A 55,918-nucleotide genomic window follows, 5' to 3' on the forward strand; every position below is an offset into this window, starting at 1 on the left:
AGCCAGTGTGGCTGGGCAGCTTCTGGAGGAAGAGCCACTTCCTAAATCGCTCTTTCCCCGAGGCTCCCAGGTGGTGCTCTTGAAGGCCCTGGCAGTGCAGCACAGCCCGGGACCGATCCTGCCACTGCCGGGGCTGTAGTTGCGACGCTTGGCCAGCAGCGGGAGGAGCCCTGAAGCTGCCCAAATCCTGACAGCTACACAGGGAATAGGAAAGACCAGGGCGGGGAAGCTTCCTTCGGTCTTTGCCTCCGCCCGCCCAGCTAGCAGTTTGCCCCGGTTTGTGCAATCCACTGAGCTGCTGCCGGTGCAGAGGAGCTGTGGATTTGCTGCCCCTGTTCTGCCCTCTCTGTCTGGCTGCCCCACACAGATCCAGCTCCCAGCTCCTGGCGGCCTGCCCGCAGCAGACTGCACCCCTCGCAGGCCCTGAAGAGGAGGCCCAGGTGCCTGCTCAGCGCTGCGTGTCTCCTCCTGTCTCAGCCTTCCTGCGGCGTGAGAGGGCGTTCTGTGGAGAGGCCAGTCCTGCTGGGGCTAGAGGCCAGTCCTCCCAGAGATCCGGCCCTGGTCCTGTCTGCTTGCACCAGAGCTGGAACAGCCCGGCAGCAGGAGCGCCGCCAGAGGCATGCAGGGCTCCACTGCCTCCCCTGGCCTGCGGGCAGGCATGACTAGGAGGGACGCATTAGCAAGCAGATCATGCCCTGGATTCGGGAGGCAGCCAGGGTGTCACTCAGCCCGGTGCAGTTGAGAGGCCTTTTGGAATGAGGCGTGTGTGTCAGAGTCTGCATTTAAGGAGAGATATTGACAAATTGGAGACTGTGCAGCGGGGGGTGGGGAGCAAAGGAGAAACAAAGGGCAGGAGGATGCAGCTGCATTTGCTTTAGCGAAATGGGAGTCTGGCACGCCAGCTCATGGCAACTCTGTTGAACCAGCTACAAGAACAAGTAGGAAGCCAGCCTTCCCTAGGGAGGCCTTCCTAAATGCACAGAACTGCAGTTCCCATCATCCCAGGCCAGCATGTCCATCCCCAGCTGGCTGAGAATGATCGCTGGGAACGATGGGCATTTCAGCCCGATACACCTGGAGGGAATCGGGTTGGACGAGGCAGCAGGCGCCCCGTGGCCTTGGCTGAGGACCCGCAACTCACAGCAAAACCGAAACTGGGGGGAGCGGGGCAGTGACTGAATACTGAAGGAACATGTTGTTATTTATTTGTTCATTCGTTCATTTATTTATATCCCACCTTTTTTCTTACCAAGAACTCAGAACAGCTTACATAATACTCCTCTGCCTCTCAATCTTATCCACATAGCAACAGCCCTGTGAGGTAGGCTGGGCAGAGCATCTGTGACTGGCCCACAGTCACCCAGTGGGCTTCATGGCTGAGCGGGGACTCGAACCGGGGTCGGCTGAGTCCCTGTCCCACCACACCGGCTCTCGTACATGAAAAAGCCCGGCCGGTTTTCATGGCGACACCTCCTGGAGCAGGGATTTCAGATGACCCACCTGTCTGGGGTGCTGTCCAAGGTACTGACAGATTCGTCGCCCATCCCTTTCTTGCAAGGTCTTCAGGAATGCCAGGTGTGCTCCGGACTGCCGATCGTGTCCCATCCCGGGGAGAAACGTCCACTGACTGCAGAGGACTCCTTTCTGGGTGAACCTGCTTTGCACTGGGGTGCTAAGGCGCACCTTGTAAGGCAAAGGCAGAGAAATGCAGATCTTCCTCTGAGGAAAAGCGGCCCCGACAGCAGGTGCTTCGCTTTCGCCCAGAAGAGGCTCCTTGGCCACCTCCCTTCCCTTCTTCCAGCTCAGCCTAGTCTTCGATGAGACGCGCATTTCTCCCATGGGTCCTGTTCCAACACCCTGCAAGCACTGGGTGGGTATGTTTGTTCAAACGAATGAAAAGCTGAAAGGCTGGATCACTCATGCGGTTTGCCTGTTTAGTTACAGGCCAGCCAAGAGTTCCGGGGTCCCCGAATGAGACATACCTGCAGCATGTAAAGGAGAAGCATTGCTGCTGGCCCAGCTTGCCTTGAGCAACGCTTTAGCTCTTCAGAAGCTGAGGAATCATGGCAAAGCAGGTTAAACACAGCTCCCCTCGCCTCCCATTACTAAGGAGCGGATGCATATCCAGTCAGATACAGCTCCAAAGCTCAGCCAGCTGTGAAAACACCAGCCTTTGCAAAGTTGGCTAAAGATCCAGAGGATCTGTGGCTGGTTCCCCTTGCAGAGAGTTCCAGGGACCACTACCCAGGATCCTGCTAAAGGCAAGCTTACGGCAGCCTCTGGGGAAAAACCCGAAGGCTGTGGAGTCGGAGACTGGAAGGGCCAGGTGGTAACGCTGTTCTTCAGAAAGGACTTTGATCTTTCTCCAGCTGCCGAGTGGATGCCACTGTCATGTTTTCTTAATGCCGCTTCTTGAAAGAGTGGCTTGAGAACAGCACGTGCTGCTTCCCCCAGTGGTGAAACATTCCAAGGGCAGCACTTCCCAGGCCTGGTTCCTTTCAGATGAGGAACCACTGGTAACGGTGGTAGGTGCGAATTGCTCTGTTTACAGATGTGGAAGCAAACAGCTGAAGAAGCTTCCTTGTTTTGCCTGCATCAGACTCCCGAAGAGAGGAGTCCCCTCTTCTTGAGAAGGGGGCTGTCGGGCTCTCCAGGAAGATTGTTCATGCTGTTTGAAGCAGGAAGCAACATGCACCCCCCGCCCCAGCTTTTCTGCAGGCTGCTAAGCTCGGCTTGGTAAGCTGAGAGGTGCAACGTCTGGCTGGTTTAGGTCATCTCTTTGGCCACCCTGGATCTGTCTCTGGACAGAGCAGGCATGGAGGCACCCGTGGGCGGGCGATGCTCAGCATTCCTGTGGAATCACATTCCAACCCAAGCCCTGGGAGATTGCCCTTGCTGAACTGGAGCCATTCATCCCAATTAGTGGCTGCTATTTGAACGGATAATTGTTACATAATTATTTGGTGTGCTCAAAACAGCTGCTCATCGCAGGTCCCCAGGCCTTCCCTCGCTGCTCTCCCTGAAGCAGGAGGGGGGCTTCTGTGCAGCGCAAGGGAAGCGTCCACGTCATGGGCCATGCAGCGGGTGGAGGGGTGTTGGGGCCAGGGTGGTCTTCACAGGGGAAGGGCAGCCGCTTAGCGGGGGAAGTCCTCCTCTGCACACAGGACTCAGGACACCTTGCCGCCTCCAGAGAGGGCTGGAAAGCAGCCACCTCTGAAGTCCTGGTGAGCCCACCAGCAGTGTGGTTCAGGGGCTAAGAGTGCAGGACGGGGACTCGGGAGATCCGGGTTTTCATCCCCACTCAGCCATGGAGGCAACCAGGTGACCTTGGGCCAGGCACAGACTCTCAGCCCAGCCTACCTCACTGGGTCGTTGCGAGGATAAGATTGAGGGAGAGAAGAATTATGTAGGACGCCTTGCCTTCCTTGGAAGGAAAAAAGGCGGGATAAAACACGACACAGGCATACGTGCACGCACAGGGGTGGGCGAAAGTGGGTGGACCCCAGCGCTTCCCATCTTCGCTCGGGACTGAGTGGGAAGATCATGCTCTGGCAGGCTTTGAATACAAGCTTGGCAGTCCGATTCATTTGCTCTGCTGCAGCTGAAGCCTAGGCCTGGTTGGCCCCAAATGGGAAATGGGCTTGCTGCCCCCTATGGAGCCCCGAGTTCTGCTGAAGAAACAGGGCCATAAGTGTAACAAATAAATAGTTTTACATCTGACAACCTGATAAAGTCTCTTAATTTCACATGAGAAATGCTGGAAGGAAGGATGCAGCTGCAGGAAGAAGGGGGATCACGGGGCCCGGGAGGGATGGCAGCCGTGAACTTTTCCTGTGGGTCGCAGCGCCTGATCGTGACTTCACAGGCAGTCTGCAACAGAAAAGCATGTTCGCGACAGATAAGTGCAGAGCGAATGTCATTTTTTAATCATCTAAATATATACGGCCTGAGCATTCTCCCAAAAGTAGACTGAGGCAGATGGGCCAAGGCTTGGGAGGGGCTCAATCCCTTCCCCAAACCTGACCAACGTGGGAAGTCCCCTGGGAGAGCCCGTTTGCTTTGGCTGCAGTGTTTTTAACGTTCATCACATGAATGGTCTCAGCCTGTCACACACTGGAGAACAGGAGAGCTTTGGGCAAGCAGGATGCATGCCAGTATCCCAGAGGGGGAGTTCCATCCACCTGCTGCAGCGGGAACAAGAAAGGAAGCTTTGGCAACAAGGCATGTTTGGGCATAAGAGGCATACACCTTTTACCTGTCAGCTAGCTGATGGGAGTTCCTGTCCTTTTGGGGTTAAACGGGCTTCCTGATACATTTAATATAGCACCAATTTTTATGGATTTCATCAGTTGGTGAGTTTAGATATAATGGAAGATGTTTTAATATATAAATACCCAGGGCCTGCTCCCAGTATACACAGGTTGAGAGGAGGACAGACAGAGAAGGGGCAGTAAGAAGGTCTGAGGGGCACGGACCTCAGGTCCGTGGAGCAACTTTTTCCTGTCCCTCGGACGAACAAGCTGGAAGATTCCCCCAGACCCACAGCTGTTCTGTTTCTCTTGCTCAGCATCTGTTGCCTGAATGGACCAGCTGCTTCCCTCTGGCGCTGTCTCGCATTCTCTTTGGGGCAATTGGCCAGTCCACAGGCTGGAGGAAGCAGCCCAATTGCTGGGCAGACCCAGCCTTCAGGGGTTACACCCCTAGATCCACCTCTCACACTGCATGACCTCCGCAATTCAGGACCATTCAGTTCTCTCCACCTCCCCTCGCAGGGTTGTGTTTCCAAACCCTGGATCGTTTTTGTTGCCCTCCTCCGGACCCTTTCTAATTTTTCCGCATCTTTCTTAAATCTTGGTGCCCAGAAAGATGGGTTCTAACTAGTGAGGAGTATAGGGGAACTGCTACTTCTCATGATTTGGAAGTCATGCTTCTGTTAATGCATCCCAAAATAGCATTTGCCCTTTTGGCAGCCACATCACATTCTTGGCTCATATTTAGCCTGTTGTCCACCATCACTCCAAGGTCTTTCCCTTTTTCGGTTCCGTTGAGCCACGTGTTCCCCATCTTGTATCGATGCCTTTGGCTTCCTTTCCCCAGGTGGAGGACTTGGCACTTGTCCCTGAATCTCCTTCTGTTGCTTTCAGCCCAGCATCAAGCTTATCAAGACTGCTCTGAATCTGCTGCACTCGGTCTCGCTCCCTGCCAAGAGCCAGAGGCCCTGTCCTGCTCCCTGTCTTTCGGCCAGGTGGGCCCTTTGCTAGACCGCTGCACTGGCCCTTCTCAGCCATTGGCAGCCGCGCAGCTCTTGTGCCCCAGTCTGTCTGTCATCCAGAGCAGCAAGGACGAGGCGGCCCCAGAAGGCCTGGGAGGCAGTCCCTTGGCGGCCATGTGCAAGCGCGCTCACCCCCACTGGCCCCGGCAATCGCATGCTTCAGCAGCAACCTGGAGGGCAGTAAAGGGGCAGCAGCGCAAGAGGGACTCTGCCTTGGGAGGGACGGGAACAGCACCGCGCTTCCCAAAAATTCTGCACACCGAACGCACTGAAATAATCCACATGAACCTGAGCAAGCTGCATGCTGGGAGGAGAGGATTCAGCGACTGGAGCAAGGCAGCGGAGGCGACAGCTGTCAGTTGGCCTGGATTAGCTAGCCTGAGATAGTTAGCCTAGATCAGTTCTGGTGAGTCGGTTTAATCCCAATTAGTTCGTCTGGGTTACTGAAATCGGGATTAGCTGCTGTGAGTTAATGAGCCCTGATCAACCCTTCTTTAAACCCTGCACTTGGGAGAGCGAGCCCAGCAGGAAAAGCAGTGCTCAAGTGGGTCATGAGCGGTTGGTTCCCTTCGGTGTGAGTACCCTGCCCCCTGGCTTGGAGCAGGGGCCTGGTCACGGGAACCTGGCCAGCCACAGGCGCAGTGACCCAGAAGGGCCTGGGGGGGACATGGGGCTGTGTCTCAGCAAAGCCCACTGACTCTGCTGCACCTGGGGAGAACCCGTCAGGGCTGGAGAGACCGCCTCCCCAGTCTGGCGGAGCAGCGCCCCCCCAAGGCACCTCCAGGCCATGGCCTTTGGTTTGACCTTCCAACCACCTGGCAGGAAACCCAGGAGGCCATCGATCCAGCTGGAACTGGGCACGGGCAAGCTGCGGCTATGCTGCACGGCTGCCTGCCGCACAAGAAGCGGCCAGCCCTTGCACGGAGCGCCAGTCGCACCTTCTGGCCACAGAGAGGGGAAGGGTGCATTAGCAGACCGAGGATTCTCGGGAATGGCATGGCGGCTCCCGGGTGGGATTCTGCACGTGGCATTGGCACAGAAGCAAACCCCAAAAACGCCACGAAGCCTCCAACGTGTTTCCTCCACACACTTCACCAAAGCTCCCTGGCTCTTGACTGCTCAGGAGAACACAAAATATCCCGACGTCAGATGCTCAAGGGTCACGGGCCCTGCTGTCTCCAGGGCTTTGCACCGGACTCTGTCAGCTGCGGAGAGCAGTCAGGACTCTCCAAGAAGGACCCGGCACTCGCAAGCAGCGCTCCTGGGGCCGGCTGCTTCTCCGAAGGCGAGGCCTGTCTGATGTAGGCCAGCCCCTTACCAGCCACGTGAGGAGCTGGGGCCGTCGCAGAGGATGGGCAGCCCGGCCTGTTCCGGCCCTGGGAGCCGACTGGACATGACAGACGGGGGTGTGCCCAGAAAGCAGCTGCAAAGAGTTGTCCCCTCACGTTAGCAAAGGAATCCGCTTCGATCAGCCGAATCAGGCGTGTGGGCCCAGCCTGCAACGCAGGGAACCTGTGGGTCTGTGGCACCTTGGGGGTCTGAAGGTGGAACCAGACGGCCGGTCGAACCCCTCTGGGCTCCAGTGCCGCCCCTCCGGACCCCAAAGTGCACACGGTGCCTGCACAGACTTCTGCCAACACCGGGGATGCCTTCCAGGGTGGGCAGGGCCAGGATTGGGGCGGGCAACTTATGGCACTCCGGATTTCCTGGCATGGGTCCCCCAGAGCTCCTGACCATTGGTTTAGCTATGCCAGCCAGGGCTGATGGGACTTGCAGGCCAAAGCAGAGGCGAGACACTGGGTGGGGCAGTCTGGAATGCTCGCCTGTCCTCCATACCGCCTCCGACATCCATCTATTAACACACGACATGCGGTCCCTTCTGGAAAGTATGCTCTGTATTTGTTTCAGGACATCTGCGATACAGGGTTTCATCCGGTATAAATAAAGTATAAAATCTTACAATTTGTTTTTGTCATTATTTTAACAAAAATACTAAAAACTTATTAAAACCTGAAATCAAAGTGGGAAGGGAGACTCTGGCAATCACACAGGATTTGGAAACACTGGTAGAAAGTGGCGGTTAAAAATACTCGTTCGACATGATAAAACCCTCTCTTGGCCCAGATGTCGGGTGCTGCTGCAGGGCAGGGGCCCCCGGGAGTGGGAGCTGAACTGCCCGGGCCCCGGGCCCCGGCCCTCTCCAGTCCACGGCAAGGCCTGCTCTCTCGCGGGGCCTCAGTATCGCCCGAAGGGGTTGCTGCTCTGCTGCGGCTGCGTATCTATCCAAAGCAAACGCAGAGTGAGGGGCCGGGAACTGGCCTGGCTCAGAAACCAAGGGGGTGAAGGAGGCATCCCGGGGGGGGGGCAGAGCGGCTCCTCTGGGAGAGGGAGGGGCTGCCGCAAGTGGCCGCAGCACTCTGCTGGGGAAGGGGCCTTGCCCGAGGCAGGGCATGTGGGTCAGTCCCCTCTCAGCCATCCTGCGCCTCTTTGCGCCAGGTGCAGCCTGAGGGGGACACGAGGGGTGGGGAGAGGCCAGGGCACATGGGCTGCCTGCAGCTGGCCAAGCGGACTTCCTTGTCCCGAGGCTGTCGGCCTCCTGCTGAGACACCGGTTCTGCCAACACAGCACAAAAAGCCGGCAGGTCGTTCACTGGTCAAAGACAAGGGCAGCCGGGACGTCAGGCCTCGCCTTGCCCCTCCCGCCCGGCCCACGGCCCCAGTTCTGCCAGGGCAGTTGGTGGCCAGTGCGTGGGCTGCCCCACAACCCGCCTGTCACGCCAGGCAGCCCACCAATCCTCGGTGGCGGCCCTCCTGCAGAAAGCCGTCTTGCAGCCAGCGCCCTCCCCTCAGCAGGCCAGGCTGCCCTCACGCCGGCTCTGCCGGCCCAGGGCAAGGCCTTTCTGGGGGGCAGGGAGCAGCCTGCCCACGGAGCCTCGACCAAACCGCCCGAGGGACGCTGGTCGTGGCCGGGGTGGAGGAGCCGCCCTGCGCGAGGCCCTTTCCAGGCCTGGACCTGGCGCTCGGTGCCATCTCTGTTCCCCAGCCAGGGCAGGGCAACCCTGCCGCCTCTTGTGCCCACGGCAAGTGGCCTCCACCTCCAGCCAGGCTGCTCCCTCCCATCAAGGGAGCGGTTAAACAGGCCCAGAAGGCCCGGCAGGAGACGAGGACCCCGGGCTTCTCCCAGGCATCCCCCAAGGTGCCGTCTGGGGGCTCTGAGCACCTCCTACAGCCGAGCGGGGCCTCCCAAGGGGCCCGAAGCTTCTTGCCCCTAGGACTGCGCCCGGGACAGGGGGCGGAGGAGAAGGAGCCGGCCTTACTGGAAAGCTGCTGCTGGAGCTGCCGGACGAGGGCGGCCGTCTGCTGCTGCTGCTGCGTCTGCTGCAGGCCCTGCCGCTGGAACTGCAGGGAGGAGGAAGAGGGCTCAGGAGCAGGCCGTGCTGGGGGGGGGGGGAGGGGTGCGGGGATGCAGCTGCTTGCCCGAGGGGAGTGTCCGCACACTTACGATCGGCTGCTGGGGAGCGAGGGCCTGCATGCCCAGCCCCGGAGGCTGCCCCTGGGCCTGGGGCTGTGGGACGGGGGCAACCTGCGGCTGCTGCTGGGGCTGCTGGGGAGGGGGCTGAGCTTGCTGCTGCTGGGGGGGCGGCGGCGGGGGCTGCTGCTGCTGCTGCTGCTGCTGCGAGAGAGAGAGAGAGGGAGGGAGAGAGGGAGGGAGGGAGACACACACACAGAGAGTCAGGCGGCTGACAGGCGAGCCCAGCGCGGGCCAGAAGGGACGGGTGGGGAAAAGCCGGTCTGCGTGGGAACTGCAACAGCAGGCGGGGTAATGCGGAGGCTCGGGGAGGGGGCGCCCTTCCGCATCTTCGGGACCGGATGCTCGCAGGCCTGGTGGGAGTGGCGGAGAGCCTCAGCCGAAACTGCCGCTAATCCACGGGAGGCCCCTCCCTGGGTTTGCGCAAGACATGCTCGGGCACCTGGGCTGCCTAGTGGCCACTGGCCCCGAGAGGTGAGGGGAGCCCCCACAGGCCGAGGCAGTGTGCCAGAAGCAGAGGAGGGGCGAGCAAGGCCCCTGTGCCTGCGCTCCTGTGCTCGCGGGCTCCCTGGGCCGCACGGCACGCGACAGAGCACTGGGCCGGAGAGCTTGGCTGGCGGGGCAAGAAATTCCCTGCCACCAGCCTTCCTCGACCCTCCTCATCCTCTGCAGCCTCAACTTTGGAGAGGGTCAAGAAGGGCAGCTGGGAGGAAGAAACGCAGGGTGACCAGCTGGGGGAAGCTGCCAGAGCGTTTCGTACGAGACGCCAGATGCCATTTCAAGCTGCAGCCTCAAAGTTTCCATTCAATCCACACATAAAACTTTCCTTTGTCACTAACCGGACCCTGGTGACAAAGAGCCTCAAAAAAGAGGCCAGCCAGGCACTGGCCTTTTAATATGGCGAAGGGAGCACACCGAGGTCACTGCCCTGCCAAGACAGCCTGATGCTCCGGGGGAGGCACCGGGCCCAGTTCATGTGCTCAGAAGTGCTGTGTGCGCATGGGCATGTGAAAAGCGCTCTTGCCTTTTCAGAGACAGACAAACACAGAGGAATCCACAGGAAACAAAAGAAGCAAACATACAGGTAACCAGAGGAAGAGGGAATGGGAGAAAACAGGCAGCAGGAAATCGCAGGGTATTCAGAGTGCAGGAAAGGTCACAGGACAGGACGGGACAACAGTCCCTTTGTGGCTGGATTAATCAGACTGAAAACCCCGGGTCGTCATTATGGGAAGCAAGTCGATGGGCACACAAGCCAAGCGTGTCTGCACCGAACGGTTGCTGCTACAGTTGTACACTGCTCGTACCCAAAGCTCTCTGGGCGGTTTCACAACAAGAGGTTAAAAACAATAAAATGCTTTTCTAACGCAGAAAAGAACCCACTGCTCCCAAAAGGAAGCCATGTGCCCTCCCGAGACACATCAAGACCAAGAGAATGCGGAGGGCTGCCTGGGTCGGGCCGCTCTGAACGAGGGTCTGGGAGGCCGCGGCAAACCCGCCACCCAGCACCGCCGAGGCCCCAACTCCCTGTGCTCTGGCAACCTCCCAGTCACGCTACTGCGACGCGCCGCCTGCGGGGCTGCCTTGGAAGACGGTTCAGAAACTGCAGCCAGAGTGAGGCAGCTGCCCTGTTCCCAGACCGTTTCCGATTCAAGCGGAATTCCTCTGCCAGGGAGGTTCGGCTGGAGCCTTCCCTGCTTGGTGTGCTGCTGAAGGCAGGCAAAAGCTTCTCTGCCCAGACAGGCATCTGGGGACGGTCCAGGCCTGTGAGCTCACGCCAGACTAGTTCTGCTCTTCTACATTATTTTACTGCTCTTAATGCGGGCAGTCTGTACAAGTTTAATACTTAACTGATTTAATGATATTTTAATCTTTGTCTATTTCTATGAACGTTTTATTTGTATACATTTCAAATGCTGCAGTCCACCTTGAGTCCCAATCACTGGGAACAGCTGAGACATAAATATAATAAGCATAAAAAACTTAACATGCTGTGTTTTGTCCTCTGAAGTCCTCCATGACTTCAGGCCAAGCTATCTGAGGAACTGCCTGTCTCTGCACACACATACGCACCTGTATGCTGAATTCTCAGCAGGAGGTTTTCAGCAGCTGCCTCAACTCCTAATGTGAAGCGGGTGGGGAGCAGAGGCCTGCTCCCCTGCTCCGTGGTGGAAGCACAATTGCCAAGTGCTCTCCCCCGGAGTAGCTTGTCTGGGACCGCAGCATTGCCCTTTCAGCACCCAGCAAAGAGCCTTTCACGCTCACAAATGTTGTAGAAACAATTTTTATTGCTGGCTGTTTCAGTGCTGCTTTTATTATTTTGTGGCTTTGAGGGTTTGTTTGGGTTTTTTTTCAATTACATTTTAATTGGAGAGAGGCTGAAAAATATTCCTGAAAGAACAGCAACCCTTCCATACAGAGAAGAACCAGAAAGCTGGAAAAAGGGAAGGGATAGACCTCGGCAGTGATCTGCACTGGCAAGGGCCAAGGAGGCGGCAGAGTGCCACGGGGGCGCTGCCAGCGAGCGGAGGCAGCTGGGGGCCTGCCCCACTTACCCTCAGCATCTGCTGCTGCTGCTGCTGCCGCAGGTACTGCTGCTGCTGCTGCTGCTGGTCCGGCAGGAGCGGGCTGGGCCGAATCCCCGACGGGACGCCCGGGGTGCTCATGTGGTTTATCCCGCTCATCATGGGCGTCTGCGGCATCGACTGATGGGGGAACCTGCAGGCAGGGCAGGGTTGGTGTGCCTGCCAGAGGGCGTGGGAGGCAGAGCCGGGATGCCCTGGACCCACGGGACACCCTCTTGCAGCGGCCAGCCATGAAGGGAGGCCAGAAGGTCCCGGGTGCCGTGGACGCCCCTCCACCTGTGGGTGGGGCAGATCCTGACCCAGGAGGGGCGGTGCCCCCGCCGCCCCCGCCCCCGCAAGTACCTCTGGGCGGCGCTCAGCGTGTGGCCGTAGCTGGGAGCCTGCTGGTGCACGTAGCCACTGGGCCGCTGCATGGGCCTGGCGGGGTCGACGAAGGCGGGGCTGGAGCTGGGGTGCGTGTTCTGGTAGCTCGGGCTGGCGTAGGTGTGGGGGATCATGGCGCTGGGCTGCGAGGGGTGCTGCTGGAGGGCCACGGGCGAGACGTAGGAGGTGTAGCCCTGCGGGGAGCACAGCGGGCCCTTCGCTCAGCCACAGCGGCCCCAAAGGCGCATCTCGGGGAGCGGGGAATCCCACGCGCGAGAAGTGCCCCTGGCGGCTGCAGGGCACGGCAGAAGCCCCGCCGTGCTGGCGGGGAGCAGGGGCGCCCCGACACAGGGGTCCATGCGGGGCGAGGTGCGGCTCCGCGTCCCGCAACCCTTGTGCTGTGCTGGAGGTGCCACACAGGGCAGCTTTGGGCAAGGACTGCTCCATTCCGGTGGGTGGCCCAGCATCCTGCCTCCGGGGTCTCTTTCCATGGGAGCGTTGGCACGGAAAGACGCCTGACCCCGGATGCGAAACCAGCTTTGGTGCCACGGCATCCCCCCCAAGGGGCTGTGCTCTCACAAAAATCCTTCGCTAGAGATCATGGGACTGCTACCCAGAACTCCCGTGCCCAGGGCGCCTAGGCTGGGCACAGCGATCGGTTAAGCCGGACCAGGAACTGGAGACAGACTGTCATGTGACGATGGACGATGCGTTAATGGATCCCCCCCCCCGCCAACGGGGGTGGGTCACGCAAGCGTGATGTGACAGGCAGCCACTCTGCGGGGCTCGGGGGGGGGTGTGGAGCAGGCCCCTGGCCCCCAGCCCTGTGCCCGGCCCCTTACCTGGGACGGCTGCACAGCTCCATAGGCCGGGTTGGGGGCCATCTGGCGGACAGGCGGTTGCCCCAGCATCCCCTGGCCCTGCTGGGAAAGCGGCAGAGGGGCGGCTCAGCCGGCGGTCCCCGAGACCCTCCCACAGCGCACACGAGGGGCCCCCACCGCCGCAGGAGAGGCAGTGGGGGTCTGGCCAGGCCCCGCCGGACCCTCCGGAGGACACGGAGAGCCCCGTCAACAGCGCCAGACCATCGGATGCCACAGCGTGAGCCCAGGACTCGGCCCCTGGCCCCCCGCCCTGCCGCAGATCGTCCCTCGGCCCGGGTTGCCCTGCGGGGGCAGCAAGACGAAGGGCCAGGAACGCGAGGGCCGGGGCCAGGGCCGGGGCCGGGGCGGGACGGATCCTCACCAGCTTGGCCTGCAGCTGCTGGCGAAGCAGCTGCCCTTGTGGGATGGGCGGCTGCTGCCTGTAGACGGCGGTCTTGTAGGAGGGGTCCATCCCGATCATGCTGCCCATGCCTGCCGGCAAGACCCCGGTGTAAGGGGGGCGGCTGGGGACCAGTTTGCCGATCGGCATGCGCACGGGCCGGTAAGAGGTGTCCAGCCGAGGGCCACCTGCAGGGAGCAGAGGAGAGAGGGCGACGGAAGAGCGCATTGCACGCCTGCACACTGCCAGCCCGGCGCCAACGTGCACACGGATCGGCCAGGCCCGAAGGGTCCCGAGGGGGCCTCCACACGTTGCAGCAGCCGGCCAGGACGGCCACAGCCTCCCCTGGAGATCCTGCTCCCAGAATGCACCAGACAAACCCCGGTGCCTCCTCAAGCCAAGCCCGCTGCTGCGGGATTCGGCCTGGGTTGACTGACGAGGTCCAAGCATCGGCAGCATCGAGTGCTGGGTTGTTGGCCAACGTTTGGCCAGAGGAGCTGCTCGGCCACACAGCTTCCTGAGTAGCCCTTTGGGCAAGTCAATCTTTCTTGGCCTTGCAGGCTTGTTAAAGCAAGACTGTAAGCAGCAGAGGATCAGTAAAGCTCCAGACATCCTGCTGAAATTAGTAACAGCCTTATGTCTCGCTCTTCTACTAAAAAGCCCCAGAGCAGCTTACAACATAGTCATAAAACCATACAATGCAGTCGGAAAGAAGGCCAACCCCATTTCTAAGCGCAATGACAAAATACAACCAGCACATAAAGCAAAACACGGAACCTAGCAGGAGCAAGAAAGGACCTGCACAATATCTAGCAACAATACAACCAGGTGCTTCAATTAAAAACCCACTGAAGTTAAAAGTGCCTTTGATTTCTGGCAAAACACAAGAGAGAAACTCCTGCATCTGTAGGCCAAATCTCCCAAGATGCTCCCAAAAGGGAGGCTTCCGCCACTGACCTTAAGCCCGGGGCAGGGCTTGGTGGGAGAAAGCTGTCGTCGCCCACAACCTGCCGAGCAGGGCGCAGGACCCGGACGCGACACGGCCCTCAGGCGCACCAGAGGGAAAGGGGGGCGCCAAAACACCTGGGCGCTCCTGCCCAGCACCTGCTCCGTCGCTCAGCCTTTAAAGAAGCGTTTCCGTTTTCGAGCGGGGGGGTGGGGGGACTGCTCAGCCAGGCGAGCAAGAGGAAGAGGGCTGGGCCAAGGAGGGCGGTGTGGCTACCTGGCACACTCCGGAGGGCTACTTCAGGAACCAGGCAAGCTGGATGTGGCCTGTGGGCTGAGGTTCAACACCCGCTTTGAAGGAGCAGTTCATCAGGCCAGAGAGTGTCATGGACACCCTTTCCAGCTAGATGGCCGAGAGCAGGGGTGGTGGACCTCTGGCAGGCGCGCCGCAGCGGGCACCCAGAGCCCTCTCCGTCGGCACGCAAGCCCAGTCGCCCCAGCATCGCCCCAGCGGCCGAGCTTCGGGTAACAGCGCACACAGGGGCCCTGCGCACGCTCGGAAAGGAGCAGCGGCGCCAGGCGATGACGTCACGAGCCGCGACTCATTTGCCACGACTTGGCCGAGCTTTCGCATGGCCGGTCAGTGCGCTGCCAAGGATAGATACATGTTTGCTCGGACTGGCTGTGTTAATACATTCATTTTTATTGACACAAGATTTTAGCTTTGAGTTTTCTTATGAAAAATTGAAATTTAATATCTAAGATTTAGCAAAGAGATGGTCTAATTAAGAGGCTGAGATTCTTTTAATGTTGTGCTGTCCCCCTGGCATATCTGAATCTGCAGCATCGTATTTAGTTGTTTGTGAAGTATTCATGCAAACAAGATATATATAAGGATAGATATATATTTGGGGTGAATGGGGCGGCACAGAAGTTTACTAAATAAATAAATAAATTTGCTTGGACTGGCTGTGATTTTAGCAGGCGCCCCCCCACCCCGCAAGTTAGGAAGTGCACTCAGGTGCCTTTTTCAGAGCAGGCCAAAAGTTGCTGGTCGGTGGGACCAGCGTGCAAACAACAGCAGAGATCACATTAATTGTGCAAAAGCACACCAAATGTAAACTTGTACCTTTTACTTTTCAGTAAAAGATGCTTATATCATTGAAAGCTCTGTTATTGTGTTTTTTAAGACAAAAGAAGTTAATGCATGAGTTGTTTTTTCTAAACTAAAACCTCAGTATTCAGGTTTTATTGCAGTGTTGGCACTGCAATAAATAAGTGGGTTTTGGGTTGCAGCTTGGGCACTCGGTCTCTAAAAGGTTTGCCCTCACTGGCCTAGAAGATGAATACAGTTGATGGTGCTGAAAGCCACAGGGAGTTCCAGAAGAATCAGGGGGGTAGCATTTCCCCGTCCGTCTCCCCTTCACTTGCTCCATTCAGGAAGCCCTGGAGCTGGGATGCAACCACACCAGCAAGACACAGCAGTAAAAAGGAAATAAAGGATCTCTCCAAAATGGCGGGGACAGTGCAAGCTCTGCAGGAAGGGTGCGACACAGCCCGTACGCCTGCGGATCAAGGACCCGGAAGCATGCCCACTGCAAAGGGATCCTGAGCTGGCTCAAGTCCCCACCGGGCTGAATGTTCTGCCCCAGTGTTCGGGAGGGGACTGTGGCTGTTCCACATGCACAGGCTGGGTCTCGCCAGAGCTGTGCCCAGCAGCCCCTCCTCTGCCCATCGGCAGGGCTGGGCTACCGACTCACCTGCTGGCAGCGGCTGGTTCTGCGCATAGAGCCCCACGGAGGACTGCCCGTAGGCCAGCCGGGACATGGAGTTCCCCGCCTGATGGTGCAGGAGGTCGGTGGGCATGCCAGCTCCGTAGGACACCCCACGGCCTGTGCTCAGGTAGTCCTGCAGGGAGAAGGGTGGTGAGGAAACGAGGGGCGGCACCAACAAGGGTCCGCAGCACACAAGCCCTCCTTCCCGGAGAGAGACCAGCAAGGGAGCCACGTGGGCCGCCGGCAGGGGAAGGCAGCCGCTCGGTGTTGCGCGAGCGCCGTCCGCCGCGGGCGAGGAGGGCCGGATGTGCCCCGCGACACCGTGCCGGTCCTCACCTCGTTCTTGCTGGCCGCCTGAGCCCGCTTCTTGCTCTTGTTGGCCTTCTTCTTGGGCTCGGCCGTGGCGCTGCCAGTGTTGGTGGTGGCCTTCTCCACCTTGGCCGGCTCCACCACCTTCTTCTCCGGCTCCAGGGCAACGGGCGTTGGGGGCTCCTCCTCCTCGGGGGGCAGGGGCAGCGGCTCCAGGTAGTAGCTGCGGGGCTTGGGCTTCAGGTGCGTGTGGTAGAGCAGCAGCCGCTGCTGCTCCTCGAAGCGCGACACCTTGCGGTCCACCCGCACGGTCCCGAACCAGCCCCAGGAGAGCGGGGCAGAGTGCTTCAGGCCCTCAAAGAGGTCCCAGGGGGAAATCTTCTGCTTAGTGGAGACCTGCAAGCCCTGAGGAGGGAGGGGAGGTTGGGCAGCCTGCGGGCAGCGGCCCAGCCCTGTTCCTGCACCCGTCCTGGCGGTGCTGCCCCCACCGTGGCTTGCAGGAGGGGAGGAAGGCCCTGAGTGAAGGCCTCGTCCTCTGCTCCCCCCCGCCCCGCAAGGGTCTGAGGGCACACGGCAGCTCCTGCCACAGGCATGCCCCCCACCCTGGCCTGGGGCCCCTTCCTTGCATCCCAGGGGGGCTGAGAGGCGCCCAGGCCAAGCACTGCCCCACACCCTCGGGCGGAGGCCGCTGCACATGGCCGGCCACCAGGGCGCCACTTGCCTCCTTCTTGAAAATGGAGTCAAACCCGGCGATCTTGTTGCCTTTCGTGTCGATGAGGGAGCCCTGCGGCTCGCAGGTGATCACGTCCCGGGTCTGCTTGGGCAGCGGGAGCAGCTGGCGCACCTTCTCCAGGCTGTCGGACTGCCGGTCACCCAGCTCCTTCTGCGAGAAGGGAAGGGGCACGCGCTTGGTGGGGGGGCCCTGCCAGCATGCGGAGTGCCCCTGGCCGCGACCTGGCAGCACCTCCAGGGAGGTGGGAAGGGCCTTGGACAGCCGCTGCTGCCCACCGACAAGGTTGGCCCAGACGGGCCCGGGCACTGCCCCGAAGAAGGCCACTCCCAGGGCTCGGGCAAAGCTGTGGAGTGCCCTTCGGAAGGGGTGCCCACCAGCCGCACCTCCACCGCCCCTCGAGGCAAGCACCCCCCCTGCCCGGGCGCAGCGCCGGGGACCCGGCTGCGAGAGGACAAGGGCGCCTGCGCGCCACGCTGAGGAACGCGGCTGTGCTCCAGCGCAGGGGGCAGCCAGCAGGCCGGGCAGGGCTCCGCTTGGCCCCGCCAGGGCCCCAGCCCGCTCACCCGGAGCTTCTTGACCAGGTTCATGTAGGCCCGCTTGTTCTCCTCCATGCTGCCCTGCGAGATGCTGGACATGTCTGCAGCCAGTGTGCCGTTGATGAGGACGCTCAGCATGTCCAGGACGGTGGTGAAGAGCTCGCTGCGGGAGCGGCAGGAGGGGAGGAACGTGAGACAAGGCGGCAGGGCAGCCGCAGAGCCCCACAGCCTGCAGGCCCTTCCACCACGCGGCACGGAGGGGCACCCGGGGCCCGGCCCCCTGGCAGGGAGGGCTCTGGCCGTCCGATGGGCCCTCCAGCCCCGCTGCTCCTGCAGCCACAGGGCGCTCTCCGTGACTCGCAGTGCCCCGACAGAAAGGGCGGTGGCCAGGCCGGCCCCAGCGGGCAGCTGTCTGGACGCCCTCGTGTCCCTCACGGCCCCTACGGGGGCAGCCGGCCCGCCCAGGGACTCACTTGTTGGACTGCATGTCGACGGTGCCGCTGCTGATGATGTCCAGGAGCAGGACGGCCCATTCGGTGGTCTGCTGGGTGCTGCGCTGCACCGTGTCGAACATGCCCCCCACCTGGAACGAGAGCGGCCGTCAGCCGGGCGGGGGCCGGCCGCCAGAGCACCGGCGGCGAGTGTGCGGGGCTGGCCAGAGGGCCGGGGCCCCCTCGCCAGGCTGCGCCGGCAGCCCCGGCATGGGAAGGGGCCTCCCGGCTGTGGGCGGCGGCGGCGCACGGCCACTCGGGGCGGGCGAAGCGCCAGCAGCGCAGGCCTGGCCCCAGGCTCCGCCACCCCGCCCTCCAGGGCCTGCAGGACCGCTGCCCACTGCTGACCAGATTCAGGCGCAGCTTCAGTGCCTCGTGCATCAGCTGCTTGGCTTTGCAGTCATCCTGGTACTGCTCTTCCCGCCAGTTGGTCACAATCTAGGGGGATGGAGAAGATAACCGTGTGTGGCTGCTGGCACTTCCACAGGGGCACTTTCCGAGCAGTGCGCCCCCCCCAGCTGATTCCAGGCTCGCTCCAGGGGGCAGATGCTCAGGGGTGAGCGTACCGCCAGAGAACTGCTCCAGGAGGGCTGACCTCCCCGCCCTGCCTCAGCGAGTCGCCACCGCTGCACACCCAGGGGGACTGAGTGGGAAAGCGGGAGGGACGGACAACCTGCTGGGAGGGGCCGAGCCACTGCAAGTGCCACCTCTGCCCCGGCCGCTCCCCAGGCGCCGGGAGGAGTGCAGAGGGGGCCTCCTCTGGCGAGGGGGCGGAGGGACCGACCTGCTGGACCTGGCTGTACAGTGAGGTGAGGAGTCCCTCGCGCTGCTCGTCCTGGCCTTTCAGGCAGGTCAGGACCAGGGACAGGAACGGCTGCTGGCTCAGCAGGGACATGCTGCGGGGAGAGAGAGAGGAGCCACGTCCGGACGAGGTCGGCAGCGGCTCGCGAGAAGGCCCCCCGCCCCCGGGCCGGCCCTCGGCCAGCCCCCTCACCTCTTCTGCTTCTGGCGGTCCCTCTCCTTGCGGGACGAGGAGCCGAGGTGCTGCCCCTTCTCCAGCTCGTCCCCGGCGGCCTTCAGCACGTAGCCCTGCACGGAGGTGGGCAGCTTGGCAATGAGCGGGGCCACCAGCCACACGCCGGACCGCTCCAGGGAGCTGCAGCAGGCGAACGAGAGCGTGAGCGAGCGCGCGTGAGCGAGCGCGCGTGAGCGCCCCCGCCCCCCGCCCCCCGCACACCCTGAGCTGACCTGAGGATGGGCTTGGCCTTGGTGCTGGGTGGCACGAGGTGTGTGGAGCCGCCCAGGCTGGCGATGCCGTTGCTGGCAGAGCTGGTCTCGGCGGACTGCTGGAAGACCTCGATGGTGGCCTTGGCGATGTTCTCCAGCAGGGAGTTCATCTCTTGCTGCGGGGGGAGGCGCGCAGCCCTTCAGCCCCCCCGCCCGCGAGGGGTGCTGGGCCGAGGGGGCGGCCCCTGCCCAGCGGCCCCAGCCGCCGCCCTCCAGGGCCCTCGAGTTCCTGCCCCCCGCCGGCCACCCCCAGGCGGCCTTGCCCACTCACGTTGTTTGCCGTCTGCTTGATCATCAGCTGCAGCTCAAGCAGCGACTGCCGCATCGTCCACTGGTCCAGGTTCTGGGAGCAGGAGAGGTAAGCTGCCATCCATCACCTGTTCACTGCGGCTCCAGCCCTGCACACCCACTCGCCCCCCCCCCCGCCACCATCCTCAGCTCAGCCGGGGTAAGTCTGGATCCCTCGGGCCCGCTCTGAGGCCCGAAACAGATGCGTTCGGCCCCCTCCGCCCTGCGCCGTTCTGCCCCCGCCTCCACCGGTTCGTGGAAGGAGCTACACCACGGAGCTGAAGCACCCGATATCCTCCTGGCATCTCCCAGACTCAGTCCAACTCTTCCTCCCAACCCGAGGCACTGGGGACACGAACAGAAGATTGACGCAGGGTGTTCTCCAGCTGCTAGTTCTGGGGGTGTTCCCCGAAGCCCACCCGGGAGCCCAGCTTGGGGGTGCCCTGCCACATACCTGCAGGATGCGCTTGATCCGCTGCCGCTGGGGGTTCTCGCCCTCCTCGCTGTCGAGCAGCCGATGCGGGTAACAGATCAGCTGCATCAGCCGCTGGGCTTGCGTGCTGCTCAGGACGGGATCCTGCAGGTCGTTGCTGTCTTCACACAGGGATTTCAAGCACCGCTCGCCCACCCACTCCTGCGGGCAGAGACCGCCGGCAGTGAGGGGCCGGCTTCGCTCGGGCATCCCGGAGCCCGGCAGCAGCTGCGCCTGGCATCCCGCTGGGCTGCTGCCCCAGGCGGAGGGCGGGGAACCGTGGCAGCCGCTGCACTGGTGCCTGGGCGGGCGACTCGGGGGCCTGCTCCGAGGACGTGCCCGCTCCTCATACAGCTTCCGGCTGCTTGCCACCCTGGCAGCACAGAGCCCCCTCCACGGCCCAGGCTTGTTCCCAAGGCCACAGGGCTCGAGGCAGGCAGAGGCCGGCTAGTGGCTTGCTGCACTGGCTCAGGTGGGCGGAGGAATGCGCCAGATCTCCCCCAGCCGGGCCGGCCCTTCCCGGCACAGAGGCGGGGAGCCTCCGTCCACCTGCACCGAGCCCATGACTGCAGGCGCCCCGAAGGCCGCGCTCCAGCGACCTGCTGCTCTGCTATGCGCCGTCCGGCAGCCCCCAACTTAGGGCAACCCTATGACGCTCCCGGCCTCTGTCCAGGACATCCCCGCTGAGCTGCCCATGCCAGGGTGGGCGCGGCTGGAGAGGAAAATCAGAGGCCCAAAAGTGCGAAATGCGCCCGCCTGCTGGCGAAGCCCTAGCTGAACCAGGGCAACCGTGCTGATCGAGAGCAGCTGGGCAAACCCAAGAGAGCACCAAGTGAGCTGTGGGCGGGCAAAGGGGTGCCGCCTCCGGAGCTGTGCGCGTGCCCCCGGCACTGATGTGTCCGTATGTGCCAAGCCGATGGGAACACAAGCTCAGACGGCGAGGAGCAGGCTGTTGCGGAACCTCAGCAAGTTCCAGCAGCAGGCCGAGGCCAGGGGATGCCTGGGGAGATAAGGGGTACGGATGGGGCCAGAGCCTGACCAGTGAGAATGGGATGGGGCAGGGGACAGGTCTGGCCCACTGCAAGGGAGTGGGGCCAGGGAGCTCAGCCGCCTGCCTGGCACAGAAGTCCCTCTTCCTGAGGAGGCGGCACCAGTGACAGCACCGGTAGGAGGTTCAACTGGGATAGAAACAGGAAGAAGGAGGCCAGGCGTGATTCCTCAGCACTCCTCCTGCAGGAGCCAAGCGCCGAAAGGGCACGGGAAGGCTGAGGCCGTGGGAGGTCAAGGAGGGCCCGCCATTTCTCCGGGTGGGCTTGAAGACACGTGACAAGGACCTTTTTTGGAATAGGTGCTTTGGTTACAAGGAGTGTTTGCTTCCTCAAGAGGAGCACCCCTGCTCAGGACAGCAGGCCCGGGCTGCCCAGCCCTTCTGTAGCGCCGCAGGGCAAGAAGAGCGTCCGGAGGGCCGATGTGCAAGAGGGGACAGGCGCGTGGGGCAGGGGCCTGCTCCTCACCCCCGTCCTGCGCTTGCCGAGCGTTCCCAGAATGCCGCACGGAAAGCCTCCAGCTGCCAGGGGTGCCATGCAGGGGAAAGTGGGGGGCGCGTCTCCTGCTCACCTGCTGGCAGATGCTCCTGAGGACGTACTTGGCGTAAATGTCCAGGCTGGCCGTCTCGATGGAGACCATCCGGCTTGCGGGCTTCTTGTCATCTTCCAGGAGGTCGTCCACTCCTCCCGGGTGGGAAAAGCCTGAGCACTTCAGTTCGGCATCCCCTGCAACCGGGGTGAGGGTCACCCAGGCAAGCCTCACTAGCACCGTCTTTGGGTGCTCTCCCAGAGAAGGCCGGGCTGGGCCCCTCCCTCTCCCTCTCCCTCTCCCTCTCCCTCTCCCTCTCCCTCTCCCACACACACCCACACACACCCACACACACCCACACAGAGCTTGCCCAGGTACATACCCAGGACAAAGACAGCTTTCAGCACGGCAAAGACAGCTCCGTCCACAATTCGGTTCTGGGAGGCAGCCAGCAGGTGCCGGTCGCAGGAGGAGCGGATGCCCACGGAGGGCTTGCCTGAGGAGGGGGCACAGGAAAGGGGGAAGGGCGATTTGCAGCGGGGAGCAGGGGGCAGCCGCTGCTGCACCATTCTTCTCCGCGGCGCCGAAAGGAAGCGGGGCTGGCGGGTGACCTCTGAACAGCCTGGCGGAAAGCACGGGGCCGGGGGGGCCACTCTGTCGGCCGGCGGCCGGCAGCTTCTGGCAAGCCCACGGGAAGGGCACGGGCGGGCCAAGAAGGGGCTTGTGCACTGCCACTGGCCCGCAGAGGCGACACTGCCCCAGCTCGAGTCCTGGGAAGCCCCTGCTGCTCCATCGGCGGCCCAGCCTTGCTCCGCGGGGAGCAGGGAGAGCCGTCCTGCCGGGGGCCATGGCCTCTGGCAGCGTTCACTGAGCGGCAGCCGCAGGCTTACTGGCCTCTGGGAGGAGCCAGCAGCTCCTCTCGCTCTGGAGGGCTGGGAAGGAGAAGCCACCCCGGCCTGAGCTCGCCCACGGGATGGCGTCCGCAGGAGGCAAGGGTGGCCCTGCGAGGGGAGGCAAAAGGGGGAGCCTGCCGGAGTCAGGTGCCAGCCACACGCGGGCGGGAGGTGGAGCGTGTGGACCGGCTCTGGCGGGGGGGTGGGCATGGGCGAGCAGCCCCGGGCAGACAAGGCGACTCACTGCTGTCTTGCTGGCAGGGGTTCAGCTGCGGGGTCTTGAAAAGGTGCAGCAAGATCCGGCAGGTCAGGCGGGCTCCGGGCTCCGAGTCCTGCTCGCTGCAGGCTGCAGGTAGAAGGGCAGAGCTGAGGTGTGGGCTGGACCAGGCCCCTGTGGCCAGGCAGCCCTAGTACTCAAGAATGGCTCCCTCCTAGGGAGCCCTCCCCCCCCCGCCCCGCAGCAGTGCAGGCCAGCAGGCCAGAGACACACACCAGCATTCAGCAGGGAGGGGATGGCAGCGCAGCGGATCAGGTCCTCGAGGAGGAGACACTGGCGGGCAATGAGGATGGCCACAAAGGTGGCGAGGGAGTCGTGGAAGGAAAGGTCACTCACCTGAAAGAGACGGCACGGGTGCTGCTGAGCTTAAAGAAACAAAAAGGCCGTCGGGAACGGGCACTGCTCGAGGCAGCCTAGCCAGTCCACAGGGCAACGGGCATCCCTTGGGTTCTGGTGGTTTCACCCTGCTGCCAGGAGCAGGGGCCGTTCCAGGGAGGCCGGCAAAAGCTCCACGCACCTCTCCTGGCCTCTGTGCTACCACCGGCACCGGGTGGAAAATACCTCCCCTGCAGCGTTTCCTAACTGATCCCATCTCCCCTGGAAATACAAGGGACAGAAAATAGGCTGCACTCAACAGCCAGGCTGAGTGGGGCTCTTCTGGAATGCCCCTGGCAGCACCAGGTGGCTGCCACCATCCGGGGCACCTCTCCTCCCTCGGAGGTGAACCGCCATGTTGAGGAAGTCAGTGCAAGGGGCTGGTCTCCGCTGGGCCCTGCGTGTGGCCGGCACATTTCTGCTCTGGGAAGCTGCAGACAAGCGTGGCAAGCTGGGAGGGGGCAGGCGGGAGGGCTGACCGGGGACACGGTGCCGCGTTTGCCCAGAAGGGGAGCATCCTTCCAGCACACGCCCCCCTCTGCAGAATGCCGGCTGCCGAGCGCCCCGCCGGGGCCCCTGGGCAGGCCGCCCCCCATACGGGCTCTCCGGCTCCGGCCCGGCTGCAGCCAGCCTGTCCCCCCGGGCGCACCTGCCCCACCCCGTGCCCCCGCCCGGCCCTTACGTCCACGTTGCAGAGGAGGTCGTTGAAGCCACAGGTGCCGTTGTTGGAGGAGCAGCACAGGGCCTTCAGCACGCCCAGCCACTCCGCGCTGAGCAGCTTGCAGTAGCCCGTCAGCTCGGCGCACAGGATGGCGATGTCGTTGACCCTGCGCGGGAGGGGGCGGTGAGGGCAGCCGGGCCAGGGCTCCGGAGGCCGGAGGGGACGCCAGATGGAGGGCAGGCCCGCGGGGCGGAGCGGCCCTGGGAGCCGCCGTGCGCGGAGGCAGTGCATCTGCAAGGACCAGGGTCCCGGGCAGGGAAGCAGACAGCGCACGGCTCCCACCTTCAGGCGGAGCGGCGGGCGTCCAGATGGCAACCCTCGGCCCATCTGGAGAAAGGACGCCTGAGGCAGAGGACCTCGGGGCTGCTGCCAGCATCCAACCTGGCCTTCCATCGTCCGTGATCCTCAACCTTTTGGGGTTCCCTGGCAGTTTCCGCACCCCACCCAGAAAGGCTGAACTGTCTCTGCTCAGGTTTGGTTCCCGGAAGTTGAAGCTTTACCCCAAGACACGGCGGCACTCGGGGTACCCTGGCCCTGCCTGCTTGCCTGGGCCCCCAACAGCCCCTCCAGCAGGGAATGCAGCCCCGCTGCTGGCCCAATGCCACCCCCCTGGTGTGGGGGGGGGCAGCAGGCCCTTCCTCTTCCGTAGAGGCACCCACGACATCTCCGGGCGACCCCGAGCCCCGTCGGCGCCACAGCCGCCCACGGCACGCCCCCCCCGCCCCGCCTCACCGGTCGGGGTCATGGTGCCCCACGCACACATGCATCAGGGCGTTGCACACGAAGCTGTAGCGGTTGGCCGGGTTGTCCGTGAGGCTCTTGCCCAGGCTGGTGTAGGTGAAGTTGTGTGCTGAGGGGTTCTCGATGGTGTCGATCATGAAGAGGGGCTCCCACAGCATGTTTGAGTCCGACGGCTCCACATTGCAGTAGATGGTGTTCTTCACCTTGGAGCAGAAGTCACTGGTGGGGGGCGGGGAGGGGGGAGAAAGCGAGGGTGGCTGAGATGGTCCGGGGGAAGGTGGGTCCCGCCCACCCTGCTCAGCTCTGGATGCCACACTCTGCTGGGCATGCTGGCCGGCCATCGCTGCCTGTGCCCAGGGCTGCTCCCGGGAGGCTGAGCTCAGGCACTCTCTCATCAACGGGGCGCCGAGGTGGGGGCAGCCCAGGCAGGGGTGCCACCTAGAGTCCCCCCGGCTTCCTCTTCTCCGTTGCCACAACCTGCCCGTTCCTCCACTCCTGCTCTGGCCAGTGACAAGAAGGAGCAGGCGCTGCTGGGGAGGAGTGGGGTGGCGGGGGAGGGGCCGGGGGGGGCTGTCCTGCCCCACTGAGGCAAGGGCTCCCGGCCACCTGCAAACTGCCCCATTCTCTCTGGGGTGGCGATCAACCCTACCGGCAGGGCCGGACAGGGCAGGACCCACCTGAACAGCTCCCCAAATTTACTCTTGAGGTGGCTGCATGATGTGTAGAGGTCATAGAGGTAGGCCAAGATGCAGCGCTCCGCAGAAGAACCATCGGAACGGTTCATGCCGTGCTTCACCACCCCACAAAGCCTGCAAGGGCAGAAGAGACGCCACGCTGGCGAGGACGCCAGAGGACGACTCCGGCCCGGCGGCGGAGCCCCGCCACGCGCGCCCCGGGGAGCCCCGCAGCCGCCGGGCCGGGAGCCCCCGCGCTGCGAGGCGAGGGGTGGCCCGGGGCCCGGCCTCACCCTTCGAAGACTTGGGCCATCTGGTCCTGGTTGAGCAGAAGGCAGGAGTGGTAGTGGCGCAGGACGGCCACGATGCACAGGCACAGGCTGGTGGTGTAGCTGCCCACCAGGTCGGAGGACTTCAGCAGCAGCTCGGCCTCCACCACGCTCAGCTCGTTCAGCAGCTGCCCGGAGCACCAGAGAGGGGGCGGGAGGAGCGGGCGAGGGGGTGAGCGGCGCGGCAGGCCGGTGCGCTGGCCCCCCGCCCCAATTCCCAGCCTCAGCCTGCTGACGGAAGGGGGCTCTGGGTGGGTCTGGGCAGGAGGGCCTTGGTCCGCCTGCCTCCCTTCCCACCCCACAGGCCAAATTTGCTTCACTTCCCGTTTAGTTTAGTGCGAACTGTAGCTTCCTGTTGGCTCTGACCCCACAAGCATCAGCTGCACCTTGCCCTCCAAACCAGAGTTTCAAGCATGACCTGGAACCCTGGTTTGGTCAAGCCACAGTTTGCCAGCTCAAACGTAAGAGCAAACAGTGGTGAGCTTTGTAAGAAAGCCTACTTGAACTTTATCCAAATAAAAAGAGGCAGCTCTGTTCCCAGGTTTGCTACGTCAGCCAGGATGACGGAGAAGAGCCGGGGTTTGGAAGTGCAGAGCTCCTTTCCGAAGCCCGTCTGTGAAATGGGAATGGGCCCACATCACAAGCACTCTCAATCTGCGGTTTTCATGGGAGGAGAACTGGCAGGTGCACGAACTGCACGTTGCTTGCATGTTCGGCACGCGCCGTTTCGGTCTGCTCTGTTTGCGCGCCACAGCATTTCGCCCCAGCGACAGAGACCCCTCCGGACTGGGCCCATGGGCCACTTAGCTCCAGCACCTGTTTCCAGCACCAGCACCAGCACCAGCTGCCCCGGTCCAGAAACGTGAAGCACTGCCTAGGTTCACAGCTGGCCCCGGCGCCGGTATCCTGCCTCTCGCTAATACAAGCAAAACAGGGCAGCACTGCAGGGGCTTCCGGTCTCGCCCGTTCCTGAGACACCCACCTGGATGGCAAAGTCAATGAGCCCGCTGATGTTGAGGGAATACTCCATCAGGTCGAAGATGAACTGGACGTGCTGCACCAGGGGCAGGTGGTACGACATCCCTAAGGCGAAGCTGGTGATCTGCTCCAAGACGTTGCGAGATACCTGGCGGCAGGCAGGAGGGCCGACGGAAGCAGCTGAGCGCCCGCAGGCCGGCCGCGAGCCGCCCAGGCGAGAACTGGCCCGGAGCGGGACCCCTCGCCACCTCCTGCCTTGGAACCTCGCCGGGTGGAGGCGCGGAGGATGCCCCAGGGCCGTCACGCACAGGCAGCCGCACCCCATGGCTACCCTCCGCGCAGCCCGGAGAGCCCCATCTGATCAGCCAGTAGCCAGGGGCAGGGGCAGGGGCAGGGGCAGGGGCAGGGGCAGGGGCAGGGGCAGGGGCAGGGGCAGGGGAGGGAGTCCTTCCCTCTCCCCCAACCCATTTCAGCGATCCCACTGAAGGGAATGCGGCTTCCCTGCTGCTGATGAGAGCAGGGAAAGAAAGGCCTGGATCAGAATGCGGGGGGAGGGAGGGGGGAGGCAGGCCCTTGTGGGGCCGAGATCCCAGTGTCTCATCGCAGGGGGCCCTTGGGGGACATAAATCCCTCCCCAACTAAGAGGTGGCTGGGGGGAGGTGTGTGGGCACAGATATGCAGGAAGGATACGCAGATGTGTATCCCAACCCTGCACTGTGTGTGGCTTCCAGCCCCCACACCGACTATCCAGGAAAGGCCCTGCCACTGAAGTACAGACCCTCTGTGCCCTCCAGGACCACAAGGCACACACAACACTCTCACCTGAGAGGTGACAAGGTGCTGGTCGAAATGAGACAGATGCTGGAACTTGGCAAAGATGTCTTCGGCAGTCGGGAAGGCCTCCGGCTTGTTCCTCTTCCTTTTCTGCCCTTCCTCTCCCCCTGCCAAAAACCAGGCAAAATCCACATGGCCTTTGGTTAGTTCAGAAGTGGGCATCGAGTGGTCCTCAGGTTGATTTTGTGCAGGCTGGACCCCATGACAAAAGCCCTCTGCAAGCAATCACTGCAGACAGCAGAAGGGAGATGGGGCACCCTCTTGGGTCCTGCCTTGCCAGCCTGAGGGAACGTTGCCAACAGCAGAAAAACGATTCCCCCGCCCAGTCTTGCATTTTCATTTACATAAACGCACAAGCTGGTAAGCATGAAATTCAGGCCAGTACAAATCACTAGAAAACACATACAAAATGGATGAAGCGTCACATAATCACAGACCAAAAGGTTCTAACAGACGCACAGCTTCAGATTGGAGGAGATGGTCTTCCAAATAAGCTAGTCAGAGCAGCGGTTCCCCCGAGACTGGTCTCTTCTGCACAGTCCAAATTCTTTAGTACTGCTAAGGGCAGGTTTTCCAGTGTCATTCTCAGCACCTTAAGATTACCAAGGCCAAGAAGCCTAGTAGCATAACCTTGGCAAGTTCAGCTTTCTCCTCCTTCGAGCCAAGGTCTGCGGCTTTCGGAGTTTATCTCTATCCTTCTGGGTTCTGCTTGTTCCCATGTGATTGCCTTATGCCAACAACAAAGGAACAGCTTTGCTCCCCGTTGTCACGAGGAGAGACGAAGAGCCGCCCATCTAGACCAAAGTTCCGTGCACACAGGCGGCCAGCCAGCTGCCCCAGGGGGAGCCCCCAAGCTGGGCCTGAGTTCGGCATTCTTACGCTCATGTGGGAGGGGAGAGGAAGGGCCACATAAGAACCATGCCATCGTTTTCCATAGTAATTTGTGTCTCGCTGAAGACTACAACCACACGTTAATGGATTCCCTATAGAAAAACAAACTATTTGGTTTTTTAAAACCCGGCCATGATATGTGCGTTATTGCTGTACAATGCGTTCCACAACGAATACGCATGTCGAGCACTGATTGCAACTCTCCCCTCCCACAGGCACGCTTGAAAAGAGCCAGGCTTGAACACACGCCGGTATTTTGGAGAAGCAGTCCTACAAGTACCACCGTCATGCAAAATGATTGTAGGTTCTTTGCAGGCAGAGTAGTGCTCCACCTGGGACGTTGCAGCGAGCTCACTGCTGTCCCATCGGCCCCAACGCACACGAAGCCCCCGCCCGGTACCCCCAGTACAAAGCGCCACGAGGGTTTGCCCACCAACCTGTCTCTGCTGTGCTCTTCCTGTTTAACACCTTCAGGATGTCTTTGGTGATCTTCTTGATGGCATGCCGGGCCTCGTCACGCTGCTTCCCAACACCAAAGAGGACCACCAGGCGCTGGTTACACTCGTGGCTGCTGGACTCCTCCTGGGGGCACACAGAGGAGACTCAGGCAGCGTCTGTGCCCGCCCCGTGCCGCAAAGAGTCCCGTCCTCTTCCGGGAAGCCACCAGGGAGTCGGGCACAGGTGGGCGGAGGAGGGGGCAGGCCAGGATTCAGCACCCCCAGGGAGTTGCCTTATTCTTGGTTCACCTGGCTCAGCCTTCCCAGATGTGCTGGACGACTCCCATCATCCCCAGCCAATCTGACCACTGCCCGAGCTAGCTGGGGATGGCAGGAACACGGGAAGCTGCCTTCCACTGAACTGGCTCATTGGGCCCATCTGAGCCAGGACTCTTAAGGCTGATCTGCAGCAGCTGTTCTTCAAGGCCTCCGGCAGGAGCTTTTCCTGCCCAGTCTGGGACTGGGACCTCTGCCCACGGAGCACGCGCCCCACAGCGGTGCCGAGCCCGTCCGTCATCGGGCAGCGTGAGGGGCAGGTGCTAGGCACCCAAGCCACGATGCGCCAAGACCAGTCTGCCGCTCAAGCCATGACTCCAAGGTCTGCTCGGGGCGGTGTCAAGTGGCCCTCGGTCGGCAGCCGAGTCCCCCCTGTGCAGCCCCGTAGCAGAAAGGTACTGCCGGCTCATGTCCTTCGGTGACGCAGGCACACGCGAATCGATGTCTCGATCCAGAAAGGAAGCAAGGACAAAGCAAATCCAGCACAGAACAAGGACTGAATGTGTGGAGCCGTTCAGCAGGCATCCATACACATCATCTGCCCACCGGGTGTCAAAAGTTGGGGGCAGCGACGGGAAAAGCGGTGGCAGCCCTTCCACATGGGAGGGAGGGAGGGAGGGAGGGATGAGGAGGGACTCCTCCAGCACTGCTAGGCCAGATGCACATCCTTTGAGACTCCGAATGGCCTTCTCCAGTGCTAAAAGCCGAAGGGCCCACTGCGAGCAGAAGCTGCACAATCAGCTAAGCCAGCAAGGTGTTTTTTTTGTGAGCCGCCCCGAGGCTTTGTTGCGATGGGGGCAGCATAGAAATGTTTTAAATAATAAATAAATAAATAAGGTTTGAGCACAGGATGGCATCTTCAGTGTACTGTTTCTACTCGCAATGTTTATATATGCCACCTTTCAACAAGTGCCACCAAGGCGTGTGTGCGAGTGCATGCACGCACACATGCATGCACACGGCACACCCTCTCCTCCTGCGGAGCGAGTCACGGGGCCGCCGTCGTTCCTACCTGAGGGATGGGGAAGTGGGTGGAGTACTGGATGTGCCGGGGCTGCTCGTACAGCGATGCCAACATCCCGTCCGCCACCCGGTCCTTGGGAAGAGGCTTGCCTTCCTTGTCGGGATCCAGTTTCTCAGGGGAAGGGCTGGCTTTGGACTCGCAGTGCATGGGAGGAGAGAACATCTGGGGGGAAGGAGAGGCACGGGGTGAGGCAGGATCACCCTATACGTCGGTGGGGAGGCATCACTCCGCAAAAGCAGCCAGCGTGGAGATCGAAGCAGGGATGGGGACCACCTTGCCAGGAGGCAGGCCTGCTGCTGAGCACACACCGGGTGCTCAAGGAAAAGCAAGCTGCTGCCAGGACCCCGGCGACTTGCCCCCGTCTCCCCCACTGTGCCCACGCCTGGCCGCCGGGACCTCTGACCACCCCGCCCCCCCACCTGTCCGCGCTGGGCCAGGCCACGTTCAGCCTGGCACCCTTAACTTCAGCAGCCTCGCCAGAGGGGTGGAGGCAGGATGCCCAGGGAGTTGCATTCCCACGGGGTGCCCTCTCACTCTGCCCAGCCCCGCAAAGCGCGCCGGGCAGAGGAAAACCAAGGGTGGGCCCCTCAGCGCTCCAGGACTCCTGCACAGATGCCTGGACCGCAGGGAGAGCTGGCAAAGCCTTCTCTCGTCCGAGAGGCCTGGCCAGGGCCGTACCGAGAAATCTGTCTTCTCCATGTCATCGAAGATCACGCTGGAATTGTGGTCAATGTCCATCTGGCACTCCGAGAGGCCCGTGTCCTGGGAGAGGCAGGAAACGAGGCGCAGCCGCTCAGCCCCTGCGAGTCCCACAAGCACGTCCCGGGGGGCCCTCCCTTCCCGGCCTCCCCCCTGCCAGTACCTCCAGCTTGATGCTGCCGCCGCCACCGCTCTCCTTACGGTCGTGCTCCTCGGCAGTGTCGTCGAAGGGCGAGGGGGGGCGAGGCCCGTGGTCGATGGCCAGGTCGCCGCGGGAGATGAGCGTGCACATGTACGTGTTATGCGAGAAGACGTCGTGCCGGATCAGCTCGCAGAAAAGCAAGACCAGGTTGAAGAACTCGACCTTCTCGTTCTCATTGCTGGGGTCGGCTGCGGGGGGGGGGGGGTGGAGCTGGTGAGGGGTGCTTGGGTGCCTTGCGCTCGGGAAGGAGGGTGGCCGAGGCAGGGCAGCCTCCCCCCACCGGCAGGGGCCTGCCCACTGCCTCGGCCCCAGTAGCCCCGGGGGAGCCCGTACTTAGCACCGGCGCCTGCGTGTCCAGGAACTGCATGAGGACGTCCTGGAAGACGGGCGCGCTGACTGCGGAGAGGGAGCCCGAGGAAATGGAGCCCTTTTCGTCCACCACTTCGGAGTCCCCACACCTCTGGGAGAAAAGGGAAGGACCAGAGTCAGTTCTGCCCTCTTCCAGGAGAGCTGCGGCCCCGTCGCCTTGGCCCAAGCGCTCGCAGCGGGAAGATGTGGATGTTGGGGCGCCTTACTGGAACTCCTGATGCGAAGCGGTGGTTCGAAGTGAGGGCCACATACATGGAGAACTGAGGGCCAGAGGCACTTCCCAACCCCGTTCAGTCCAAGCCAAGCTTTTGCTTGCAGTGCTTGGACCCTGAAGTCCACCTGGCTTTTCCGCCATCTTCTCCTCAAGGAGGTCACCGTAAAGAAGGCCCTTGCAGCTGGTGGGGGCATGAGCCCTTGGGGTCCCCCTCGGAGACCTGCCGGGCAACCCTGACCTAGGCTGCAGGGCTTCAGACCAAGACACCCGAAAGACAGTCTTCTACTGCTCCTTGTAACTAAGTGCCCATGTTCAAAGCTGAGGTGACCGGCCAAGCCAGAATAAGGCCTTTGGGCTGCCGAGCGGAGGATACGGAACTCTCTCAGCCAGCAGGGAGACCTGTCCAACAACCGCAGACACAAGGCTTTCAAGCTTCCTGGGCTTTCTGCTTTCCCTTGGGGTTTCTGGCCTTGCTTGCTTTGTTCTCCGCACTCATTTTATTTTTAAGTTCGCTGCTGAGATTTTTCAGCACACCAGCTGCTTCGTTATGCTGAGAAGTGGATTATGAAAGTTAAAGAGAAACATGCAAACCAGTCCCGTCGTCCTCAGGGGACCCTGGACTCCTCACGCAGCCCCTGCCTCAACCCTGACCACTCACTCCCCGCTTCCCCCGAATCTCCCCCGCGCTCACCTCTGCCTCAATCTCCGAATGCCGCTTCTCCAGCAGCTTGGCCACGACCATCGCCCTGTGGCGCCCGGACCGCTTGTGGCTGACCGCCCATTCACACAGCAGTGCCACGACGGCGTCGTCATCAGGGGAGATCTGCCGGGAAACGGGCCGTGCAGAGCATGGAGGCGCCAGGCTGGCTGAGGAAGGAGGGGTCTGCGGCCCCCAGGCCCCCCCAGGCTGTCGCGGCCCCTTGCCCCGAAGGTCCGGGAGCAAGGACCAGGCTCGCCAACGTCGCTCTTCCCCCTGCTGCCTTCCCCCACAGCCTCAACATGGCGAGAGCGGGAGGAAGGGGAGAGCAGGGGCAGCCGGGGAGCCGAGCTGAGCCCACCAGTCGGTTGCGGGGTGGCTTCCCCCAACAGCCATTTTTCTTCCGTGGGAGGCTGGAGGGTGGCGCCTGCGGGGGATGCCGAGGGGGTGCCAAGGGGCATTGCCTGTTTGGCGCCGGTGCAACGTGCGTTCCGGCACCGGGCCCATTGGTGGGGCAAGGACAATCAGCATAAGAGCTCACGGTTTTATTATCAGTTGTACGAATGCCCCATTTAGCTTACCGTATTTTATTGTAAACCACCCAGATAGCCCTCTGGGCTAGGGGGTGGCAAACAGATGCACTAAGTACATACATGATCACATAATACATGAAGGGCGGCTGCCCAGAGAGCAACATGCAGATTCAGCGGCCGCCGCTGCTCCCTTCAGGGAGGCCTGCTGGATCGGACGGAGGGAGCGCACCAAGCCTAGCCTCCTGCTTCCTATAGTGGGCAACCGGGAGCCTGGAGAAGCCCCAGAAGTGTGGCAGGACAGCAGCTCCCCGTGGGGCAGCTGAGCCGGGGCTTTCTGGGGCACAGTGCCAGTGACTTTGGCCGGCAGGGATGCCGCCTGCCTTATCATGCTCACCCCCCAGGGGCCCCTGCTCCCTTTCATCCTCCCGGGGGCACAGAGATGCTCCTGGCACGGAGATGCCGCTTCCCCTTGTACTGCAAAACATTTTGCTCTTGGACAGGCCATTACACCCCTTTGCCTTCCAAAAGATGCGAACCAGCAGGAGCTGAAAGCTGCTAGAAGTGGTTGGCTGATATGGACCAGGGTAGCTGCCACCGTTTTGGACTCTCCTCGGAGGCTGGCTACGGGGACTGGCGCCAGGCACACCTGCTTTGCCATACGGACCACAGAACCACTGTTTGCCCACCCCCCCAGCGACTGGTTTCCAGAAGGCTCCGCTTAGCCCTGGTGGCCGATAGGCACTGACAGACACACTTCGGCTCCAGCATTATGCCCAAAGGAAAGGACCCCCTCCCCGCTTCGCTCCCTCCCGCCACCGCCAGGTGCCCCCCACCATGGCTCGTTTTATGGGGAACGCACTGGCACACTCCTTGTGCAGCTGCACGCGGCAGACCCGACGCCGACTCCGCGCCTGCCCTCCCGGCATCTGCCCACAGCACTGCCGGCCACAGGGCTCGGGCCCGGCAGCCCTGCCCCCCAAGTGGTGCCCACCTCGTGACTGTCTTTGCTTGGCCCTGCCCCGAATATTCTGTTGTACAAGGAATCCAAAGAGTTGCTGAAGTCCGAGCGCTCAAAACTGTGGCTGTCCAGGACCTCCAGGGTGTGCAGCACTCGGCCAATCGTGAATCCTGGAACGGCACGGGAAGGCAAAGGGGGTTCAGGTGCCGAACTGCAAAGGGCTCCCCAGGCGGGGGGCGGGGGGAGCCGGGGAAGCTTCCTCATCGCTCCAGGAGGATCACAGGGAGAAAGGTCTGCCAGGCAGAGAGGGCGGGGGCAGTCGGGACGGATAGGAGGCCAGAAGCCACTCCTGCGCAGGAACGGGCGGGAATGCACAGAGGGGGCACGGCCCCCGGGAAGGGTACCTGCAGTGGCTTCCTGGCATTTGTCAAAGGACCAGCGCACCTCCACCGCCTGGCCTCGCTCTTTGACCTGCTGCTCGATTTCTCGGAGCTTCGCCCGGACCTGACAAGGACGGAATATGGGAAAGGGTGTGGTGACCGGAGGGGACCAGACAGGCTTGTGCGGCTCCGCGGGGACAGAAGGGGTGGCCCGGCCTCCCCCGGCTCGACAGCTGCAGCCGGCCACCGGGCCAGGCAGGGGGTCGCTCCTCACCTGCTGCATGAAGCCGGCGTTGACCCCAGGCATGGGCAAGTTGGAGGGGGCGATGGGCAGGTGGTCGAGCGGAGAGCCAGTCTTTATTCTGCTGTCGGTGAGGGAGTAATGCCAGACGAGGGCACTGGGGCAACACAGGACGATGCTCTGCGGGGGAGCAGACAGGGCGGGAGCACTGAGCTCTCCTACAGGCCCACCAGGCACCTTCTGCCCCCCCCGCCCCCCCCCCACAGCTGCACGCATGCTGCGAGGGCCCTGGGGGCTCCCAAGCATTCCTCGAGTCCTCCCGTCACCCTCTGAGGCACAGACAGGCGCAGGAATTCCCAGAGCATCCCGCGGAACCGCAACCAGGCGGGTCATGCCCATGCGTAATGGTGGCCGCTCTTCCTGCACAGCCCGGGGCCTCCGCCTCCGCCGCTTCCTCTGCACTCTCCTTGCTGCCAGCCACTGGGCAGGGGCCTTGCCGGCAACGCACTGCACGCACGGTGCGCGCCCTGACGGCACGCACCATCTCGGGTAACTCTCCCGCATCCCGCTCGCCCTGGGGGAGCGCTGCCTGGCACTCCCGATGGCCCTCTGCCATCCCACTGCAGGGAACGAGCCAGCCGGGAGAGGGATCTCGGCGCAACTGCCCCGAGCCCCCTGCAGGGGCAGCGTCCCGCGAAGGACCCCCTTCCACTGGTGCCGAAACCCCCCAGGACAGAGGGCACGCCCGGCTTCCGTGGCCGCCACCCGCCCAAGGATCGCTGCCTGACCCGGCAGAGGCGGCTCTGGCCACGCTGCGCTGACTTGCCTGGAGGATGCAGCTCAGCCCGAACACCACAGGGCGGTGCTGGGGGCAGAGCAGCAGGTCGCTGAAGGGGCTGGGCGGCTGGCTCCCCCCGGCCGGCTGGGGGTTGGGGGTGGGCGGCAGGGTCGGGGCCGCCTGCCCCGTGAGGTGGTGCGCGGAGTGTCCACCGGTGCTGTCCAGCAGGATGGCAAGCCGGCGGGTGCAGAAGTAGGCCAGGCGCCTGGACAAGTAGGCCGACTGCACAAACTCCCCCGAATACTGCAGCGGGACGAGAGAGGGAGGCGGCGTTAGAGGGAAGCCCTTCCCGCCCCAACAGGGAGAAGTCTGGGCTGCTGAGTTCCTCTACCAGCTCAGCAGAAAGGCCAGCTGCCGCTTTGGCTTCTCTCTTTCCACCAGAGTTTCCATTCCAAGCTGCCGTCCTAAGGACTCCACCTTCGTGACCTGGCGCCCGAGTTTGCGTGCTTCCCCTTTCTCCTCCCCTCCCCCTCCCCTTTCTGCCATGCGCTAACGATTGCATGCCTGTGGGCAGAGCCTGCCTTGTTTATTACGCAAAGGGTAAGATACCTGCAGCAGCAGTGGCAAGAGCAGCTTCAGGAGCTCATCCTCGCCTGGCCGAATCTTCTCGAAGCACTCGAGGACCCAGGTCAGGAATTCGTGGCGATCCAGCATCCCGTCCTGGAAGCAGGCGGGCCAAGATGAGCAGGCAGGGGCGGGCAGTCGGCCCTTCCTGGCCAGAGCACAGGAACAATGCCTCCGGCTCTGTGCGAGAGCAGCAGGGCTGCAGCAGAGAGCCTGGGCTTCCCGTCTCCCTGCCCTGCCTTACCTGGAACATGAACATGGCCAGCTTCTCGTTGTAATCCCACTGCTTCACGCAGTGCTCCACTTCCTGGGGCATGATGCCGGGCGGGGAGCCGCAGCTTTGGGTGAGCAGCTGCCGGTGGAAGTCGGCGATCTTCTGCAGTTGCTCCCACAGGAACTTGGTGATGATCTGCGTCCACTCTGGAAAGAAAAGCCGCCATTTGCAGAGCAGGGTGGGAGGCAGAAAGGGGCAGGACTGGAGCTGGCCAGCAGGGAGTCCAGAATGCCAGCCCTGGACACACTGGCAGAAGCCAGCCTACAGGATGGACTCCAACCCAAGCTACGACATTCAAGGCACAGGGTGGCCCTGGCTGGGCTGGAAGCAAAGGAGCAGCTGCTAGCCAGGGGCCGATGTCGATGCGAACACCAAAGAACAGTGACGAAAACGCCAAGAGGTGCCCGCGTCCAGCTGCAGAGCGCTGCCCAGAGCCCGGGGCTGCGGCCAGACGGCAAGTGCAACGCTTACCACTGAACGGGTCGATGACGTGCCGCTTCTTCACCTTGGTTTCCGTGATGGCCGCGTAATACGCACAGGTCATCTTGATCAGCCAGGCTGCCCTCATGACGGGCACGGTGTACTTTGCCAGGTAGCCAAAGACTTCCTCCTTCTTACTGAAGATGGGCACCTGCCGGGGTGGAGCGTGAGTGCCAGAATCAGAGAGGGGCTGTCCCACCTCAGAGGCCATATTTAGGGGGGCAGTGCAGGCAGAATGTAAAAAAAGCTCAAACCAACAAGTTCCAAATTCCCATTTCTGTTTGCGGGAGCACAGAGCCCATGCATAAGTCACCCTGCAGCCTAGTGCCAGAGTTTCCATCATAGCCACAAGCTCTTCTCCTCAAGTTCACGAGCCTTTATTCCTTTGTCCTCTTCCTGGTCTCCCAAATCCGATGTCTGTATTGCGGATACGGCGGAATAATCCCTGCTCACCTGTCCCCCGCCCCCTCCAACTGCCTGCTCCAGCACCCCTTTACCTCCATTATCACCCGAGGGCCCAACTGCCTCTCCAGCTGGATTTCTGCTTCTACCCTATAGAGTTCTTCCTTGTTGCTGCTAGTGGGTGGCGCCCCCTTCCTCTTGCTGGCACCTCTTACCATTTGCCAGCATTGCCCTTGGGCAAGCGTCCTGCCTTCCTTGTCTGGGCAAGGCTGCCCCCTTCCTAAGAAGTCCTCCTTCCTCCAAAAGCTCCCTCGATGTTTCTCGTTAACTGTGCTGGTGACTTCTCGGACTTGGGGCAACCTTTCCTAACCGGTGGCATAGATATTAACTGAGGTTCAATTATTGTGGTTTTGAGTAACCACCAAGCATTTTAAAGGGATTTTACCCTCTAGCCTCCCCCTTTTTATTTCATTTTTACCAGTTCCCTCAGTTTACAGATGTTTCTTTTGGAGTCAAATGCAAGTGTACTGGACCTCTTTGGCAATCTTCCACCTAAATGTATATGAAATCTGAAAACACTGTGTTGGTGTTTCCAATGGGTTCAACGATGTTTACCTCTCATGCCAGGTTCCAGGAACCACCCCCACCCCACCACCAGGATCGAATCCAGGACTGCCTCCCCCGATCCATTTTATAACCTACTTCCTAGGACTAGGACAGTGTTCTTCAGGACATCAAGGAGCTAGGCCTCTTTGTCACAAATGGAGCGTGTGCTCAGCCAGGCAATATGGAGACAGTGGACATCACTGGAGCGTCAGCACAACGCTTCCTCATGTTGAGGCCTCCCTGATTCCATTTTCCATCTCAAGAACACTGGTCTGGGGCGTGACCGCATGCTCGAAGGCAAGAATTGCCCGCCAGAGGTCTTCTTTGGAGGACTCTGTGCCTCTTAGGTTCTTGCGTTTGCTGGAGTCGCTACCCAATTTGACATCCAGTGCTCCTTCCCAGTCCTCCCCAAAGGGCTTATACCCAGAGATGGGCATTTCTAGCTGCTCCACCAGGTTTCCTCAATGCCCACGTATGCCTATATTCTCCTTCAAACCTAAATACTTCAGTTCTCTCATTCTGGCTCAGGGGCTCCTAGCATTTGCACTGAGCCCTGCGTGCAGCACCCTCTTCTAGTCGTCTCTGGCCAATGCAACCTTTGTCTTGGCACTTTAGGCCGCTCAGGCCAGCTGTCACATTTTACCATACCTCCCACGATCGTTCTCCTCTCCTTCTGCATTTGGGTAGCGGGAAACTTTTCCATCTTTGTTCCCGAGGAATGATTTCACTCAAGCCGAAGTGCATTTGGCTTCCAGGGCACGGTGCCCCCAGCTCCACAGTCCCTCCCCCTTCCCGGCTGCCTTAACCATCCCGTACCTTTTTAGCCAGGTGGGTGAGAGGCTTCGTCCCAGCGAGGTCGTTGAACCAGTTGTTGATAGCACTTTGGGAACGCGCTGTCACAAGCCAGAAATTATCCTTCTGGTTCACCTGTGGTTTCCGGCGGCCCGTGTCGGGAAGCGTGTTGCAGCGCAGTTTCTCAGCAATGATGCTGCTGAAGTTGGAACTGATCTGTAAAAAGGGAGGAGGAGCATCCCCTGGTTACAAGGATACGTCCTTCAGCTACTCGGATGCCTGTGGAGCACCAAACTTTACTTGCCCACCGAAGCTGCAAGAGCCCCCTGCCTTCCTCTCGATGACCAAGCCCGTTTTAGCTCCACTATGAAAGAGAATCCAAGAATGGATGCCACTGTCCTAACTGGCAGATCAGAGCCTTGCACTTCTGGTCCTTATTCTAAGACCTTCTTCAGCTCTTCAAGGTCAAGCTGAAACGGTAGCTGCCAAAGCTTGAACACAGAGCTGGAATCATGAAAACTGCTAGCCAGCCATCTTTCAGGTTCCGGACTCTTAGCGGAGCAGAGCCGATCAGAGCAAGCTGCCCCAGCCGATCTAGGGCCTCTGGGATACAAGCAGCCAAGCTCCCAGGGAGCGAGTGAACAAGGAGAGCCAACAGGAGTCTGGTAATGGAGTTTGGCAGAGGAGTTTGGTGGGGGAAGCCCCTTACTACTCCTTTTCCTCTTCTTTTGGTTCCCCCAGAAGAAGGCAGAAGGTTAATCAAGTAAGAAAAATATACCAAAGTTTGCAAAAACAGAAGGAGAAGAATGAGAGTTGTGGGAGATTCCCCGTTGTGTGAGATTAAAAATATGTATGTTGCAACAATCCAGAGAGTCACTAAGTATGCTGTCTCCCTGATACCAAGATATAACCACAAAGTTCATCCAGCTCATATAACCCATTGACAAATACCCTTTTCTTCTCATCCATGTAGGTCTTTAACATGAAACATACAGAGGAGGGACATGCACAGCACATCACCTGACAAAGACTTCAGGCAGGCAGGGCCTAACATCAGTCTCCCAAAAAATGTAGAAAGAAAGCCAGGGCACAACAAGGATGAATTTCGATATCTAATGCTCAGAGTATGGGAAACAAACAACATGAACCTGATCTCATAGGGCAATTGCAATCTTATAGTTATAATTGAAACTTTGTGTGACAACCCACAAGACTAGAACTCTGCAACAGGATACAACCTGTTCAAGAAAAATAGAAAGGACAGAAAAGGAAGTGGAGTTACACTGTACACAAAAGACACATATATCTGCAGAGAAATACAAGAAGAACTTAGTAGTCCCATTGAAAGCCCCTGGTTTAATTTAATTTAAAGGGAGCGAAAAATAAGAAAAACATAATTATTGGCATCTATTATTGACCATCCAGTCAAAAAGAGGACAAGGACACAACCTTCAAAAAACAACTTGCCAGTACGTATTTCCAAGAGGAATGATGTAGTCATCATGGGGGGCCACGATTTTCTCGATATTTGCTGGGAAACAATTTCTACCCAACGCTGCCCCTCCAAGAGATTCCTGACATACGTTTCTGACAACTTCCTCCAGGAGAAGGTAGAGGAAGGAATGAAAGGAAGAGCTATCCTCAATTTAATGCTAACTAACAGGGATGAACTAGTGGACAAAATAGCAGCCATGGGGACCCTGGGGGAAAGTGACCATGTGATACTTGAATACTCTATTATAAAAGAGATAAAGGTTAACTGCAGCCAAACACGTACCCTGGACTTCAAGAAAGCCAACTTTAAGGAATACCTAGATGGGATAAACATGTTCAAATCCAGGTCCCAATGAACTCCATCTCAGAGTCATAAAAGAGCACGTGGAAGAACTCTCAGAACCACTGGCTGTTATCTTCAATAAATCTTGGAAAACAGGAGAGGTGCCAGACAAACAGAGAAGGGCAAGTGTTGTCCCCATCTTCAAAAAGGGGAAAAAAGATGAACCTGGGAACTACAGACCTGACATCAATCCTGGATAAAATTCTAGAGTAAATTATTTTTAAAAATCAGTCTGCAAGCACCTTGAAGAAAATGCAGTGATTAATAAAAGCCAACATGGATTTATCAAAAAAATAAATCTCGTCAGACGAACTTAATCTCATTTCTTGGCTAGGTAACTTCCCAAACAGTCAAAGGGGACATTGTGAACATAATCAACCCTGGCTTTAGAAAAGCTTTTAACATAGCGGCACACGACATTCTGATAAGCAAATTAGCAAAAGCAGACTAGATAGAGAAACTAGATGGTTAATAACATATACAGACTTGGCCATGAATTAGCACTGCCAAGGCTGAAGTCAGGGCATCTTAGTCAAGACACTTACCTTGGCGGGATTGAAATTGACATTTTTGGCACTACCATGCTCATCCCCAGAGACAGCTGGTTGGTTGTTGAAACCCTGCTTCACGTTGAGAGCTGTGAGCTCATCCTGCAGGAATAAAGGTAAGATGCTGATGCAAAATCAAGAGGAAACCGTTCTTGCAGCCGTTCACCTCCTGCTTGCGAACTTCCTGGCCTGCAGGTTTTGGCTGGTTACTACTGGAAACCGTGCTGAACTAAGCTCAAGCGATCAAAAGCAAGCTGCTCACGGGAGCTGTGGCTCAACACATCCCAGCTTGGGAAGAGTGCTTTAATAAGCATGGGATCGTGTGAGATTGTGTACTGCGGTTGCCAAGAGTAGAACCTCCATGTGCAAGAGCAGCATATCTCCATCTGCCAGATGTGGGAGCAGGGAGAGAAAACATGGTGGGAAAGTGCCCCTCGAAGACCCTGGGAAGGAGAACGGATCTGGCCGGCCAGGGCTGGAGAGACCTCAGGGGACCCAGCGTGGCCCTCGCGTGGGCGCCCTCTTTGGCGTAGCGGGGAGAGGGGACACGGGGAGAGGCCCCGCCGGCGGCGGCGGGGGCGTGGCCTGCCGAGCCCGAGCCCCGCCTCTTACAGCACCATGGTCAAGGGTCTGGAGGGCTCGAGGGCGCCCCTTGGCCGCGAGGGGCGCGCTTCCTCCCAGAGCGCGGCGCCAGCCCACTGCCCGCCCCCGGGGGCGTCCTCCTCGGCCCCCGCGTGCCAAGGGGCTCCCCGCCGCACTCCCCTGCCTCACCTCCTTCTGCTTGGGGTCCTGCGGGTACACGTCCGGCGGCCCCAGGCGCGGCCGCTTGAGGGGCCGGTGCTCGTAGCTGAGTATCCCGAAGGCCGCCATGGTGAGGGAGGGAGGGAGGGAGGGAGGGGGAAGAAGGCGAGGCCCGGACGGACCCGCGCCTGGCCGCCCAGGGGAGACGCAGGCCCAGGGACAACAAGGGCCGGCGGAAGTAGCCGATCCCGTCGCGACGGCTGCCGGAAAGGGCCGAGCCCAGAGGCGGCGGGGAGGTGGCCGGCGCCGGCGCCGACGCCTGGCGAAGAGCAGGATGCCGGAAAGCGGCGATCGGGTGGGAACGACGGGGCGCCGGAACCAAGCGCGCGCGGGAGGGACGCTGGGCGGAGGGCGAAGCAGCGCGCACCGCTAGGGGCGCTCGGAACGGTGGCCGGAAAAAGCCGAAAGGGGCGAAAAGCGGTGCGGGTTCGCTGGTCATGTGACCGCCGCTGCTGCCCGGCCGCCTTCCTCGTCGGGCGCTCACGGGAATGGCCGAGGGGAGGCGTGGGGGGCCGAGAGGGCGCCCGGGGGCCGGAGGGGGCCCGAAGCTCGGCAGGTCGGACGGGCGGAGTAATGGTGTCGTTCCTTTCTCGCCAGCCCCAGGAGGAAGATGGCTTTCCCGTGCGAACCCGCTGGAACCGTTTCGGCGGTGCACGTGTGCAAAAACTTGTACTTCTAAGTTAGAATGCCGCCTTTCACTCTCCTCCTTTTGGCGGGTATTTGCATTTCCAGGGAAATTGCTACACAGTGTTAAGACACCAAAAAGAAAATTCCAAATAAAACCAAAATGCAGGTATACATAAGTATGTTTCAAAACTGTTGCAAGAAAGCGGAAGCTGCTTCTGGTGGGTTGTCTGCTAGACCCTGCATCCATCCCCCTGCAGTGCCATCTGTACGGAGAAAAGGCCCCGGAGCCCGAGGATGCCGTGATCCGCTCATCGCCTTAGCGGAGGGTGGCCAGGAACACCCCCACCTAGCACTGATACGGCTGTCCCTGCTCCTGGTGCGTTGGACTGCAGTTCCTAGCAGCCTCAGCCAGTGTGCCTGCAGGGGACTATGGGAGCTCTAGTCCAACACATCAGGGCAGTCTGTAGTCAGGTAAAGCAGGGCATCTGTTTACGGAGATGGGTCCAAATGCAACTCTGTTTTATTCAACAGCATGACAAATGCAACGTTCCAACAAGGCTGCAGACGTGAGAGGGAGTAATGCTACGGTGCACTGCGCCTCCCCATCATCTTGCATAAATCATGGAAAGGTCTTCTGGTGTTCAGGTGAAGGAGGGCCCCAGGTCAGGGCCAGGCCAGTCCCATCCCACGCATGTGCTGGTGGACTCTTGGACTAGATTCTGTCCCGCGCCTCTGGGGAGAAGGCTACTCCAGGGCTAAGCTGGACCAGTGGAACAGGCAGACCATCCTGTCCGCTGACAGAGGAGGCTTTTCAAGAGCTAGGCAAGCCCTCTCCTTGGCTTAAATCAACACCACTGGAGCTCCCTGTGTTGGATTGCTCACCTGTAATTCTGTCCCTCCCCCCCTTTGACACAGATCTACTGAGCCCCTGGACATTGATTGGGCAGATTGGAAGGATATTCCCAATCTCTCGTTCGGGTCGTTTTTTATTTCTATTGCCAAGTACTTTGAGCGCCAGGAAGTCTACAGAGTCATCTGGCTCCAACAGTTGCTAGTTCGTTTAGTTCCAGGACATACCACAAGGAGGCTAACTAGTTGCACACCCATGGGTCGCCTTCAGTAAGAAATCAAAAAAGCTTTAAAAAATCACTCTTAGAGCAGATAGCTACTGCCCAATCGCCCTCCTGAGTTGTTGCTACAAACTCCTGGAGAGACTAATCATAAACAAAATAGATCCTATCATAGATAAACCTCTGCCTGTGGAAGAAGCTGGCTTCCTACATACTCAAAGCTGCGTAGATCAGGTCTCGAAGCAAGATTCTAGTGAGACCTAAAAACCGCAGCTGCATTCATTGCTTTAACTGCAGCATACAACACAGTATGGAAGGACAGACTGCTGTATAAACAGCCACATTATTCCCTGTAAAAATCTTTTTTGACTAGTCAATGAGATGCTGAGTGACAGATCTTTTCAGATCATAATGGGGGACACCATAAGCAAGGTAAGAAGAATAAGCAATGGGCTCCCACAAGGCTGTGTAACGGCACCCACACTATTTAACATATATATATCTCAGACGTGCCAGCAACAAGGGTGTCACACCGATCCGCAATTCAGGCTCAGATGGTCAGTTTCTTGCGAGGGCGATGAGGTTTATTCACAATTCAACGCATGGATCCACAGGTGCTGAAGACAGAGACCCAATGCTAGTTCCCTTGGGGTTACACAGAATGCGCAAAAGGGGAGGGAATACAATACTCAGGAGGGCGATTTGGATAGGAAAGCGACTGCATACACGTCACAGCGCCATAAAGAAAAGTTACATTCCACTCTAATTAGATGCCTTTGACAGGCCTTCTAATTTAAAGTTACCTTGAACAGGCTGGCCAAGTTAGGTAAACAGAAAGGTTACGTGTGTGACTGTACAGGGTTAGGGAGGCACTTTGGCAAGCCTGTAAAACACAGCGATGGCACTTTGACGGTTCCCCACTAATGGAGTGGGGCCATTTGGTCTTCACCACCGGACACCGAAGTGTCTTTTGATGTGTTTATGGCAAGGCAGGGGGGCAGGATGGCAAAATCTGTTTTTCTGAGTGCAGCTTTCCCCCCGTTTCTCCATCCCGCCAAACTGCTAAGTGTAACGTGACTCTGCCTGCATCGGAGCCACGCAGTCAGGTAAAGCCACGGCGCGGCCCACTGAAGGCCGCCCCCTCCAGGTGCTTCGTCCACAGGGGCTGCCATCGTGTGAGCACGCCGTGTAACTGACTGAATACTGCAAGGCAGCATAAGGATGGCCACCACACCACTCATGGCAACAGCATCTCTTTCCACGGTGCCTGACCAAAAATGTTATCCCAGCAGTGCATGGGTATAACCGTGGTGCTTTTACTAGGTGGCCTCCTCTGGCCAACCCGTCTTGAGGTGTCTTGGGGTGCCACGACTGGCAAAAGCTTCCAGCAAGAGATTCCCCTGATGGGGGAGAGAGGCTGCCAGGCCTTTGCAGCGTTGCCTTGAAGGTGCAGACGGCCTGTGCAGGTGAGGGCCATTTGAGCGGAGAAACACAGAAGCAGAGCGAGTCAGAAGGGACCTCCCGGGGCAACCAGTCTGACCCCCGGCTCCAGCCAGCTCTGTTCGTGGCATGCCTACCTGTGCACGTCTGAGAAAGACTAGAATAATTGCTGGCAAGCCCTGCCAGTAACAGCCTCAGTTGGAGAAGCAAGAAAACACTCCTCCCAAGCCACTTTTACAGTATGCTGTTAACCGGTATGCTGACAGTAAAGTTGCAACTGTACTGGAAAGAGTCTCAAAATCGATAGACCCTTCAGGTGGCCACTTTGCCCCACTGTCCAATTGATGCTGGGGCCAAATAGAATTACAGTCGACATTTAGTTTCTTTTTCTTTGAGATGGAATCTCTTTTGAACTTTTTCCCATCTCCCAAAAGACAACCCAGAGGCTGCCCATTTGTTGACTTACCTTGACCCATGGAGCTCGGGGAGGAGGTATTATTATTATTATTATTATTATTATTATTATTATTATTATTATTCAAGATGGTGCAGTTAAAGTGCCACACTCAACATGCCCAAAGAGGGTCAGTGCCAAAGATTGTTCCCACAAGCTAGGCTCCAGCAGTAAGTGGACCGAGAACTACCAGAAATACAGGCAGCAGAGGAACTAGAGATCAGATTGCCATCATACGCTGGATCATGGAGAAAGCTAGGGAGTTCCAGAAAAACATCTTCTGTTTCATTGACTATGCTAAAGCCTTTGATTGTGTGGATCACAACAAATTGTGGCAAGTTCTTCAAGAGATGGGAGTACCAGACCATCTTATTTGTCTCTTGAGAAACCTGTTTGCGGGTCAAGAAGCAACAGTGAGAACTGGGCATGGAACCTCTGATTGGTTCAAAATTGAGACAGGAGTTCGGCAAGGCTGTATACTGTCGCCCTGCCTATTTAACTTATATGCAGAGCGCATCATGCGAAAGGTGGGCCTAGACGGATCACAAGTTGGAATTAAGATTGCCAGGAGGAATATCAACAACCTCAGATATGTAGGTTTCTAATGACAGAAAGTGAAGAGGAGCTAAAGAGCCTCTTGATGCGGGTGAAGGAGGAGAGCGCAAAAGTTGGCTTGGAACTTAACACAGTGCTGCCTCGGCTCACGAACACCTCAGTTCACGGCCAAATTGGGTCGCGAACAAAAATGTCACAAAAATTTTGATGCAGGTTGCGAACTCCACATTGGGTGTGGGGAGACGGCTGCAACTGTGCTGGGGGCAGGGGGGAGATGGCCAAGGTCGCACCCGTCTATCCTGCACGAACGCGCCTGTGATGGCGCCCGTCTTTCCTGCAGGAGCGCAACCGCGACCTTGGCCACCTCCCCCCACAGCATCATCGCGCCTGTCTCCCCCGCCCCAGCGTGCCCGCGATCGCGCCCATCTCTCTCCCCCACCCAGCGCACCAGGATGACGGGCGCAGTTGTGCTGGGGGGGGGGCAGGGAGATGGCCACGATCTTTGTTGTTCTTTGTCACTTTGCTCCACATTTTTCTGATTTTAAAAAATAGTTACAGAACGGATTAACCTTATTTATATTGAACCTTATATAATTTAACTTGGCTCATGACCAATTTGGGTCACAACCAGAGTCCTGGAATGGATTAAGTTCGTGAGCCACGGTACCACTGTATCAAGAAAACTAAGAACATAGCATCTGGTCCTATCAATTCCTGGCAAATAGATGGGGAAGAAATGGAGGCAGTGACAGATTTTATTTTCCTGGGCTCCAAGATTACTGCAGATGGTGACTGCAGCCAAGAAATTAAAAGACGCTTGCTCCTTGGGAGTAAAGCTATGGCAAATCTAGAGAGCATACTAAAAAGCAGAGACATCACCCTACCAATTAAAGTTCATATAGTCAAGGCCATGGTTTTTCCAGTTGCAATGTATGGCTGTAAAAGTTGGACCATAAGGAAGGCTGAGTGCTGAAGAATTGAGGCCTTCGAATTGTGGTGCTAGAGGAGACTCCTGCAAGTCCCCTGGACCGCAAGGCGATCACACCGGTCAGTCCTGGAGGAGATCAACCCCAACTGCTCTTTAGAAGGCCAGACACTGAAGATGAAACTCGGATCCTTTGGCCACCTAATGAGAAGGGCTCACTGGAGAATAACCTAACGCTGGGAACAATTGGCAGCAAAAGAAGGCGGCAGAGAATGCACTGGGGTCACTGAGGCAACCGGCGTGAGCGGGGGGGGGGAGGTGCTCACACATGTGGGATCTGCTTCTCCCAGACCCAAACCAGGTCTGGATCCTGGCCAGATTTCACTTTATCAGTTCTGACAAGAATCTCCAACCCCCCCCCCCATCCATGGAGTCCCTTCCACTTTGTTTGAACTAGCCTCTTCCCATAGAGTTCAATTCTACTCGGGAGTCACCGGCTGTCAGGCAGGGAAGGGCAGCTTGCCGGACTCTAACCGGAGGCTTTCTCTCTCTACCTGCGGCGGAATGTGATGGTTTGCATTCCTGTATGCTAGAAAGACGTCACCCTGTGCCTTATCCAAAATGGAGTTTAATTTTACTTCTGTGAAGACCATCTCAGCCATAACTTAGGAGAGTAAGTACTCGGAGGAGGGCTTTCTCTGCGGTGGCGCCCAACCTATGGAACTCACTCCCCAAAGAGGTCCGCCTGGCACCGTCATTACTGGTTTTTCGGCGCCAGGTAAAGACCTTTTTATTTAAACATCATTTTAACTGTTAAAATATATGAACTGGCCAGGGCAACTTCTTCTTCCTTCTCTTTTCCCCTCCTATATTATTTATTTACTTATTTTATACTGATAATTTTAATTTTATATTATGATGTTTGTGACTCAATGTATGTTTTGGTATTTTTGTATTTTCTGGTAATTTATTATGCTCTATTGTATCTCAATGTATTTTATTGTGTCGTAAGCCGCCCCGAGGCTTTGGCAAGGGGCGGCATAGAAGTGTTTAATAATAATAATAATAATAATAATAACAACAACAACAACAACAACAACAACAACAACAACAACTTTGACTTCCCCCTATGAAGGTTTCAGTGGTCTGAAAAAGTCAGCTCAAGCAGGCTGTTGAGGCTGCCTGAAGAAACCTCCAGACATTTCCTTTATTTTGGCCAAGTCCAACAGAGCATGATGGGGGAAGCTCTCGTGGGAGTGTTATTTCTGAGAGCAAAAGGGTTCCTGTTTCAGTGTGTCCCTGCTCTGTGATTTGGTCTGCTTTGCTGTCAAAGTTATAATCCTTTAGTCAGCACGGAATGGAATGCGGATATATAGAAGTGGCAAAGCAAAACACCTCCATATAATTTGCCTCAGAAAATTTGCCAACATCAATCATCCAGGCGTGCCAATTTAGGATGAAGGTGCAGTCAAATGACCTGGTACACGGCCATGGATCGATACCCTGATCTCTGTGTTGAGGCCATTCAAATGTGCAGAGTGGGGTCAAAAATCCCTTACTCATTCCTTTCCCTCCCACATCCCAGTCTTCCAGAACACACTGCGACGGCGGCGTTCAGTCTCCATCGGCAGCGAGTGGCCACTTACAGCTTGAGCCACCCGCCCGATTCGCCGGCCGTCGCCAAGTGCTGGATGAGATAATACAGCACGGATCAGAACCGGTTCCTCTCCCCTGGCCTCCAAGCACACTTCGGGCACACAGTACAACCATCGCTGCGAGGCTGGGTTCTCAGTCCACCCTCACGCCCTTGCCTTCGACCCTTCGGGGCTTTCCTGAGGATCGGTGCGGCTGCGTGAGAATCAGTCACGCAGCCGCACCGACTGGGAGCCCCCGGGAATAAATGAGGGACACACCACAGACAATCACTCCCACCAGGCCAGGCCAGATACTCACATTCTTGGAGTGTCCCATCGACGGAGTTGTTCTCCAGGGCAATTGCCTACCAGAAACCGTTGCCCTGCAGGAGCTGAAGGCCTCCTTTCACAGGATACCCAAAGATCCTCGAGGCTAAAAAGAGCATGTGCCGGCCAGGGAGGATCCAAGGGGTCCTGCTTCACCATCACTTATGCAGAAACACAGCTTCTCCCCGACCATTTGCCTGTCCGGCTGTGACACCAGGGTCAAAGGAAGGATTCGCTGTTCCTTCTGCCCGCCTTCTCCACCAGAAAGCCGTCACACCAATCCGCAATTCAGGCTCAGATGGTCAGTTTCTTGCGAGGGAGATGAGGTTTATTCACAATTCAATGCATGGATCCATGGGTGCCGAAGACAGAGACCCAATGCTAGTTCCCTTGGGGTTACACAGAATGCGCAAAAGGGGAGGGAATACAATACTCAGGAGGATGATTTGGATAGGAAAGCGACTGGATACACGTCACAGTGCCATAAAGAAAAGTTACATTCCACTCTAATTAGATGCCTTTGACAGGCCTTCTAAATTAAAGTTACCTTGAACAGGCTGGCCAAGTTAAGTAAACAGAAAGGTGAACTTACAGGGTTAGGAAGACAGTTTGGCAAGTCCATAAAATACAGAGATTACATTTGAGAGTTACCCACTGATGAAGTGGGTTGTTTGATCCTCACTACCAGACCCAGAGGCGTCTTTTGATGTGTTTGTGGCAGGGCAGTGGGGCAGGATGGCAAAATCCGTTTTTCTGAATACAAGGGGACATAAAGTTGGATACGCCAAAGGTCTTGCCTTAGCAGTGGAGGATAAAAACATGGAGGAGGCAGGTAGCCTCCCCTCTGAAGATCTTAAAATCCGGAGAAAATTCTTCGCTGAATGGAGGCTGCCTCTTGGTGTTAGCAAAATGGCGCCCATGTGCTTCTGCCTCAACAATCAACTAGCAAGTGCAGCTCTGAAGGACTACCTAAAAAACTCACCCCACTAAAATCCCCATCCAAAATGCCTCAGTGTAACACTGGGACGGACCTTCTCCTGCACGACGCATTTAGAGAGCACAGCTGCAAACAGCAGTACCAGGAATACTTCAGAAACAAGCGGAACACAATGGGGCGCCTCAGCCACCGCCCTCAGAACAGCAGCCCCACGGCCGGTCTGCTCCACAGCAGCACACTGTGCCCCCGTAGGGCTCAGCAGCTGCCATGCTAGCAAGAGCGATGCCAGATCAACACCACCACGAGAATCAGAAGCGGATGTTTCGAATCCACTCCTACTTGCTGGCTTCCTGTTCTGAGCCATAAAGCGCCACCAGTTCTACGAAGACAAGAGAACGCAGGAGCATCGTGTGTGATCCGCACCGACCAGCGCATGCTGCCCTCTGCTATCTGTCAGTGGGCACGCTCAGATCCAGGAACTCCCCCGGCATTCGCACACTGTCTGCAAAATAACTTTGACCCCCATTCCCAATGGGATGCTCAACGGGCTGTTGAACAGCCAGAAATGGGTGGCCTTGGGATGACCCCATGCAGGCAGTGCCAGGTTTTGACTTCTCCTGCCAGTACTGGGCAGCTCCGAACTGGATTTGCAGCTCACACGGCGTGTGCACAAATGGGGCACGGCTCCCACCCCAGTGCGACAGCGGTTCCACCTCAAGCTGCACATATTGTGACTGGCTGGAAACGGAGGGCACCTCCAGCCCAGCGTCTGACTTTTTCCGCACAAACAGTGCTGCGCTTCATTGGTTACATGGCCTAGACATGAATGTTTGACCAGAGATCTTGCTCACACTTACATGTTTAACGTGTTTTAACTTAGTTTAAATGCTAATATGTATCACAAGTCCATGTATGACAAGCCACATGCTAAATCACTCAGTCTGACGCCATTGCCATTTGTGGGTCCAGCCCCTTCCTCAGCCACAGCTCGGTCAGACCCCGTTGCCGTATCTGTAAAGTTGGGATTTTTGCCCCAAGCCTTGCTTATACGGAAACACAATTGCTGTCTTGTCACTCGTCCCCCCACTTTGTTCTGACCCCCCAAATAGCTGGACATCTTCAGCAAGCCTGAGGTCTTTTCCTTCCGCCCAAGGATTCTCCCGTGGCCGGAAGGTTCTTTTGGGAGGCATGAGCCGCCTGGCTGAGCTGGACCTTGGGGCCTCTCCAGGCTGCCAAGGCCAAGGCTGGCTTTCAGGCGGCAGGCTCCCCAGGGCCAGGGGCGACCGGGAGGGCACGTGCCCGCACACGGCGAAGGCAGAACTCATGCTCGGGCGCTCCTCTCGCCCCGGATTCGCGGGCCGTGGGTGCAGCTGCCCTGCTCTCTCAGCCGAAGCACTGGCCTTCAGGAAGGGGCCTCGTGGCTCCAGCTGAAACCTGTTTCTCCATGCACAGCTAATTCCTTCAAGGCCCTTTCCGGGAAACTTGCACCTCTTGCCCCCACCTAGGACTGTGTGTCGTGTGGGGAGCAGGGGATTTTCCACAGGAAACCACAGCTGGCGGAAGTTGAATATCACAGAGCGAGAGCAGGACTGACGTCAAGCCCACATCCCCTTGTGCAGCCTTGCTCTCAGCAGACGGCACTCGGAGGCGCAGCGATCTTGTCCCGTTGGCCGGCTGGGCTGAGGAGGATGGCGGACGCTTCCAGCAACGCAGGGATGTTGCTCGTCCTCCCCCTGATATTCCTGGGTATTCCAGGCGGATATGCTGCGGACAGCACACAGGTGCAAGGTAACCTTCCCTCGGTGCCCTCTGCGTCCGGAGGGCAGGGGGCAGGGAAAGCTCGGCCCCGGCTGGCCTGCCTCCGAGCACAAAGGAGGATTTACCCAGGGCCGGTGACGCCAGACAAGGCTAGCAGGCGACCCGTGGCCAGGGGCAGGGCTGGGGTGATGGGGACAGCCCCCCCTCCCCGCATCAGTGCCTCGTGCCTGAAGGGGAAGGTGCTGAGCTGGAGCCTTCACCGCCCAGCCAGCCTGGGAGCTCCAGTCCGTGGCTTCATTTGAGTGGCGCTCCGGCAGGGGCACAGCCTGGCACCGTGGCTGCCCTTGCGGAGGACACCCTGCTTCTCGGGGTCCCTCTGCGGCAGAGCCTCGGCCAAGGCCGTGCGCTGAGGCCCCTGCACTCCCCGGGGCGTCTGTGTCGGGCGTCTTCTGCAAGGGGGCATTCTGGGGAAGGGCGAGGGCCTTCTGCCCAAAGCACCGGGAATCCCTGCTCTGCCGCAGGGGCCCTTGACAGGCACAGTTCCTTGGGAATCTCCAGCTCCAGGGAATGCAGGTCTCCCTCAGAAGACGCATCCCTCAGGTGGGCAGGACTCAGTCTCCCCATTTCTGGACATGTCCTTCAGTGCATCCCCAAAGAGACTCACACCCTTCCTTGCGAAGGAAAGCACCCAAACGGAGCCACATGCCATGAGCCGGGCAGGTTTTCTCTTAACCCCAACGCTGAAGAGGTCGCGGGCCAGTTTGGGTGTTGTATTCCTTAAATCTGTCAATCCCTAACTTTTTTCTTGGAGCTCACAAGAGCTAGCCACTGTCGCCACCAAGGAAAGGCGCAGAAAGCAAGACGCAGGGGCCTCTCTGTGACGTTGTGCCCACTGGCTTCGTCCCCAGAGCGATCCGGGCCTCCGTGAGACGATGCAAGACAAAACGTCATGGGTAGCGATGGCACGGCAGAAACAGGGTGCCCACTGGGGAGGTTTCAGCGTGCTCCCAACAGGCCGCTGTCGTCGGGCGTGTGTTCTGACAGAGATGGCTGATGAAATGCCGCCCGCTCGGAGCGGGTGGCCAGCAAAGGCCGGGCAGGCACAGGCCTCGCCTGGCGCCACATCCCCCCTGAGCAAGGCCAGTCTTGGGCGCGGAGCCGAGTCCTCCCCATGCGCGGCATCCTTGGCCTTCTCCCGGGCGGCAGGGACCCCTCCTGGGGCTAGAGGGGCTGCAACACAGGAAGGTGGGCTGCGTGTGCGGCAGGCCAGTCGCGCTCCTGATGGCGTGGCACCAGGGCTCAGGGTGGAGTGTGGAGGGGCGAGCCGGGGGGGGCGTGTGCGCTGGACGGCACTGCCGGCCCCGCTCAGGTTCACAGTGGCGTGTGCCTCCTCTTGAATCCTGCAGTGGAGTGCATCGTCTACAACATGGACTACTTGATCTGCGACTGGGGCAGCAAGCAAAGGCCAGCCGCCAACCACTCGCTGTACTACTGGTAGGCATGCCCTACCCTGCCCCCCGCCCGCTGGGCACACTCTCTGCCCCTCGCTGCCAGCGCCAGACAACCCGCCCCCCCGCCCCGGCTTGGCCTGCCGGGCCACGTTCCGTGGGGAGACCTGACTGGCGGCAGAGCGGGGATCCACCTGGGCAAGGGGAGCTGGGCTGCCCTGGGGGGAACGAGGGCCAGGGAAAGGGGGCGGCGGCAGGGGGCAGCTGTTCCAGTCGCCAAAGGCGACAGAAGAAGGACCGCGTCCTTCCTCAGAGAGGCCAACTTCCTCCCAGGGCAGCATGGGAGCGCAGCGTGTCCTCTTGCGGAAGGCTCTCTGGGCCGAGAGAGGTTGCCCCTGCTGGCCGCTTCGGCATCTCTTCCCCAGGGGGCTGTCCGGCTGGGTGCAGAGGCCCAGCTTCCCGGCCGGCGAAGGGTTCAGCCAGGTGCGGGTTGTTTTGCTTAGGTACACAAACAGCAACGAGCCCATGAAGGAGTGCAAGAATTACCTGCAGAAAGACGGAGTCAACGTGGGATGCCGGATAAGTGACATTAACATTTACCTGGACTTCAACATTCGTGTCAATGCCAGCCAGGACGACGTCATTCCCACCGAACCCATACAACTGCTGAACCACGGTACGGGCTGCGCCTTCACGGGTGGGAACCCCTCGGGTCAAGAGGGCCGCGATCTGACCCCTTCCTGCTCTGCGGGGACCATGGCAAAAGCTGCAGCTCACCTGGCATGGGAAAACCCCAGCGGTTCCGATTCAGAGCACCTCCTGACCCGACTTCCTTCATGACGCCCGCTCTGCGCCCATTCCCTTGGTTTGACTCGTTCGGCAGGTCTCAGGCAATGGCTGCAGCGTTAGAACAGGGGTCCTCAAGCCTTTTGAACGGGGGCCAGTTGGAAGGCTGCGGTGACCATCGTGGGCCGGTGAGGTGCGGGTGCCTGGGGGCGCGCGCGCGGCGGCACTGGGCGTGCGCGGCGGTGGCTCACTCGCTCGCTCGGAGATCTCCCAGCAAGTCCAAAACCATCTCCGAGCGAGCGAGCGAGCGAGCCGCCACCTCCCCGCCCGTGCTGCAAGCACGCACGAGGGCCGGATGGATGGCCATGGTGGGTCGGATCCATCCCACAGGCCGTAGTTTGAGGACCCACGCATTAGAGGACTCGGGGCAAAAACGAAGGGGCAGGGCCTTCCCAGGGGCAGCCAGACCAGATCTCTGCCGTCTGAAAGGCTGGCTCCCACAGTGACCAATGCCAAGGTTGGCAAATGCCCCCTGGTAACACATGGGGCACCGATGAAACACGCCTGCCCAGAGTCTGGGGACTGGCCACTGCAGCAAAGACACGGGTAGCCCTCTTCTCTGCAACTGCCAGGCCTCGATTGCTCCCCTTTGATCGGGAATTCCCACTACGTTTTTATCAGTGGCATCACTGAGCTCAGCATGGCGCTTTCTGTGTTAACCCCAGGCCAGATTTGGTGCAATTAAAGCCACACCGAGGCTTTAAAGTCTATTGTGCATTTAATTGAAAGTTTCTTCTTGGCAGGTTCTGCCCCTTTTATTGTTTCCTATTCAGCATGGCTGGGGGATAACTGCTAATTAGTCAGCCTTTGTCCCAGCAGGGGTAGGACGTGCATGGAATTCCTGTATCCCTAGATTTTCCTCCTTTTTTAGTGAATTAATGCTATTTAAAAACAAGAAGTAAAAGAGGCCAGTCGCTGAATTCCCATCCACCAGGGAACGGAAGCTGCCCGTTAGAGACATTTCAGGAGCGATTCCTTGGCTGCGCTTGCAGCGCTTTCAAAGAGGGCCCTTTTAATGACCACGTGAGGGACCACTGCGGGGCGCAGGTCCTTCTCTGATGTCTCCCGAGCCGAGCGGAGCCGTCGGGTCGAGGCCGGCGGAAGGGTCACTGAGAACAACAGAGCACGCTGCTCGGGGATGTGAAGCCTTGACTCGATTCCGCTTTTGGCCGGTTGCAGGAAAGCAGAGCCTCCACAGCTGGCGGGGGAATTCTTTGCCCCGCGTTCCCGAAGGAAGCGACTCTTCCCCTGAGCCCAAGTGGCTCCCGCGTGTCCCTCTCTCGTCTCGGCTGAGCCCTTTCTTTACAGTTGCAAAATTCTGGTGCAGATGAAAGGATGCAAGCGGCTCCAGCTGCAACATTTGTTCCAAACCGCCCAGTGGGCTTGGGCTATCGGGCAGTATAAAAGTTAAATCTATAAATAAAAAGCAAAAGCAACATTTGAGCTCCAAAGCGCAAAACCAGCTTCAGATACCAAATAAAGAGGGCAAGGGAAGGGCTACCCATGGCTGGGCAACAGTCCAGCCCCCCGTCATGCTCTTTTACATCACCAACACTTCTTTTAAAAGGGCATGCAAGTCAGATGGAGCAGAGAAGTTGGTGGGTGCCGGGGGAGGGGAAACGGTGGCCCCCCGGGTGCTATGTTGCAGACCCCAGGCAGAGCGGGGTGCTGAATGCATGGCCTTTCATTGGCCCTCTTGGCTGGGGGTCTGAACACTGGTGCGTGGGGCGGGGGGGCAGTGCTGGAGACTGGCTGCTTGCAGTTCTGTCTTGGGGGAGGTTCCCCCACGCAGAAGTCGCTCACCCCAGACGTCTCCTCGCTGCCTCCGAGAACGGCGTGAGGCCAGGCCTGCTCCCCAGCCCAGCACCACTGCCCGGCGGCCCCCGGTGGGGTGTGTCGGGGCTCACGTGCTGAGGGTCCGATGCAGAACTGTTCTGCCATGGAGCGTCAGGAAGGTGTGGGTGGGAGAGGCTGCCGGGCTGCAAGCCCACTGGTGCAGCGGGCAGGTCTCTCCAGGACCCACGCCAGCTCTCCCTCATTAGCAGGGGTCCTGCCTGATCTGCCCCCCCTTCTGAGTCCTCTTCCCTTTGGACTGACTGGCAGCCCCCTCTGTAGCAGGAGGGCGATGGAGAAACGAATTTTCGCGCTGACGGCAAAGTGTTTTGCAGTGCTTCCCTCACACGTGGGCGGCGAAGAGCTGTCTGCTCCACGAAAGGGCCGCTCTGAGCTGGCGAAAACCCCTAGAGCCAGCGCGGGGGTTCGAACCGGCCGCTCGCCCTTCTGGACCCCTGTGGGGAGTGCCACTGCTCAGCCCCGCTCAGCCCCTTTGCAATCTCTCTTCCAGTGAAGCCAAACCCACCCGTCAACCTCACCCTGCGAGAGCTGGACAACCACCAGCTGCTGCTGGAGTGGAACTCCACATACCGGTATCCACGCTGCCTGGAGCACAGGGTCAAGTTCAAGAGCAACAAAGACCCGGCCTGGATGGTGCGGGCCGCCTCTCCGGGGATGCAGCTGGGGGGGGGGGGGGGGG

General features: G+C 59.4%; 2 protein-coding genes across 3 annotated transcripts in view; one reads left to right on the forward strand and one right to left on the reverse strand.

Annotated features, from left to right (window-relative positions):
* Positions 1-7,365: 7,365 nt before the first annotated feature.
* On the reverse strand, positions 7,366-41,535 carry MED12 (mediator complex subunit 12). 2 transcript variants are annotated; one of them, XM_044452726.1, is made up of 43 exons: positions 41,335-41,535; positions 40,561-40,665; positions 38,203-38,394; positions 36,370-36,529; positions 35,869-36,044; positions 35,610-35,720; positions 35,049-35,303; positions 34,256-34,402; positions 34,006-34,105; positions 33,635-33,771; positions 32,105-32,236; positions 31,164-31,290; positions 30,792-31,018; positions 30,608-30,691; positions 29,918-30,091; positions 28,570-28,714; positions 27,230-27,348; positions 26,412-26,555; positions 25,394-25,557; positions 25,104-25,235; positions 24,418-24,645; positions 23,647-23,791; positions 22,805-22,925; positions 22,557-22,658; positions 21,802-21,915; positions 21,462-21,616; positions 19,827-20,006; positions 19,356-19,427; positions 19,046-19,200; positions 18,792-18,953; positions 18,582-18,693; positions 18,146-18,235; positions 17,780-17,889; positions 17,334-17,469; positions 16,759-16,920; positions 16,065-16,442; positions 15,714-15,861; positions 12,991-13,196; positions 12,591-12,671; positions 11,728-11,942; positions 11,356-11,518; positions 8,589-8,670; positions 7,366-7,551 (listed from the first exon to the last, which is right to left on the reverse strand). In XM_044452726.1, the coding sequence occupies exons 1-43, from the start codon at positions 41,431-41,433 to the stop codon at positions 7,508-7,510; spliced, it is 6,291 nt and encodes a 2,096-aa protein (XP_044308661.1). In that variant the 5' UTR covers positions 41,434-41,535; the 3' UTR covers positions 7,366-7,507. The 2 variants fall into 2 exon arrangements, with proteins under 2 accessions (XP_044308661.1, XP_044308660.1); XM_044452725.1 differs by lacking the exons at positions 7,366-7,551; positions 8,589-8,670 and having other exon boundaries at positions 9,369-11,518.
* Positions 41,536-50,954: 9,419 nt separating this feature from the next.
* Positions 50,955-55,918, forward strand: part of IL2RG (interleukin 2 receptor subunit gamma) — a 10,965-nt gene continuing 6,001 nt past the window's right edge. The window contains exons 1-4 of the mRNA XM_044452769.1: positions 50,955-51,121; positions 52,498-52,585; positions 53,043-53,215; positions 55,730-55,872. Coding sequence (XP_044308704.1) covers positions 51,022-51,121; positions 52,498-52,585; positions 53,043-53,215; positions 55,730-55,872 — 504 coding nt within the window. The 5' untranslated portion in view covers positions 50,955-51,021. The remainder of the gene's footprint in view (positions 51,122-52,497; positions 52,586-53,042; positions 53,216-55,729; positions 55,873-55,918) is intronic.

Source organism: Varanus komodoensis, unplaced genomic scaffold (assembly GCF_004798865.1).
Source record: "Varanus komodoensis strain SLA01 unplaced genomic scaffold, ASM479886v1 scaffold74, whole genome shotgun sequence".
Classification (NCBI taxonomy): Eukaryota; Metazoa; Chordata; class Lepidosauria; order Squamata; family Varanidae; genus Varanus; species Varanus komodoensis.

What these genes read in the sequence shown, in the direction of transcription:
- MED12 (XM_044452725.1), bottom strand. Translation starts at nt 41,433, where the DNA reads ATGGCGGCCTTCGGGATACTCAGCTACGAGCACCGGCCCCTCAAGCGG. An exon ending in GGCTGAGCTGCATCCTCCAG is followed by an intron (nt 34,403 to 35,048) that starts GCAAGTCAGCGC and finishes GCTCCCCCGCAG; the next exon opens with AGCATCGTCCTGTGTTGCCC. An exon ending in ATGCCAGGAAGCCACTGCAG is followed by an intron (nt 33,772 to 34,005) that starts GTACCCTTCCCG and finishes GTGCCGTTCCAG; the next exon opens with GATTCACGATTGGCCGAGTG.